Source organism: Rana temporaria, chromosome 7 (genome assembly GCF_905171775.1).
Source record: "Rana temporaria chromosome 7, aRanTem1.1, whole genome shotgun sequence".
Taxonomy (NCBI): domain Eukaryota; kingdom Metazoa; phylum Chordata; class Amphibia; order Anura; family Ranidae; genus Rana; species Rana temporaria.
In genome coordinates, this window is record NC_053495.1 from 113,440,746 (window position 1) to 113,499,262 (window position 58,517).

Sequence of the window (58,517 nt, forward strand, 5' to 3'; positions counted from 1 at the left end):
ACACTGCTAAAGCAACACTTGAATGGTTTAAGGGGAAACATATAAATGTGTTGGAATGGCCTAGTCAAAGCCCAGACCTCAATCCAATAGAAAATCTGTGGTCAGACTTAAAGATTGCTGTTCATGAGAGCAAACCATCCAACTTGAAGGAGCTGGAACAGTTATGCAAGGAGGAATGGGCAAAAATCCCAGTGGAAAGATGTGGCAAGCTCATAGAGACTTATCCAAAGCGACTTGGAGCTGTGATAGCCGCAAAAGGTGGCTCTACAAAGTATTGACTTTATGGGGGTGAATAATAATGCACATAGACTTTTTCTGTTATTTTGTCCTATTTGTTGTTTGCTTCACAATAAAAAAAAATCTTCAAAGTTGTGGGCATGTTCTGTAAATTAAATTTTGTAAATCCTCAAACAATCCATGTTAATTGCAGGCTGTGAGGCAAAAAAACACGAAAAATACCAAGGGGGTGAATACTTTTGCAAGGCACTGTATTCTTGCGAAAGTGGGAGAGGGTACCTGTCAGAAAAGGGTGCCGGCTCCCAAAAAAAGCTTTGAAATATGTTAGTGGAAGTAAAGATCTGCTTTAAGTACTGGATGCTTAGGAGATTTTTGTTAAAGCAGAGGTTCCGCCCATTTTTATTTTTTTAAAGCCAGCAGCTACAAATTAGGCAGCTGCTGACTTTTAAAAAATGGTAATTTTAATAAATGTATTGTATTGTATCTAATCATTTATTTTTCTATAGACATCAATACGTATGAATTACTAAACTTAGTACTCAGAACAGTTTCTTGAATTTCTATTGGTTTGAAATAGATATATATAAATTCACCAGAGTCTTTGGAAAATGTCCTTATGTAAATGAGACCAAACAAATGTAACAGATAATAATAAACTGTCATTAATTAAAACCATTTGAATGTCCATAAGTAAATCTAAGATAGCTGTATGTTTTTCACTGTCAGGTCAATTGCACCATGAATTCCTGCCACAAAATCTGTATTTGAAATAAAAAGAAAAAGAAAAAAAAAAGAAGAAAAAATTAGTATTACAGAAACAATGAAGCTCAACATCAGTAGATAGACAGTTAAGAATTCATAGCTGATATACATACAGTATATATAATTAAAAGTTAGGCAGTTCTTGTAACATTTATTTTAGCGTTTATTTAGTGTCTGCCAGTGATAGCGCCTACTGATCACAACAGGGGAAATCATTTTAGCGTTAGGCCTGTGTACATCCCTGTCCTGCTGCCTTTGCAAATTAAAGTAAAACTATATGCAATTTTTTTTTTTTTTTCATTTTGGATAGAGCAAGGGAGGGTTATAACCCCTGTCAGTTTTTTTCTCTGTGTCCTATTGCAGAGATTTTTTTTTTCACTTCCTGTCCCAGAGCCAAACATGATATAAGAGAACATCCCTGCAAAGTGTCCCCATTGGAAGATTTCCCATCTATTACTTTTCTGGGGACAACCCAAAATTTGGGATTTTCTGTTACTGTCACTTTCAATAATAATGATAAACAGGGCAAATAGAGAGGGTGAATCTCCCTAACGGGGGCACAGACACAGATAAAATCCTGACAGGCATTCTAATCCCTCTCCACTCTATCCAAAAAAAAGAAGAAGCTTTGCCTTTAAATATACTTGAAGGTAAAAGTGGTTTGGGGCAAGGGCAATAAAAACAAGGCTCAACCATCTATTTTTTTTACTGCCCCCCAACCAGTGGCGTAACCAGAGTTATGGGCGCCCGGGGCAGAATTATTTTTTCGCCCCCCCCCCCCCCACAGTGCTGCCAGCTTCTCTCCTCTTCTGCCTCCCTTGGTGGGGGATGTTTAAGAATGGAGAGCGGGGCAGAGGGCAGTAAATATGTAATTTACTGGCTCCTTCCTTTTCTTAATGAACACAGTGAGTGATTGGTACAGATCAATCACTGTGTTCATACATAACTAAAGCATAGTAAACTGTGTTTACGCTCAGCACAGAGCACTTCCCAATTCTTCCAAAGGCTCTTTCAGGGCGCTTTGCAGGTGCTAGTTTTAGCGTTATAGCGCCTGCAAAGTAACCCAGTGTGAAAAGGGGTACAAGAGCATTGCTGGTTGGTTTGGAGAGTTTAGTAACCTGTAACAACCAGATTTCATGATTCTGCACTTAGGCTTCTTTCACGCTGGGGTGCTTTGAGGGCGCTAAAGAGCTAAAAATAGCGCCTGCAAAGCGCCCTGAAAAAGTGTCTCCCAGGGCTTTCACACTGTAGCGGTGCGCTGGAAGCACGCTCAAAAAAGTCCTGCCAGCCGCATCTTTTGAGGCGCTGTAGGAGCGGTGTATCCACCGCTCCTAAAGCGCTCCTGCCCATTGAAATCAAGGTGCAGGGCTGCCGAGCCACTTTGCTGGCGGTTTTAACCCTTTTTCGGCTGATAGCGGTGGTTAAAAGTGCCCCGCTAGCGGCCGAATAGCGCCACAAAAAGGACAGTAAAGCGGCGCTAAAAACAGCGGCGTTTTACCGCTGACAGCGCACCGATCCAGTGTGAAAGTAGCAATAGACCAATTAGGCAATGATTCATAGTTGTGTACTATGAATCACTGCATTTTCACTGTTAAAGAACTCCATTTAGTTCTGATTGGCAGCTGTGGAGAAATACCTCCTGCTAGTAAATATATATTTTATTTTCATTGATATCATGAGACTGGCAGACTTTATCAGCTTCTTCTTGCTAGTGATCCAACTAGCAAGAAGAAGCTGATGAAGTCTGAAAGTCTCATGATATCAATGAAAATAAAATATATATTTACTAGCAGGAGGTATTTCTCCACTGCTCATTTAAAACATTGACAGGTAAGCTATAAAAAAAAAAACATTGGCAGGCTGCCATACTGTGTCACTTACCTTTCTAGACGTCCAGCTCCTTTTAAGACATCAGGCCTCCTCCAGCAGCTCCTCCCCCTTCACGGTCACATGACCGGCCTGACGTAATGAAGCCCTCCTTCCTTCTAAGCCTAGAGCAGAAGGCTGGCCGGCGGCCGTGGAGGCGGCTGTGTAGCCAGCCGTGGTGAGCGGCGCCGCCGTGCTAGCACAGGGAGAAGCCCAGCTCGCTGCCTCAGAGTGTGGGGGGGACCCGGCCGGACACCTGCCTAATAGAAATGCGTCTGTCGCGGAGAATTCGGCCGCGATCTGGGTGCAGAGAGGCCGGCCAAGCAGCTGAGCGTGGGGAAATGTTAGGCCCCAGCGGATACAAAACTTGCGCGGGCGGGACTCCTCCAGGGGCAGCCTTTGCGCATGCGCCCGCCCACGTTTCTGGATTGGCCAGCCCCGCCAGCACATGACCGCATACGCCCAATCACAGGGCGCCAGCTGCCGCAAAATGGTGGCCGGAGGAACAGTGACACCATATATGATTTTACAAAAGTGACATGGACCCCCCGCGATTTCGCCCCTGCCAATTTTGCGCCCGGTACAACGCTTGAGGAGGCATTGGCTCAGAATAATAACATTTCCTCTCCCAGTGCTCTCTTATGAACGACATTTAAAAATAAATGTATTTTTTAATAAATATGTAAGTGAACTAAAATGTGGATTAAATTGAGCAATGCATACATGCTTCAATTGAAAGGAACATAAATTACTGAAGAAGTTTGGTGCCAGTTAAAATTGTTAATTGTCTTTTGGGATCTGAACTTTGATAATAATTCATTACCTAGTCCTAAAGCCTCGTACACACAACCGAGTTTCTCGGCAAAAACCAGAAAGAACCTTGCTGGGAGATATTTTTTTGCCGAGGAAACCGGTCGTGTGTACATTTTCGTCGAGGAAACTGTCGAGAACCTCGTCGAGCCAAAAAGAGAGCAAGTTCTCTATTTCCTCGACGGGAGTCTGATTTGGCTCGCCGAGATCCTCGACGGGCTGGTTTTGACGAGAAACTCGGACGTCTGTATGCTAAGAAACCCGCGCTTGCTCAGATTAAAGTATGAGACGGGAGTAAAAGTAGCATTTGTAATGGAGATAACATATTTTTAACGCTGTAACAGACTGAAAAGTGCAAATCGTCTCTTACCAAACTTTTATTTAACACGCAAACACATGAAATTAGCAAAAGCAGCCCCAAGAGTTTAGCCAGTGGAATCGAACTTCCCCTGCCGTTGTATGTGTTGTATGTCACCGCGTTTGAGAACGAGGAGATTTTGGCTTGACTGTGTGTACGCAAAGCAAGCTTGTCGAGTTCCTCGACAAGCCTAACAAGGAACTCGACAAGGAAAACGATGTGTTTCGCTCGTCGAGTTTCTCGGTCGTGTGTACGAGGCCTCATTGTATCTTCTTAATTTTTCGGCATTAAGCAGCATGAGAGTTAACTGCCACATGTTTTTTTTCCAACAAGAGCCTTAATGAATGGACTTTGTCATATGCATGTTTTTTTAAGTTCTAAAGTATGGTTTTAACATGTAAGGTCCTTTCAGCTTAATTAGTATGCAGGATGTCTTATGAAATATTATCTAAATGTTTTTACCTTACCTTAGGATTCCCATGTTAAGTCACGCTTCTTTTTCCTCTATAGATCACTGCAAAATGAACAGTTGGATTACTTGTTAAATCAATTGCTAAACAAACTAAAGTAAAAGAAAAAGCTAAATATTTCATTAGTTTTAGGTGATTTTCTTTTTGTTTGTTTTTTTCAAATATACATTTTTATTAAAGCCCTGGGAGGGCAATGCCCAAAAATAACATTGATACCATACATGAATAATTCCATAACTCCGACATGTCTAACAAGATAAGCAGCTAACAAAAGCATAATGAGTTCACGTGTAGATGAAAGTAACTGATATGTCTAATACGCTTGTCTGCCAAAACATGAAACTGGTAACTACCGTATTTATCGGCGTATAACACTCACACGTGTATAACACGCACCCTAACTTTAAGAGGGAAGTTTCAGGAAAAAAACTTTCCACAGCCCCTGCGTATAACACGCAGGCACAGTTTACCCTCTATTTTCAGGGTAAAAAAGTGAGTGTTATACGCCAATAAATACAGTATATATAATACTATCAGAATGAAATAGTAGGTAGCCCAAACCCGCGACTATTTTTCTTATAAGTACAACTATAAGGAAAATCAAGAAAAGTAGACATAAAAATAAGATAAGAATAATAGAAGAGAAGAGGTAGGGAATGGAGAGAAAAAAGAAAAAAAGGGGGGTGGAAAAAAAGACAGTTGGGGCACTATACTTAAGATTGGGTAAACACAGCGGTCAGAAGGATTTTCTTTTTTTGAGTAGATACAGAACAATAATAGGTTCATTGCTTAGTGTTTAACTTTTTTTACATATAGGGATAAACTTTAATTCATGTGATTATATACCAAATAAAAGAAAACGATGATGATTAAATCAACTGAAATATTAGGGTACAAAAGCACTGGATATTAGTGATGCTCATGCCAGTCTTTAAACACCATTCTATGTAGGGAACTGCACAATGATTGACAGTGCAACCAAATTTAGTAAAAAAATATTTATTGTTCCATACCAGATGCTAAAAGGTAGACAGAATAAGTTAAATCTATTTCTTACCCATTCCTAGAGAACTTCCAGAGCATGTCACTGAAATAAAATAAAATAAAGGTGTTTTAAAGTTAAAAGTTTTTTTTTTTTTTTTTTACTTTAATGCATTCTATACAATCAAGGTGCTCCTCTCCCCTTTTCTAAATACCTACCTCAGTCCTACATCAATCCAGCACTGTGCCAGTCTGCAGGTCTTCTGTCTTCTCTCCCTACTCTCACAAGCTTGGCTGAGAGCAGCAGGAACCATTTGCTCCAAACGCTGTCAGTCAAATCCTCTGAGAAGGGAGTAGGGGGCTGGGACTAAGCGGGACTGTGTGTGCCTATGAATGCACACAGCCAGGCTCGGAAGTGCCCCCTGCACGTGTACTCCCATAGGAGGCTGCTTCCTATGGTGGCACACAGAGAAGAGGTGGAGCAGAGAGCGCCACTGGTGGACTCCAGAAGAGGAGGTTAGGGGCTGCTCTATGCAATACCCTTGCACAGAGCAATTAAGTATAGCTGTTTTTTATTCCTGTTAAAAAATGTTTTACTTTACAACCTCTTTATATATTTATGTGTTCCAATAAATGTGAATACAGCAGTAAATTCAAGTAATTAAAGTGTTACTAACCCCACAACAGTAAAATCAGTCTGTCAATGCAGCATAGCAGGCTTGTTATACTCACTGTGGAATTTATGGGGTTAATCCTCTTTACTGTGTAAAAAGGCTGTTTTAACCTGTGTGACAGATCCTGCACTGTCTATCTGGGGAAAGCCAGCTAACACACCGGCAATAGCCAACCTGCACATGATCAGTTGTGTCTTTTATGCAAGAGAAATTTCTTGTTTTTAGAGATATCCAGGTCACATGATATTGACATCACACATGTGGTCATGCATACAGGCTGCAGTGAAAATCTCCTCCTTCCTGCACCGGAGAAACTGTGCAGTTTATGATGTAACAGTGGTATACAGATCGTCCGAAAAGGTATATAGTGGCAATATTTTTATGTAAAAAGAAGATTTTATAAGCTGTGGGCACTGTGGGGGAACAAATTAACTATTTCATATTACTGGGTTGTGTAACACTTTAATTTATTGTTAACCCCTTTTTATTGCAGATAGATATTTCTGTTGCTAAAAATATAATCTACACATATGCATAAGGTATTTAGCAAAACAAAAGTTACCAACTTCGAATGATGCAAAAAGGAAAGGATCGCCGCAAATCCCGACCAGCCCAGGTGAATAAACGAAAAATAGCAGCCTCAGCCTACATGCCTTAACCAAACCACACACCCTGATTTATTTCACCCTGCCCACTGGGGCAAAGTCATTTACTAACTCCCTGAATTTGTATTAGGACAAGCTTGCATCCCATGTTCTGGGACACAGGGATATGATTTCACGCAGGGGTCAAGACCTGGGGAAAAAAGTGTGGAAACTCCCACCCAAGATCCACTCCCCCACCAAAAAAAAAAAAACGATACACTCATATGCATAATTACTAAACCGCAAGTTCTTTCTCCGCAATGTCTCCTGGGAACAATGACAAAAGCTCCCAGGAGACATTGCGGCATCGAGGAAGTGACGGAATACCCGCACACTACCCGATGAATCCATATACAGGAAGCGGCCAGTAACATAAAGGATTACTAAGGTTCGCCTGCCCCTGACAGTGACTCGAGCTGGGCATCGCCGCTTAGTGAAGGATTGGCTTGGGCGGCTCGGCTGTTCTCGGCTTCTCTAGTCCTACAAAGGGAACTGCGTTCCTGCTGTGAAAAAAGTGCAGGAACTCCGTTCCCACGCGTTCCCGCAGGACTTGAGCCCTGATTTAACGTCTACTTTAAATGGCGCAATCAAACAAGTCGCAACTCAGAACGATGACATCTCACAATTGTAAGCTTTTTCTGCTGTTCTCAGACTTTCTGTTCTAGGTTGGCTATGTTTGCCCCCCATGCCCCCCTTGTATATATGAATGTAGCCAATCTTTCCTGCCTACCTCCAAAATAGACTACACATCTACCTGCAGACATTTTAAGCTTTTTGGGAGTTGTAGGACACATAGCGGATCATGTGACCAGAAAATACGGCACTGCTTGCTCTACACTAGCAGCAGTGAGGTGCATCAGTTAAGAATAGGGAGTGTGCACAGGGCAACACGAAAAAAGCCTGAAAACAACAGTTAGAGACTTTAAAATACAAAGAACAAACAGTGCTATGCATGGAATACTTAATATTTTAGAACAATTGATGTTAAAAAAATGTAGTTCATTTTCACTTTAAGCTTTTTCTAAATTAATTTTGTATTGACTGCTAAGGTTCGGGGACATGTACTGTACATCTTAAACTATGCCTCCAAAGATGTATAGCGATATCAACCTGTTTGTTGTATTACTGAATATTCACAGTGTATTTAAAGCCCAATCTTTTTTTGGGGGGGAGTGGGGAAGATAGAGTGGGGCAGATCTGAAATCCCTGTCAGGTGTTTATATAACAATCCCTTTGGGAGAATTCACACGTTCTTTCTCCATGTGACAGGTAAGTCTGTCATAATGTACTAGTATGAACCGCATTATTTATTTATTTTAAGATTAATACTTTTTAAATGTTCAATTTAGTTTAAGTTTACTACCACTTTAAACCCAGAGTTAATGTATATTCTATTACACAGATGCAACAAGGTTCTGTCTTTAAAGTGATATTAAAGCTAAAGCTTTGGGCTCCCCCCGAGTGCCCCCATAGAGAGCCGTTTGCTATTTGGACACTCATGCGTACTCGTTCCAAAGCCCCGCTCTGAGTTTCCATAAGATACACAGAACGAGGCTCAGCGCTGCCCTCGCTCCCTCATCACTGGCTGTGGTTGATGGCAGCGGGAGCCAATGGTAGAGACTTGGGTAAGTATTAGGGGGCTGCGGTGAGAGCTGCATACTGAAGGTTTGTTACCTTTATGCTTAGAATGCATGAAGGTAAAAAAACTTCAAGCTTTAGAATCACTTTAATTTTTATGTAACCTAAAAAAAAGTTACCTTCACTAAGCACTGCTCCAACAATAAATGATTCATGATTCTTGTGGCGTTCTCTTAAAGTAATGCATTTGTTATCTAAACTGACTTGTAGCCAAAGATATTTCAGTTCTTAATACTTTTGATTAAAAAAAAATCCTACCAGAATATATTTTTTTGGGGCAGAAAGATATTTGGGTATCTCCACCACTGACAGGAGACACAACCACAGTATATACATCCCCACATAGTATCTCTGTAACATCACAGTAGCTGACACCGGCTAATGGATTGCAGGTAAAATTTCCTTTAGAACCATATATATTGACAGTGTAGTTTTCAGGTCCAGGTGAAACCCGCCATGTTACACGGATTCCACTATTTGATAGCCGGTACAGCTTGACTCCAGATGGACAGCAAGCACCTAGAACACAAATACACTACTTAGTCTACAAATTTCGGAAAATCAGATTGATAATTGAATATTTTACGTTCATGCTATGTTGATAGTGCATTCAAAATCAATAAATAAAAATGTATTCTTCTCTAGGTCCAGTAGGAAGTTGAGTCCACTACTGGTCTATAGTTTTCATAGTAACAAAGCTTGACAACTCCTATTACCAGTTTCCTGGTGTCCCAGGAATTTGACAAGTGCATCGTTATTTCAAGGAGGAAAACCAGAGAAAAATAATACAGCTTTCCCCTTTGTATATAACCAGTGACTCGCTAGTTTTTAAAAAGTCAGTTTTTTCCCCCTTGCACCTTACTGGGTATTCATTGAAAAAGTCTGTTTGCCTTTAGTAAATCAACCCCTATATTTCTAAAAACAAACAAATGATATTTTTTTACATATTGCTAACATAATTAGGGTATAGCGGATCTTTGTGTCAATTAAGTTTTTTAAATGCTGTTAAAAAAACATTGCATTCTTTATCTAAACTGATTTGTATCCAATGATACTTCAGTTCTTAATACTTATGATTACCGTATTTATCGGCGTATAACACGCACAGGCGTTTAACACGCATCCTAACTTTAAGAGGTAGTTTCAGCAAAAAAACTTTCCACAGACCCCTGCACAGTACACAGACCCCTTTCCCTGCAAAGCACACATCCCCTTTCTCTGCACAATACACAGCCCCATTTCCCTGTACAGTACACAGCCCCATTTCCCTGTACAGTACACAGCCCCCTTTCCCTGCACAGTACACACCCCTGTTTCCCTGCACATAACACAGCCCCCTTTCATTATAAAGCCCCCTGCACTCCCAGGAGACCCCCAGTCTCCTGGGTCAGCATTGCCAGCATACTCTAAAGTTGAGAAAACATCACTGTCAGCCTCTTCTCGTACACCGCTCCTCCTGTGTCACTGTCATAAATCAAAGCTTCTAAATACCTCAATCCATCATGTGACTGCTCACCTCTGCTGGTTCATTGACGGTCACATGACCGCTTTCCTCCAATCAAAAGCTACACTCGAAGGAGGAGGCAGCGCGGGAGGAGGAGAGCGGCCAGGAAGAGCAGTGTTAATTGAGGTATTTAGAGGCTTCCATTTAGATTGAGGGTGACACAGGAAGAGCAGTGTATGAGAAAGGACTGGCAGTAATGTTTGAAATACTTTGAAGTATGCTGGCAGCGCTGTCCCAGGGCCAGGAGAGGCGGGGCAGCCGACCTAACACCCCCCAAAGGGTGGAACCCAGAGTGGACTGCCCGATTCCCGATCCCCGTTGGTAAAAAAAAAAATATTGGTGTATAACACACAGGCACAATTTACCCTCTATTTTTAGGGTAAAAAGGTGTGTGTTATACGCCAATAAATACAGTATATAAAATTCCTACCAGAATTTTTACAGTGCTTTAATGTAAAATAATTAACATGGTAAAGCAGAGGGCAAGCACAAGGGTGACCTTATCAATATGCTGCTGCTGTTTGATTGTTAAATAGCAAGCTAGGGAAATAGAAGTGACTATGTAAGAAGAATTTCAGCAGCAATTTTGCCTATAGCTACCCATCTGATGCACTTTAAGCACAAAATTTATACAAATGACACTGACATTTTGTAATTAGGAGGCAGATAAACAGCGTAAAACACACTTTTTCTAATAGAAAGTTACTTACTTGATGAATACCCATGATATGTGCACTGTGACATAAGGCCTGTTTCACTAACTGCTTCTAGGGACACTGAGTAACTTGTTCCACAGGTGATACATCCCAAAAGGCAGTGGTCTTCCAGTGTGTGGCACTTTGCCTGTCCTTTAGGTGATTCCAGCATAGTGGTATATGTCTGTGCTCCAGCAGCGATGGACCAGCTGACATTTGTCACAGACTGTGTGACTTGAACAACGCTTATATTTGCTGGGCAGCAGGGAGCTGTAATGAAAATGTATTAAAATCAGTTATGTAATATTTGAATTTCCTGTGATTTTTCATAGACTAGAATGACAATGAACACTTTTATATCATATTTCTTATTTTGGATATTAACAAAATACGATCATGATTGCCAATAGGGAATGTTGCTGCTGGAACAGTATGGTTGAGATAGTTACTCCTGCAATATCCTCGAAGGGCTAAAGCACTATAAGTTTGAATATACAATTCTGTTTTTGCATGTCAAAAGATCCCCTAAAGGAAACCTATACTGAGAGGCACATGTAGAATGTCATTGCTAACATATCTCGCTAACAATTCTAGTATATTGGTTGTCATGATTATCTAATGGTTTCAATCAGGGACAGATTTTCATCACTGGAGCCTATAGGCAGACACCATTTGGGGCCCAGCACAGTACCCCTTTATTAAGATCACCTACATTATACAAAACATTTGTTAGTGTTCATGGTGCTAACCTGGCTTAGAATACAGTATAGAGATAATGTATACTGGAGAAGCATTCCAAATGATGATGGAAACATGTGGCTAAAAAATTACCCTGGGGAAAGCTGCCTCATGTTGCTTATAAGAACTTACCGTTGAAACAATAAGGCTGACTTACTAAAGGATTTTAAACATTTTACACAATAAAACATGTAAAGATTAACTTCAGTTATCCAATTGTGAAAGGAAAATATCTGGTTACTTACTTCATAATTGGATAAATAAAATCTTAACATACTTTTGTGTATGAACATTCTCAAATTCTTTTGTAATTTAGCCTTAAAGTGTAGCTAAACATACAGGAGAGAGCTACCTACTTGCAACCTGTAGTAAATTACCTATTTTCCCTAATGTTAAAATCTATCCTAACTGGAATACACGAACCTTTGAGCAAAAACAAGAAGGTTGATTTGGAGTTTTTACTTAATTCTAACTTTTTTATGCATGCCTGCTCCACATCAGTGACTCGGGTAGTATTAAAGCTAGAGACATCCAGGCACTTAAAATTATCAGAAGGAGATCAACAATCGGTGTCATCATATTTCTCTTAGTACAGGTTCATTTTGTAATGAATTAAATTATAATTAAAAATGTATAAATATTACACATATAGTATTCAATAAAACATTCAAGGACAGCTCACCACAATAAGATGAGCCGTACCAAAAATAAACAAAACATATAGTACATAAAAAAGAAGTGCATAACATTGGACATGTACATGAACAGTGCCTGTGAAGCTTGCCAACCTGACCCACACCACCTTCTCAGAAGAGATACAAACCCTCCCTCTCATAATCATATATGGTGTCCCACCATACAATTTTGCTGAAATCCCACCAACTTGTCGGAGGTGATGAGGTGCATATCAGAAAGTGTCATGGAACAGAAAGAATAGGATTAACAGAAAGGTTAAAACTAGTCTGTTACAGTGAGAGGTGAGGTCATCCATCTGCCCCAGACCTTTTAAAATTTGAGAAGCGCCTCCAGGTTCAGAATAAGAGGCTTTATAAAGAGCTAGGGCGCTATTCACTGAAACCTTGCAAAACTCTACTGATGGAGGAGTAGAACTCTTCCAAGACAGAACTTTGCATTTCCTAGCATGAAAAAATAATAGAGTAAGTAAGGTCCGTATAAGCTGTAGTAGGGGCCAAATCATCCACCAGTAGGCAGAGTGAGGAAAAACTACAGTCACTTACCAATCTACTAAGGGCTGGGTGTTAAGCAATCTGTGACAGAGAGGTCAAGAGAGTTGCAGGCACCAGGCAGAATTGCTGATCTAATACAGTTGCCAAAAGTAGAGCCTGGTGGGCTTGACTTAAGTGGCATTATATGACATTAGAGCACTGCACAGAGGCCAGCTGCACAGATCACTTTGCCACTTGGGCCAGTAGATCACTGCAGTTCTATATGCAGTGCCATCTGCAGTTTAGATCGCTCCGCCTCTAAATTTTATTTTACTGGCTGTTGCACTGTTGTTGAGTGTCACTGGGTACATAGGCAGGGCACTCTGGGGCATTGGGACCCCCTAGCTTCGCTTATCTACGCCCCCACCAGTAATCATTAGAATTTCAGAACAAATATAAACTAGGATAATGTGGTATATGTCCAATGAAATATCTGCTGCTATCCTTCACGGTAAATCCCATAAATCTCCCAAAATTTGGAAATCCTATCTTCCAAAATACTGTATTACGCATATAAAACAAAAGATTGCTTATATTAGCGTCCACAAGCTCTTCCTTCTGTAGATTTGCCTCCCCTGTTCCTTCTTCATTTATATTATTCTCTTTCCTTCTTTTCTATTCATCTCTTTCCTCTTCCATCTCTTTAATTTATCTCACACCAATATTTATCTATACTAAAAGAGCGCAAGTATGTATAAATCCACAATTTATATTCACTTTTAAGACTTTATTACCATTTATACCAGGGGTGCCCAACCTTTTGAAGAGCGAGGGCCACTTAAGCAACTTAGTAACCATTCGAGGGCCACTATGAGCGGAGCGGGCGGAAGACAGGTCACGGCTACTCTATAGGCCCTCCTATCCGCCCAGATGAAAGGGGATGAATTCTCTTCTGTTTTTTGGATTGGAGGTAGGTGGGCATAAACAGACATCTGTCGCTCTATAGAGGTGAATTAAGGGTCCCATTTGGTCTGGCCGATCTTGTGAAAAGGGTCTAAGACTGATTTCACACTGATGTGCTGCGGTATTCCCACACCGTGGGTGCAGTGTAGTGCACCTGTGTCTATCCTGCGGGTCAGCTGAACTTTGCCATAGACTCCACCTGTGGCAAAAGCCGACACTGTAGAGGAAGCATCGGCTTATGGGGCTCTGCTCTGCAGCCACTTTCTTCCTCTACCACCAGCTTCATTCACAACACTGATGCTGTGGTATGGCTGGTCGGCAACCTGCGATCTGGGCTTGCCAACCCTCCTTTCCAGAGAAGGAGGTCGCGGGCCACATCAGAGAGCTCCGCGGGCCACATGTGGCCCCCGGGCCACTGGTTGGCCACCCCTGATTTATACTATACGTTGACTTATGATTGAGAACATGATAAGTATATGATCTACTGTATATTCATAGCTACTATTGCATACATGTCTCTATATACATCTTCTTTTCCTGTATTATTGTCTAATATTTTAATTACATTTATTGAACCTGAAGAATTTCAGAACAAACAGAGTTACCTGTCTCTAATGGGACACTGTAGCTAGGCAGACTTGTTCCTTCAGAAGTGGAGGCCAGCACATGAACCATATGCATTGATCCACATGGAAGTTTCCCCAGTGTGCATGAAGTGCCTGAGCTGCTGCAGTTCCACAATCCATTCTCTCCTCGTGCGATCACTGTGTACTCTGCACCATTGTTATTAGACTCCCAGGTAACCATAAAGCTACTTACATCAACCATTGTGATATTCTTGATTTCAGGGCTACATGGAGCTGGAAGAAAAACAAATTGTTTAATTTTTCACAATTTTCTTGTTTTCATTTTAGAGAAGACCAACTTCAGATAGTCTTACCATCCCTAAATGTTTTGTGGAATTTTGCAGGTAACCTTTTGTCAGAATATAAAATGTGATTGCTTTGGTCGATAAAATTGGCAGCAGTTATGACATCATTCAAAACGCTTCACAAACATGGAACAAACTGTTATTATTAGGTTCATATCTGAGCGATTTGAAATCGCAGGCAGAATCAGAGCGAATGTAAATGGAGCTATCACAGAGAGAAAAGTTTTTTTGGAATGTTTACATACAACTAATAAGGAGATGCTTCCTTTTCAGCATCATCAAATGAGAACTGTAGGTAAAATACAAAAAAAATCGAAATATATATAAGAAGTGAAAAACCATTTGTCTTTACCATTGCCATGTTATTATATGTACTATTAAAAAAAAAAACATACTATTCCACAATGAGGCAGGAAAAGAGTATTTTATAAAACTAGACACTACATAGAATGCACACCAGTGAACGTTCCCATCATTAGTTGAAATTTGCTATTAGAAGCTATTCAGACAGCCAACAAAAAGGCATCAGTAGTCTTTCAATTCTCCTGCTTTTATGGACTGATAGCAATATATGCACATTGTTTTGCAGGTAAATGTGCACTTATTATATTTTGTTTTATGTGCCTGTAAAGCATTGCACAAGTGATCAGCAGATCGCTGATGCCATGCAGGTCTCCTGCAGACCTGTCAGTGTATCTGCTTCATCCAGGAAGCCTATACATTCTGACAGGAAGACTTAATGAACTACCACAGAGCTCACAGCGCCGTGACAGCTCATTTAAAACTACAAGCCGACACCTGCAAAGGACTGTCACAGAGAACTTTGAAGGAGCGACGCGGTCGGATGGACGGAGCCCTGCACAGCTGCATCTTCTTTAAATTGTGGCAGCAGACACTTGGAGAAGGCGGGGGAGGCGCAGGGCCAGTGCATTCATAACATATTACATGTTACACCCTGAACATGTTGTGAAAGGTTAATGTATCCTTTAAAGCAGTATTAAACCCAAAACTAAACATTTAATATATTGCAACTTACATAGTCTGGGGTAGGGTAGTGTCAGATATAATAGCAGATTTAGATACACTAACAAATTGAAGCCAAATTGCTATTAATACCTATTAATACCTGTAACGGGAGGGCCCGTGGAACCCAGAAGCTCTTAGAAAGCATGAGCCAGAAAATAATGGACACTCAGAATATATCTTGGATCGCTTTAACATGGGTCTGTAATTCACAAATAATTCCAGGATATATGTAAGGAATAGACATGTGCACAGCAAAAATTTTCGTTTATTTCTGTTTCGTTTCTGTTCGTTTATCGTGATTCGTAACGAGTCGTAATTTCGTAAGACGTTAGTTATCGTATTCGTACTCTTTAGTATTTTTCGTAACACTCTTTTTTCTGTTTCCGTTTTTTTCTGTTAGTTTATTTTTCGTTGAATCGAGATTCGTATTTTCGTTATATTTTGTATTCTGCCGCGTTCGTATTTTTAAAATGATTTTATTCGTTTCTTCGTTTTTACGTTAGTTTAATTTCCGTTGTTTTGCTATTCGTATTTACATTATATTTTCCATCATGCCGCATTCGTATTTTCGTAAGAAATATATTTTCGTTGCTTTATGATCATTCATATTTTCGTGTCTAATTTCCTTTGATTGTAAAAACTTACTTTTGTAGATTTTATTGCATTCGTAATTCTGTTAGAATACATTTTACGTTTATTCGACACACTACTCGTCGTAATTTTGTAATTCGTACTTTACTGTGATTGACTTGACTGTCTTAGTTAGCACACACACCCTGTCTAGAATGAAGTCTGACATAGAAGAAAACTAAAATATGTCAGATATTACAAATACAAATCTAGAAATTAGATGCACTGCAGTCTAACACAGAAAAAGACACAAGGAGCCAGGAGGTAATGAGAAAGAAGCTCATTGGGGGAAGGAACAAACCTCTTCAGAGGAAAGGGACAGCGCTCAGTGGCTATTGGTCAATGTCCAGAAATATTTCAGTACTAACGAAAGCTAATTTACATTATTTTGTATTTTCGTTGTTTTCATTTCCGTTTTCCGAAGATTCGTAATTTATTTTTCGTTAGTTTTGATTTTCGTTTTTTATTCTTTGTTCGGCATTTCGGTTGTTTTCTTTTCGGTCTTGGAATATTAGTAAGTTTGCATTTTCGTTCATTTTGTTTTTCGTAATTATTATTTTTTTTGGGTTCGGTATTTTCGTTGTTTCTATGTTTTCGTTTCGTTCATCTTTCGTATCTTCGTTGTTTTTCATATTCGATATTTTTGAAAATTTCGTTATTCGTTATTAATTGCGCTAAACCGTTCGTTCATTCGTATGTTAACGAATCAACTAAAATAACGAAAATTGACGGAAAACGTATTCGTAACTTAAAAAATTGCACATGCCTAGTAAGGAACTATTACTGGTTGTTGATTCTGAACTCAACAGGTTAATTGAAAGAGGTTAATTGAAAGATTGAAAGATGTCATCACCTCCAGCTACCTGGCTGCCTGTGTAATGTAAATTGAATCCAGACTAACTTCTAAGGATCTTTCATTGTGGCTTGTGCTAATTGACCCTGTATTGTGTGAAGGTCTATTAATGATAATGTGTATTGTAAGTTAACAGACAGCCTAAAGGTCAGGAGTCATCAGCTGTAGTTAATTAGCTCATGTAAATTAGATTAGGTCAGAAGCCGGAGCCAGGATGTCTGTTAAAAGATGTATTGAGGAGGATGTGTATTGGGGCTCAATAGGTAAACATTGTGTGATGTTGTGGGTGGAGTTGGGTCATTGTTCATTTGGTTACTGCAGTATCCTAAAGTGTATATAAGAGCTGTATTTCTCAATAAAGGGGCTATTCCTGTTGAACCTCAAACAGAGCTGTGTGTCTCATTAATGGATTTTTAAGGGTCATGTTCGCCGGATCATGTAGTGTCGGTAGCTGTCTTGTTTTCGGGAATGGAATATCCTAAACGGCTTTAACCCCTGTCCCATTTGGGGTGCCGTTACAATACCTTATAAACAGTTACAGCAAACCGTTTTTTTTAACTTTTGAGATAAAGGCTTTACAGTAAATAAAAGGTGATGGTTGTTAGCATCCCTGTCGGTGCTAAAGGGTTTGGGGTTGATTTACTAAACTGCAGCGTGCAAGATCTGGTGCAGCTGTACATGGTATCCAATCAGCTTCTAACTTCAGCTTGTGCAAAAAAGTTTTGACAAAAAAAAACTGGAAGCTGATTGGTTTCTATGCAGAGTTGTGCCAGAATTTAAACTCTCCAGTTATAGTTTTTAGTAAATCAACCCCTTGTCTTATCTCTGCAACTGCTACATCTGCAGGAGATCTTGTTTTTTTGGAAAATAACAGACTTACTGGCAGGACCACCAGGTGAAAATAAAAGAATAAAAAAATAAAACTAATGTAGTCATCACATTAACCCCCCTGGTGGTATTCCCGAGTCTGACTCGGGGTGAGATTTTTGGGCTACGATCGGTAATCCCGAGTCAGACTCGGGCTCGCCTCGCTGAATCCACAGGCAGTGTTTACTTACCTTGTCCCTGGATCCAGTGATGCCACTGCGCTGTGTGAGCGATCGGGACCTCGCTCGATTCACACAGTGCCTCTGTGTGCTGCCGATCTCTGTTCCCTGCGACGTTACGATGCACGGGGGCGGAGAACGGCGCCAAATTCAAAAAGGTAAACAAACACCTTACATACAGTATACTGTAATCTTATAGATTACAGTACTGTATGTAAAAAATACACACACCCCTTGTCCCTAGTGGTCTGTCCAGTGTCCTGCATGTACTTTTATATAATAAAAACTGTTCCTTCTGCCTGCAAACTGTAGATTGTCCATAGCAACCAAAAGTGTCCCTTTATGTCAAAAATGGTTTTAGAGCAGCTAGAAAACAGCGATAATAAATTATAATCACTTGCAGAATTGTGTGATAGCGATTTGTGGGGAAAATTCGTCATCAAAAAATAAAAGTAATGACAGCGACAATTCTGCAACTGAGCAAATTTCTGTGATTTTGAGTTGATTACATTATTGAATAATTTTTATTATAATTATATTATTTGTTATAATTATTTATAATTATTTATTATATTATAATTTATCATTTTGTTTTTAAAAAAATGTCATACCTGGGATGCCTACTAGACTCTTGTTTGGTCAGATTTAAGTGAGTTATTCCTAAGGCCCCGTACACACGACCAAACATGTATGCTGAAACTGGTCTGCGGGCCAGTTTCAGCATACATGTTCGGTCGTGTGTAGGCGCGAGCGGGCCGAATTCCAGCAAACATTTGCCTGCCGGGCCTTTTCCCAGCAGACAAATATTCCTGGACGTGTTTTAAAACCGTCCGCTGGAATCCTGCCCGCTCGGACATGTACGGTCGTCAGTACAGACCTACCGTACATGTCCGAGCGCCCGCCGTCCCTCGCATGCGTCGAATGACTTTGACGCATGCGTGGAAGCCTTTAAATGGCAGGCCCGCCCACATCGCCGCGTCATCGCCGCGTCATCATCGCGGCGACGACGTGGACACGCCCCGCGTAATGTTTACGCGCGGACTTCTGTACGATGGTTAGTACAACCATCATACAGAAGCCCTCTGGCAGGCATGTACGGTGAAAACGGTCCGACGGACCGGTTTCACCGTACATGTTTGCTCGTTAGTACCTGGCCTAAGAATTACAGGCCTACAATATAAAACGCCAAATTTCCTTGCAAATAATGGTACCGCTTTCAGCACCTTTTTTCTGAAATAATCATACCGCCAGGGAGGTTAAAGAGTTGGTAAGCTGTAAAATATAAAATATTTCCTTTTGGGTTAAATACTGCTTTCATTTTTATGTTTTTTTTATTTATTTTTATTAATAGGCTGATTTGCAAGGTTATTTAAACTAGCTATATTATTATTCTGCATATAAAAAATAATATAATAAAATCTGATAAATATCTATCTATCTATCTATCTATATATATATATATATATATATATATATATATATATATATATATATATATATATATACACACAGTATATATATATATATATATATATATATATATATATATATATATATATATATATATATATTTTTTTTTTTTAAATAAGAAAAATTATATGTTATATATTACATACAACGATATATACATACCTGTCTTCATATACTTAGATGCACATGAGGTATTGCTGCCTCTGTTTTCACTGTAGGAAAAGACAGTTACATTGTATTGCCTATTACACTGAAGGCCAGAGAGCGCACAAACTGTGGCGGTGTCATTACAGAGGATGACAGTGGTCCCATCAACTGCCTTGGTCTCATACATTTCTGCACCTCGCACAGCAGACCAAACAATCTCCAGAGTATCCCCAGATACGAAGGCCGGAGAAATATCACTGGGACAACAAGGAGCTGTAGAACAATAACATGTCCTGTAAGATTTGGAGGTAAATTGCAAACAGCAAGACAATAAGTACATATCAACATAAGTTACCATCTACCCCAGTAGTAGCCATTTCTACTCCTACCCTTCGATAAGCAAGCCATCTTTAAGTCCAACTTGGTACATTGTTATAAAATGTGTCCAGGGCACAGTGAACATTCAGAACCCAGATTATATTCATATATGCAAATAAAACTGCTAAATGGTGATAACCAATTCCTACTAGAGGAAACTGTAACTCCAAGTCAGAGAACCACTCCTAGTACGTAGTAATCATTGTATTTGTGCTAAATTGATCTTATCCTTTTTTTTCAAAATCCATTGCTGCCACATTCAAAAGGCACGTGCCTCTTGTCAAATTTTAAATTGGTGCAACTTTTCCATCTTTCCTGTTGAGATTAGTGCAAATATTTTTGTTTCTTACATACATGGTCATACTATCTCACAATTCTGAATAAATAGAGAACTCTATGGTAATAAAAACATATTAAAGAAGCTGCTCCCCTAAAGTGGTGTGAAAACAACTTTAGCAATGTGGGGGGTGTATAATAATAAGGGGGCACTAATAGTAGGTGATGGATAAATTCCAAATTCTAGCTTGAAACAATATATTAACTACAAGGTTAACAATATAATAGTGATTTAAAGTGCAAGTGCTTATATAATAACAACATCAAAAAATAAGTGCGAACAGGTTAAAAAAATGCAGCAATGGTCACTAAATGATAAGCATTGGTAAGTCCATGCATCAAATGGTTGACTTGAGAGTAGACACCATGTTCGTGTCCCATAGACTTTATCGGTGTTCGCGTGTTTCGAACAAATTTTTTGCCTGTTCGCATGTTCTGCTGCAAACCGAACCGGGGGTGTTCGGTTCTTCCCTAATTATTTTTAAAAATCAACTTTACAATTAGTTTAAATATGCTTGTCTTGGTGTACTGTCTGCTTACCTGTGGTATAGTTCAAGAGCTCACCGAGGGGGCTTTGCCCTGCCTTATTATAAGCAAAGACGCTCATAAAATAGATGAACCCACATTCAGATGGAAAATAACATGGAGACTGAGATGTGTTGCAGTGAACTTCAAAACCATCATCACTCTTCACAAACACAACATAATAATCAGCGAGGTTTCCATGAGACCATGACACTGTGAGATTCCCAGGATTGTCCTCCACAACTGTGATCCCATCAGGTGCACATGGAACTGAAAGAAAAACATATATTACTAAGAATCAAGCACAATATTATCAAAGGTACAAATAAATGTAAAAGCTATTATCTCCCTATTTACTAAACGTATCTTGTTGATCTTCTTCTGCCTCTTAAGTTGGCTATACTTGTAGATTTTAGAACAAACATTCATACGAATAGTCTTTGTAGAGTCGATGACTGGACAATTGTCATTCAAAGGTAGTTCAAAATTGTCTGCTCTTAACATTTACTTTTTGAAATCAATGTAATTTCCCAAACGAAAACCACATGCACTGTTAGAAATTTGTTCATTCGAGAAAAAATGTATTTGAATTCTCTCGCACTGTGGACAAAAACAAACTTTGATCCCATTAACGATCAGAAAATTGAATCAACATTCTTAAAACGAAAATAGCGGTGGTGACGTCACTTCCAGTAGCGGCCGAGTTCAGAAGTTTTTCCTTTATGCTATTTGTTTGCTACATTAACTGTAAGTTACTATTTATGTGATTTTTTTTTATCAAAATACTGCAACTCTTCCTTTTCTATGTTACTGAACATTAATATCCTGGGAGCCTGACTGTATCTGAACGAGCAGGGAATCAATCTGCCATGGACCGTTCGGCCAGTGTGTATTTGTCAGAGAGGCTTATTTATCTGCTATATGAGGTGAGAGGCTGGGGGAAACGTGGTCACCCTCACTGAATGGTGGAGATTAGTCGAATGGTGGCACATGCACTTTACTTCTGATGAAATCTTATTACACATTTAGATTCAGCATTGCACTTGGACTTTTTTATGCACCTTATATGAGACTGCTTCATATATATTGGACATATATATATTTAATTTGCACAAATATCTTTTTGAACATTTCCTTCGTTTGGAAGTCCTGAACTGTTATCTGCACTTTGGGTTTTGTCATTTTTTGCACAATTGTTTTTACACAATTGTAATTTGCACATCAAATTTGTTTGCACACATTTATTCTTCTGCACTTTATTGCTAATTTGCATAGCTGCTATCGTTGCACATTTGCGCAGGTATAATTAAATACTTGGCACTGTGCCTGCAGGTATATTAATTATCATTAATTAATTTTACATATTTGGATCATTAATATGAATATTTAGATCGTTGTTTTTTTTTCATGAGGATTAGTAAGCGCCACATTCCTTATCTTTTCCATTTATTCTTAAACCAAGGTTTTACTGTATGTTATATTACATTGCCTTAATGTCACATTAAGCCCTCAGTTTTTTGGTTAAAGTTGTAGTAAACTCCCATCTCTGACTTTTACCTATAGATAAGCCTATAATGAGGCTTAGCTATAGGTAGTATAAATTAGACATGTGCATTTGTTTTGTCTGAATGCATTTTCGTCTGAATTTCAGGTATTTTCATTATCGTTTTAACAAACGATAACGAAAGCACAGAAAACGAAAACCGAAAGATCCGACATAAACAAATGTTTTATTTTCGTTTTCGTTGCGGTCGTATGTGCCTAACCGTAACTCTATCAGTCCAATATTATTCTACATAAAGAGAAAAGATTTGACATTGAGAGAAAAGATTCGACATTATAGAGACATGAAGAAGAGTCGACATAGAGAGAAAAGATTCGACATAGAGAGAAAAGATTCGACATAGAGAGACATGAAGATTCGACGAAGTAGCTAAAAACATATGATCGCAGCAAGCGGACATTTTTGGTGAAATGCTCTGCCCATAGGCTATAGAATAATTCTAATGTTGGTTGACTAGTAATAATTATTAATAAATATAATTATTATTAGTCATACAACATTAGAATTCTTCTATAGCTTGTAGGCGGAACATTCAACCGGAAATGTACGATTGCGGCATTGTACAGTTTTGTTGCTCCGTCAAATCTTTTTTTTTTTTAAGATTCTGTCGAATCTTCTTTTTTTTTTCTTCTTCTTCTTCTTCTTCTTCTTCTTAGAACATTCGACAGACACCATAAGCCTTCAATGACAGTTTTGACCTTAATTAATTTGGATTTTCAGACGAATGCATTTTTTTTACGAAAAACAAAATAAATAAAAACGAATTTCGAGAGTAAATAAATAAATTTATTTTTCGGACGAAAACGAAATTCCGAAACGAAATATTTCAGTGTGCACATGTCTAGTATAAATATCTCCTAAACATGCATGCTTAAGAGATAGTTACTGTACATGCAGCCAGTGAGATCAAGGGCGCATGTGCTCAGATGGAATAGCCATCCAGGCTACTCCTTTAGAGCCCTGTGCCGTAAACTTTGGTTCCTATGGGATGTCATCGCAGCTCCAGCCACTCACACAGCCAGAGTCCGCAGAGCCGGAAGGAAGATGGGTGAAGATAGCAGCGTCTACAGCTCTGACATCTCGGCGCTGAAAGGGCTGTGCTTAGGGCTTTGTTTAGGTCTAACTAATAAATTATTCAGCAGGAAATTTTGCAACGTGACACAATGGGACACAATAGGATAACGGTATGACAGCAATTGCTAGTGTTGTTATCACACACATAAGGATATAACTGTACTGCTACTGTACTTATATGTAAAGATATAACTATACTAAAGAGTGTCACAGCTAAATTTTCATCTGATTCCTGCTGGACAAAATTGTAACTGTGGGTGGCGGCCTTATTGGTGCCTTGCTCGACAAAAGTCGATTTTTCAATTGACTTTTGTCACTAAAGTCAGTCTTAAAAATTATCCAATTAGATGCAAGCACTGTCCAGATATTTTAATGGCTGGCAGCTGACTTTCCTCTATCTACACGACTAAGCATGGATGGAGGAATACATGGATTTCTCTCATTCAGACAGCTTAAGAAGACCTCTCCATCCCATTCCCAGGATTTTTTTCACTTTCTCAATTCTTAATAAATCTATCCAAGCAAAAAGGCTTTCTAATTTGTAATTAGCAACAACACACCTGATAGCAGACTCCATGTTTTTGGTGACAGAGTAGATCCTGCTTCATTGGTAGCTACCAGGGACACTGCATATTCTGTTCCACACTGTAAAGAAGTGATTGCACATGGAGACACAGACATTGTACAGTTCAGACTGGTGTCCCCACTATAAAGAAGTACGGTGTAGTTAGATGAGCCATCAGCTTCAGCTACAGAGAATGTGGCTTCCAGAGCTCCACTGTTGAAAGTAATTTGCACATCTGATGGGGCAGCTGGTCCTAAAATATAAATTAATGAATTAATTAATACCCATATACAGTACAGATTTCCATATTTTTTACTGCTAATTATTGTGGGGGTTTAAGACAACAAAAATTGAAATATTAAATTAGTAAAAGTCATCATGGAGCAACTGAGGGAATCCTAATATTCCTACAATATAAAAAATAATCTGTGCTGGTGCCTTATAATGTCATGCTTCCATCCACTATCTGCATTATACAAAGAACTAAAAACTATTTTTATGGGTTTTTAAATGAGGTGATCTTTTATGCAAATGTTGAACCTCATTTAAAGTCCAGTGAAAACTTTTAGTTCTTAATATTCCTAAAAATTAATTAATAGAAATATAATATAATAGAAATAATAGGAACATACAGACTGACAGACAAATACTATATATATTGAGGAACACAGACAATGACAGAAGGATATAGAATAACAGACTATTATATATACTTGGGCAACTTCTCTGAGTTTATTAAACTCTATTCACCAATGGGACAAGCCACAAACACCTCAAGTGAAAGCCTACCCAGCCTCAAGCAGGGGCATATTTTGCCTCTTAGGCCCCGTACAGACGAGGAGATATCCATCGGACATTTCTCCTCCGGATTTTGATCTGATGGCTTGTACTCACCATCAGATCAAAATCCGCGCGGAAAACATCTGCGGTCACGTGTCCGCGCCGTCGCCGCAACGATGACGCGGCGACGTGCGCGACGCTGGAAGGTAAATACTTCCACGCATGCGTCGAATCATTCCGACGCATGCGAGGGATGGGGATCGGACGGACTTATCTGGTGAGTCTGTACAGACGACCGGATAAGTCCGAGGGACAGGATTCCAGCGGATAGATTTCTTAGCATGCTAAGAAATTTTTATCCGCTGGGAATCCGTCGGCTGGACAAATGTCCGCTGGAAAATGTCCGCTCGGGCCTACACACGACCGGATCTATCTGCTGGAACTGATCCGCGGATAAATCCCAGCGGATAGATCCGGTCGTGTGTACGGGGCCTTAAGAACTGTAGCTCTATTCAGCATTCATATTGGAATTCATTTGAAACATGTGCGTTATTGAAAAGCAGTGCTCCTGGTCGCTAAACATGGCTGGGCGATGATTCTGGAATGATTGATGTTTTGTGTGGTACTGTTACAGGTTGTTTTGCTTACATAGATCTAAGTGTGAAGCATTTAAAGATGTTAGAAATACAATAATTGTAAGGATAAGAAGCTGCCATATTGCTCATATGGCCTAGGTTCAGTTTTTTAGAAGATTTTATTTTCAACAGGTTAAAATGTACCTAAATACTTTTATGCGGCTGAAACACATATTTTTCTCCTTTTCCGAATTCTTCTGCCCTCTGGAACATAAGAACTGATCATGTGATCTCTGCCAGAATTCAGGTATGGCACCTGACTAGACAGCATTTGCCTAAAAGTCACCCTTTGGCATTGCTTAGGTAGCACTACCCCTGACGGAGCCGCTGTATTTTAACTGGTTATTTCCCAGAGTTAGTGCAGAGGCAGCCAGGCATACAGCAACATTTCACTCGTTCTGGCTCAACAATTAACTAGGGGATCTTTTTAGGATTTTTATTGCTAAAGAAACTTGGATATGGTGTATGGGATACTCCAGATTCCCTAAACATTTGCAGGAGGGCACTTCGCCTTGCTAAGTCTCTGTAAACAGTCTCCATACAGGAATAAATACAGAGAGCAGAATTGAGTCCCTTTTTAGAAGCTATTCCAGTCAGGAATACTGGCTCCTCCACCCAAAGGATACAGCACACAGTCACTGGAACACTGAGCTCTGGTCAGTTCTCACATGGTCACAGGACCACGGGATACCTCCTTCCAGTATCCACCAGACACTCTTCAGTAAGACCCCTTTCACACTGAATGTGCTTTACAGGCGTTTTAGAGCTAAAAATAGCGCCTGTAAACTGCCTCCCCTATCTCCCCACTGTGAAAGCTTAAGTGCTTTCACACTGAACAGGTGCGCATGCAGAAATGAAAAAAAAAACGTCCTGCAAGCAGCGTCTTTGGTATACACCGCTCCTAAACTGCCCCTGCCATTAAAATCAATAGGCAGCTCTGCTGAATCGCCTGCAAAGCGATTCGGCAGCTGCGCTTTTCGGGCGCTTTTAACCCCTTGAAATAATATGAAAAGCAGGTGGTGGCGCCACCCTAAAGTGTAGAGTGTAAACTGGTGTCAATAGTAATTAATGATAGTGTGTGGGTGGTACAATATAAAAACAGAACAAAACAAAAGCGAAAAAATGCTTAGTGATAATCCAAATAACAAACAAAAAATTCAAATGTGTTCCAGTGCTAAAACAAAATCCTCATTCCATTTCTGTTTCATGCACAAATTGAGTGAATCAAAAAATATATGAATATATATATGGTGCTGTGTGCTTTCAACAGACAGTACTCATACTGTAAGTAAAAAGTCTTTATGCAAAAGTTCCATGCAATAAATAAAAATAAAATAAATAAAGTGCTGTGTGCTTCTTCCACGTGAATCAACGTTGATCTAAATCTTCTGTGCAAAAACCGTGCTCACTCCCTGTGGTCCCGCACTCACCAGATACTTGAACCCCTACAGGGGTAACGGGCGTTCACAGTATAATATACTGACAAAATCCCTGGATCTTCCCAGAATCTAAAAATCTTGACCGCTCAGAAGAGGAGACAAATAGATTGCCCAATAGCGTGATACCGTTTTTGAAGTGATAAACAACTTTTATTCACATATAACAGGGTACTCACATTTAGTAGAAAGGTTAACAAACATTAACATAAAACGTGCTGTGGCTTAGAATAGCGTCTGCTCTGCCGGTTTCGTCGATCTGACGTCATCTGGAGCGCGCCTCTAAGCCCCCAGCACTTCCTTATTTATATGGGACGTTTATGTCTGAAACGTCCGCCATGTTGTAGTTTTTTGAGGACAGAAGTCCAGCCGCTAGAGGCCCTATATTATAAAAACGCGTCCGCCATATTGTGGATTGTGGCAGACAGAAGACCAACCTCTAGAGATCCGTTATCTTCTCTTAGTGCTAAAACTAAGCATGCTCTAAGAAAACGTCCGCCATGTTGTGGCTTTTTGGAGACCGGAGTCCTGATCTAAGGTTACTCTATATATTTAAACAGCGGAGTAAACAGCAACGAATCTCCCTGTTATATTAATGGAAACGTCCGCCATGTTGTGGCTTTTTGGAGACCGGAGTCCTGATCTAAGGTTACTCTATATATTTAAACAGCGGAGTAAACAGCAACGAATCTCCCTGTTATATTAATGGATATACATAAATAAATAAATATACTTTGCGGTTGTAAACAAAACGGTGTTATGGCATAATATTTGAAACATAAAGGCATATATCATTCAGACATAAAGTGCCACAGTAAAAATTTCATAGTACTATAGATCATTGTAATTAGACCGTAAATATATAAATTAAGACCTATGTAAATGATGATAATATTGGTATATTAATAAAAAAATTCATAAAATTTCTTTAAAATAAAATATGATATCTATAATAATAATATAACACTGTAATATATGTATATGTGTATTTTAAGTGGGGAGGCTATAAAAGGCAATAAAAATGTAATGAAGATATAAATAAAAATGATAAGTATTGTAATGTGTCAGCTCACATTTCCAATAGTGTAAAAATTGATAGTTAAAAATTGGTTAAAAAGCAGTTCAGGTCTACATCAATATTCATACCTGCCGGCTGGAGGGTGTCTAATGTATAGATCCATCGGGTTTCATTTTGGGATACTTTTTTAGTTTTGTCCTCACCCCTCCAGTGTTCTTTTATCTTATCAATCCCATAAAATGTCATACACCCAGGGTCTTTGTTGTGATAATCCCTGAAGTGCCTAGACACACTGTGTTTGTGGAAACCCTTTTTTATGTTGGCAATATGCTCTCTTATTCTAATATGTAATTCTCTTGTCGTTCTACCCACATATTGTTTGTGGCAGGGGCATTCTAAAACATACGTCACATGTGTACTGCTACAGGTAATGAGTTCTCTTATCTTATGTGAGGATCCATTTGTTGTTGAGGAGAACTCTGTTCGTTTCTTATTAGTTTTTTTACTGACACGACATGGTAAACATTTTCCACATTTGTGGAAACCTTTTAGGTTTTTGAAAATTTGGATTACGCCAGACATATAGAGAGAGACCACAAAATGAAGAAAGGAGACCTCAAGCACCATACACACCAAGGATTCCAAGACATAGAAATAGGTTCTCCCCATTAAGGAATCACCCACAAGAAACTCCATATAGAGGAGCACAAAATAGGGTTTTTTTTCCCAGGAGATACAGAGGCCGACCAACCGTCATGAGAGAAGACAACCGACCTTTCAGGTCACAAGGATGGAGACAACCTTTCAGGTACCCACAGAGGAGAGCCCCATACGGAGAACAACAAGGATGGGGCCAGAGAACATACAGACACCCGAGAGGGGACTATTGGGACCAAGAAGAAAACGAGTGGGAAGAGAGGAGAGACCAGACCTACAGACCACAAGGATGGGACAGAGGATACGCAAACGAGGCAAACGAGGGGGGCACAAGAAAAAGAAGGAGAGAATATTAGGAGGAGGCATTTTTAATTTAAGTAATGAAGTTTTTACTGAAGAAGAGATGAGAGTTTTAGATTTAGGATTGAAGTATGCACCGGATAAAGAATTGGATAAGTTTGAAGCATACATAGATTTACACAAATTTGTGCGCAAATTGAATATAAAAAAATTCTTTGCAAATAAAACAACAAAACAAATGGATAATACAACACAATATCAGCATTCCAACTTGAGAAATAATTCAACTTTTAACCCCAAGAGTCAACAAAATGAAAGTCTGACAGTCTTCAGAAAAATGGTTGAAGAAGATATAAGAAATTTAAGAGTTAATAAATCAAAACGTAATAAAATATGGAAAACTATTAAGGAGCTTGAAAAGAAGAAAGATATTATTATTCGTCCCGCGGATAAAGGGGGAGGATTGGTCATACTTAAGAAAAAAGACTATGAAGAGGAAATGAGCAAATTATTAACCATCCCTAACACTTATAAGAAACTGAAGACAAATCCTAAGAAAGAATATAATAAGAAATTGATCACTTTCGTGGAGAAAGGCAAGAAAATGGGCATCCTTACCAAGAAAGAGGCAAAATATCTAACTCCAAAAACAGCAAAAACACCTATCATTTACTATGTTCCAAAAGTACATAAAGATGAAATTCATCCTCCGGGGAGGCCAATTATAAGCGGTATCGATTCGCTTTTCTCAAGACTTGGGGCATATATTGATGGTTACCTACAACCGTTAGTAAAAGAAGGACCATCGTACCTCAAAGATAGCAGGCAGCTCATAATGGAACTCAATGACATGGAAATAGAATCTACTGACCTTATGGTCACCATAGATGTGAACTCTCTGTACACCAATATAGTACAGGAAGATGGTATTGAAGGAGTAAAATGGGCTTTACATAGAGATTCTAAATTGAAGCAGGAACAAATAAACTACATTTTGGAGGGTCTAACTTTAGCCATGAGCCATAATTATTTTTGGAATAAGGGACAGTATTATGTCCAAACAAAAGGGGTAGCAATGGGGGCTAAGTACGCCCCCAGTGTAGCTAATATCTTTTTGAATCACTGGGAGGCGGAACAAATACAAGGAGTAACGAGATCACCATTGAAATTTTATAGAAGATACATAGATGATATTCTAATTGTATGGGGAGGCACAGAAATGGAATTACAGACGTTTTTTGATGAGATTAACAACAACATTTATGGCATCACGTTCTCGGGAACCTGGAATACAGAATCTATAGATTATTTAGACCTACAATTATTTAAAGTTGGTAATAGAATTCACACTAGAACTTTCTTTAAGAAAACTGACAGGAACAGTTATATTCCTGTAAACAGTTGTCATCACAAGCAATGGATTCAAAATATCCCCAAGGGACAACTTATGAGACTGTTTAGAAATTGTAGTAACAGTGTTGATTTTGAAGCACAGGCGACACAAATTATTAATACATTTGTTGAAAAAGGATATAAAAGAAAAGAGCTAGAAATCTTGAAAACAAAAGTCATGAGAATGAACAGAGATAACATTATAACAGGAACACACAACAAGAAAAAGAAGAAATTTATGGATACAGCGTTCCTAACCGGTTATAATATACAGCACAAGGACATTGAAAGAATTTTCAAACAACACTGGCCTATTCTACAATCAGATAAAAGTCTAAAAAATCTGTTACCAAATAAACCGAGTTTCATATACCGAAGAGCCCCTAACCTCAGAAATAGACTAGTCCACAATGCAATAGACCCTCCTAAACAAATCCAAATTTTCAAAAACCTAAAAGGTTTCCACAAATGTGTAAAATGTTTACCATGTCGTGTCAGTAAAAAAACTAATAAGAAACGAACAGAGTTCTCCTCAACAACAAATGGATCCTCACATAAGATAAGAGAACTCATTACCTGTAGCAGTACACATGTGACGTATGTTTTAGAATGCCCCTGCCACAAACAATATGTGGGTAGAACGACAAGAGAATTACATATTAGAATAAGAGAGCATATTGCCAACATAAAAAAGGGTTTCCACAAACACAGTGTGTCTAGGCACTTCAGGGATTATCACAACAAAGACCCTGGGTGTATGACATTTTATGGGATTGATAAGATAAAAGAACACTGGAGGGGTGAGGACAAAACTAAAAAAGTATCCCAAAATGAAACCCGATGGATCTATACATTAGACACCCTCCAGCCGGCAGGTATGAATATTGATGTAGACCTGAACTGCTTTTTAACCAATTTTTAACTATCAATTTTTACACTATTGGAAATGTGAGCTGACACATTACAATACTTACCATTTTTATTCATATCTTCATTACATTCTTATTGCCTTTTATAGCCTCCCCACTTCAAATACATATATACATATATTACAGTTTTATTTTATTATTATAGATATCATATTTTATGTTATATTTTAAAGAAATTTTATGAAGTTTTTATTAATATACCCATATTATCATCATTTACATAGGTCTTAATTTATATATTTACGGTCTAATTACAATGATCTATAGTATCATGAAATTTTTACTGTGGCACTTTATGTCTGAATGATATATGCCTTTATGTTTCAAATATTATGCCATAACACCGTTCTGTTTACAACCGCAAAGTATATTTATTTATTTATGTATATCCATTAATATAACAGGGAGATTCGTTGCTGTTTACTCCGCTGTTTAAATATATAGAGTAACCTTAGATCAGGACTCCGGTCTCCAAAAAGCCACAACATGGCGGACGTTTCCATTAATATAACAGGGAGATTCGTTGCTGTTTACTCCGCTGTTTAAATATATAGAGTAACCTTAGATCAGGACTCCGGTCTCCAAAAAGCCACAACATGGCGGACGTTTTCTTAGAGCATGCTTAGTTTTAGCACTAAGAGAAGATAACGGATCTCTAGAGGTTGGTCTTCTGTCTGCCACAATCCACAATATGGCGGACGCGTTTTTATAATATAGGGCCTCTAGCGGCTGGACTTCTGTCCTCAAAAAACTACAACATGGCGGACGTTTCAGACATAAACGTCCCATATAAATAAGGAAGTGCTGGGGGCTTAGAGGCGCGCTCCAGATGACGTCAGATCGACGAAACCGGTAGAGCAGACGCTATTCTAAGCCACAGCACGTTTTATGTTAATGTTTGTTAACCTTTCTACTAAATGTGAGTACCCTGTTATATGTGAATAAAAGTTGTTTATCACTTCAAAAACGGTATCACGCTATTGGGCAATCTATTTGTCTCCTCTTCTGAGCGGTCAAGATTTTTAGATTCTGGGAAGATCCAGGGATTTTGTCAGTATATTATACTGTGAACGCCCGTTACCCCTGTAGGGGTTCAAGTATCTGGTGAGTGCGGGACCACAGGGAGTGAGCACGGTTTTTGCACAGAAGATTTAGATCAACGTTGATTCACGTGGAAGAAGCACACAGCACTTTATTTATTTTATTTTTATTTATTGCATGGAACTTTTGCATAAAGACTTTTTACTTACAGTATGAGTACTGTCTGTTGAAAGCACACAGCACCATATATATATTCATATATTTTTTGATTCACTCAATTTGTGCATGAAACAGAAATGGAATGAGGATTTTGTTTTAGCACTGGAACACATTTGAATTTTTTGTTTGTTATTTGGATTATCACTAAGCATTTTTTCGCTTTTGTTTTGTTCTGTTTTTATATTGTACCACCCACACACTATCATTAATTACTATTGACACCAGTTTACACTCTACACTTTAGGGTGGCGCCACCACCTGCTTTTCATATTATTTCATACCCTTCTCCATTTTGTGGGGATTTTTTTGCAGGGGCAGCCTCTCACACCTATTATATATATTTTTAATCACCTGAGAGTCTATCTGAGGGCTCCAGACTATTTTTAAATATTCTGTGGCGCAGATTCATATTTTCTTTTCCGCTTTTAACCCCTTGTTAAACCCTTTCTTTGGGATTAGAAGTGCCCCGCTCCCACCCGCACAGCGCCGGTAAAGCACTGCTAAAATGAATGGCCCTTTACCGCTAACACAGTCCGTGCCCCAGGTTAAAAGGGCTCTAAGGGAGAGGTGAACACTCACAATGCCATTGGACAGCCAGACCCCTTCTAATCTAATTTGACACTCTTTAATGAGCTCTCCAGATCAGGGTCCCAGGGTGAGGGTTCCCTTGACTTGCTTGACAAATGGATCTCTGAAAGCAGCCCCCCCCCAGCTAAAACACAGCTGGGAGCTTGATGAATCATCAGCTGGAGTCAGGAAGGTTACTGCGGATGTGGGTATCCACCCCCATCCAAATGGGTGAATTCCCTTTAACAGGAAGAAAAGCCCTGCTATTCTAAATCTCAGACTATTTATATGTCTCTCCAGCACCCTACTGGGCAGACCTCCCCAGAGATTGGCTGTAGTAAACCCATGTAGGTTGCCCATTTACCTTGCTCAACTCTCTATGTTCCATGTGCCTCTGGAAAACAGGGGAGAGCTATCAAACCAGCAGCCTGTGATATTCAGAACACCGAAAAGCAATCAACAATTGCCACACCGATTACAGAGAAGCCACAAATAACTAATTTGCCTAACATCCTAGCAGCCTAACTAGAAAAGTGCTACACTTACACAAACAACACTGGAAAACTGAACATTTTTGATAGTTTGTAGAGACAAGCAGGTATTTCAGCTTTTTCTTTAGATTTATTAACAACACTATGAAGATGTCTTTCTCCAAATAAAGGATATAGAAGAGTTTAGGTCTGCTATGCACCAAATTTGTAGATATGTTCAAATTTGCACCATATTAAATTAAACACATACTGAGCCAGGGATAAATAAAACAGTGCTAATATCGTGTGTTATTTACTTGTAATCTGGCTGTAGGTGATGTCATCTCCTGGTACTCCATTTGCATCCCAGGCATGAAGTTTGATAGTATAAATGGTGCCAGGGTCCAGAGAGGTGAAGTTCAGTGATATAGACGTGGTGTTCTGGTTCCACCTGGTGCCAGATCCATCTGATCTCATAACAGAAACGGAGTACAAAACAGCTGAAGGGACAGGCTGCCAACCAACACTCACAGAGTCACTGCTATAGGATTCCACAGTGACAGATGCAGCTGCCAAAACTTAAATAAAAGGGAGACTGTTTCAGTGACACAAAAGCCTTAGAAATTATGCAAATAGTTAAAAAAAAAAAAAACATACATCACATTCAGTAGTCATAGCACATACATTTTAAAATGTTATAAGATTACAATATTTTATCTCCTAATACTCTATCATTGCACATTGACTCTATCATTGCAGCTTGACAATGAGTTTGCATAGCTCCCAACTGTCTCTGATTTCGAGGGACTGTCCCTGATTTGGAGCAATGTCCCTCTGTCCCTCATTCTCCTCATTTGTCCCTCATTTTGATCAGACCTATATAGTTGTATATAAAATGCATCTTTCAAAAATTGTTTCTCAGTGCTAAACCTTTCATCCAATTTCTAAATTGCTGCATTTATACATTTTAAAAGACAATATAAAGGAATAGTAGTGGTAAAAAGATAGCCCTTGTGGATTTAATTAACATTGTTTTTGATTAATTCTCCTTTAAGGGGGTGTGACAGGGGGCATGTCCTATGCCTACGTACGTTTGCCAGTAGGTGTCCCTCATTCCCATCTCAAAATGTTGGGAGGTATGAGTTTGTACCTACATTTTTTCTTCAAATGCTAGTATTATTTATGCTTTCCACTAATAGATGCCCTCGGATTGCATTCTAATATGTGATGGGGTAGGAATGGACTCAGCTTGAGCTACGACCATAACATAGGGACCTGAGCATGTATATATTGGGCCAGATTCATAAAGACTTACGACAGGGGGTATCAGTAGATACGCCGTCGTAAGTCTGAATCCGCAACTTTAAGCGTATGCTCAAACTGAGATACGCTTAAATGTTGCTAAGATACGACCGGCGTAAGTCTCCTACGCCGTCGTATCTTAACTGCATATTTACGCTGGCCGCTAGGGGCGTGTACGCTGATTTACGCCTAGAATATGTAAATCAGCTAGATACGCCTATTCACGAACGTACACCCGGCCGTCGCAGTACAGATACGCCGTTTACGTAAGGGGTTTTCAGGCGTAAAGATAAACCACCAAAAAGATGGCGCAGCCAATGTTAAGTATGGACGTGGGAACCTTGAACCGCGTCAAATTTTTCTAATTTTATGTCGTTTGCGTAACTCGCCCGTGAATGAGGCTGGCCGTAATTTACGTTCACGTCGAAAGCATTGACGATTTGCCGACATCATTTGGAGCATGCGCACTGGGATACGTCCACGGACGGCTCATTAGAAACGTCAAATACGTGGGGTCACTAGTATTTTGCATAGAACACGCCCCCAACCAGCCTATTTTGAATTAGGCGGGCTTATGCCGGCCCAGTTACACTGCGCCGCCGTAAGTTACAGCGCAACTTCTTTGTGAGATACGCTACGCCCACCCAAATCTATCTGAATCTAGCCCATATTCTGCATCTGCTGTAGTATCACCAACATATATAAGCTGCTAAAATGATAAAGACATGAGTGCACCCAACCATAATGCAATTATTTTAGCACATAGAACACGTACAAAGAAATTTGCAACTTGGCCTAATTGATCATCAACATCATGATCCAGTGGGATTTGTTCTACTTGTCAGCAGAAGAATAAAATGAAACCTGCAATCTAACCTTACACTGAAAAGCCTTTGAAACCAAGACAATCTACAGGTGCAAACAGAAATTCATGCAGACCTTCACATGTCCTATTGCTAATAAACCGATTCTTGATTTAGAACCCATTCACACTATGTGAAGTTACATGCGTTTTTCTGTACTGGATGAACACAGCTAAATGCAATGACACATAGAAAAAAATAGTTTTCCACGTAACATGTTCACAATAGACACTGAGTTTATGTGTTCCAGAGATGTGAGTTAAAATTTAACTTTTGCATTTTATTGCATGGGAATGCTTATAAATACACTGCACTGCAAATCTCACCTACAACAGGAATTAGGTCATAGGAAATATTCCTTGAACTGCTTGCCACCTGCCCACAGTAGTTATACTGCACGCAAGTGGTACAGCCCGCCAGTTCACGTACAGTACCTGACTCTACAATCCTGTGTTTACAAAAACATAGGGCTTTGTACACTGTTCAGCGATCTGGCTGTTTCTTTTTACAGCAAAGCAGGGAGAAAAAGCAGCCAGATAGAAAAGTAAAAGTATCACAAGAGAAACACATTACACATTGTTAGGCACATATTTAACCCCTTGATTGTGTAGCACCCTCTAGTTGTGCTAGGTGTTGGTGCAGTCAAATTTCTGCACCAACCAGGGCTAAACCTGAGCTGTGTATCTGGGTCAGGGTTCAGTGACTCAGGGCTGAATTACTCACCCTAGCAGTCTCTCTGGTGCCTCCCCCTGTTTTCTGGGACATTGGAGAATGTTTTTATGTTTTGTCTGCGTATGCGCTTTTTCAAAGCTTTGGAAATGCTCATGCGCGCAAAACATGTAAGCCATGGCAACCCAGTGCTTGCAGCCCACCACGACAGACAGGCTTTCTGTTTCTCTTAGTTTCCGGCATGACGCAGATGTTATCTAGTGTGCCTGGCTCCAGCCAGCTTGTTCGGCTCTCCCGGTCTTATTCCTCAGTGGGGGATACCATACTACACTGCCAGCGGCTCAGCGGGGTTTACACCCGCCACTAGCTATAGAGCTCACTGTGTTCCCAAAGGGCCCTCCGCCATTGTGGTTCCTAACTTAGACACCAGCAGAGTCTGACCACCAGCCAGAGGTAAAGGGTTGTGACACAACTTTCCCCTTCTGACCACCGGGCTTCCATCATCATCCACATGGATTTCTTACATCCTCTCCCATGCTCTACCTGCAAGCTGACTTGTTGACGATGACCCTTCCCCACCCAGATGTTATAGTGGTACCGTTCTTCTTAATATCAATCTTTTAGACCAGTATCTATTTTGGCTATATACTTTTATGACTGCTTCTGCAACTCCTGCAAGTTTTTAATATTGACAGTTGCTGTTAGTTCTTATCACTATTGACAGTTGCTGTTTATTTCTCAAGAAGTACAATAAATTTACTTTTTACTTAACTAAAGGTTTTTAAGTATTAATGCTTTACCCATAGAGCAATGTTTTTTTCTTGTTGTCTTTTGTTATACATTCTTCCAGTGGTTGGCAGCTGCACTGGGTTCTAGTCCATTTTACATTTCCCAGGTTGTGTATACCCACGCATATGGCTGACAGTTTGTAGCGATTAATGAACTTTGTGTATGTTTCTATCCCATCCTCACTCAATGCAAAACAAATTAAAACACTTGGGCTGGAGTTGGCCTTTGGGTTAACCTATAAAATATTTTTTGTATTTTCAACTTTCTAGATAACTATTTGCTGTTACAAACATCTTACCTGTTTGTGCCCATTTAGGAGGAGAAGGTTGGCTCTTTCCAGCTGAATTGATGGATCTCACTGTTATTTTGTAGGTTGTGGCCGCTTGTAGGCCAGTCACTGTTCCTGGGGAGCTTGTGACAATAGACTCAAAGAAACGTGTTCCAGCCTGAGCAATTACCTGATAGCTTGTAGCTCCTGCCACCTCTGCCCATTCCACAGTTATACTATTGCTCAGCTTTGAATATGCCTGATCAATAACAGGTACCTCAGGAGCTACAGAAAAGAAAACAACAAAAAGTAAAATAGGTCCATTATTTATTACTGACTGTGCCCTAAGGTAAAGTTAAAATAAACCTACTAACCTGTCAGTTGAAGGGTCTGAGCATGAGCCATAGTACTGCCATCTTTGTCCATGGCTTCCACTATTACTGTATAATTAGTATTTGGCAGGAGTGTGTTTATTGTTCCTATTACAGTGGCTGGATTAAATACTGCAAACGAAGACTGGCCTAGTGATAAATATGGGGATGTTGTGATTTTATATGACATGGCACCTGTAACTTTAGACCACCGGACATAGATGCTTCTGGATGTAACATCATACGTCGATATTGAGAAACCTGCAAGAAACGCAAATACAGATGTATTAATAGTATACATTTACCTCAAGAGTTGTTGTCAGCATATTTGATTAAACCTGTTTGCTATGTTAAGTCAAATTTCATGTCCAGTCTTACTCATAATCAAATTATTCACAAGGCCTTATTCACACGGGCAAAGACATACATACAATTGTATGCATTTATATGCTTTAGTAGGACATTTCCAAATGCATCTAAAAGCATGTAATGATTTCAAATGGTACCATTCTCATTTTCTGATGAGATGTGTTCAGGTCCAGCTTAGCTGCCTTTCGAAAATATGGGATTCTGTGTATTCAGGGACAGATTACCCCCTTGTCTAAAGAGGAAGTTTAAAAAAACCATACTAGTGTTTAAGGAGTTGAATCAAGCTCACAGATGCTACTGAAGCCAAATCTCTGGACTGTTGTCTTTTTTGTACGTATGTAAAAGAAATGGAAAAAGTATAAAAACACTCCTTTCACCCTGCGCGCACACCCAAATGCAAATGCACACATAAAGCAAGCACGTGTATGTAAATTGTGGTTGTGAACATGTGAGGTATCACTGCGAAATCATTGGTTACGGACAATTTTTTTGTTGTTTTGCCATTTCACAGGCACATGCTATTTTAAGCCCTAACATGTTGGGTATCTATTTACTTGACACAAACTCATCTTCTATATTTTGCCAAAAAATGAGGTACTATATTGTGCAAGGGCTCTGCTTTCAGAAATATATTATTGTTTGGGGTTTAAAGTAAGTTTGTAGCAAAAAATGCATATTTTGAACATGTGTTCAAAAAATAAAAAAATTGTCTCAGTAGACAAGTGACTAGAACGGATTTCCAGCTTTACTGCTACTTTAGGGCCCCTTTCACACGGGCGGATATACAGTTGCAATAAACAGTATGTGAACCCTTTTGGAATGACATGGATTTCTGCACAAATTGGTCATAAAATGTGATCTGATCTTCATCTAAGTCACAACAATAGACAATCACAGTCTGCTTAAACTAATAACACACAAAGAATTAAGAGCCGGTTCACACAGGGGCAACACGACTTTCAGCACAAATTTGTGAGGCAACTTCAACACGACTTGAATCACAACGCGACCACAACACCAAATTTTAAGTAAAAAACCGGCATGGGTTCCCCCTCTAGGAGCATACCAGGCCCTTAGGTCTGGTATGGACTTCAAGGGGAACCCCTACGCCGAAAAAACGGCGTGGGGGTTCCCCCCAAATCCATACCAGACCCTTATCCGAACATGCAGACCGGCTGGTCAGGAAAGGGGGTGGGCCCTCCTGAGCCGTACCAGGCGGCATGCCCTCAACATGGGGGGGTGCTTTGGGACAGGGGGACGCTACCTCCCGCTGTAATGGCCGGTGTGCGGTGCGCGATGATTTATATAGGCCTCTTATGATGTCACAGTCCCAGCATGCTCCTGGTGGTGACGTCACCACCCGGAGCATGCTGGGACTGTGACGTCATAAGAGGCCTATAAAAATCATCGCGCACCGCACACCGGCCATTACAGAGGGAGGGAGCGTCGAGTCAACATCGAAGAGAAGAAGAGGAGAAGAAGAAGGCGACTCAGAAGACCGGGCCCCCCGCTGGTGAAAGAGCTGAAAGAAGAAAGTGGTGGTGCCCGGCAGAAGAGAAAAAGAACCGGAGAGCGGAGAAGTCGGAAGACCCCCCGAAGTCGGAAGAAGACCCCCCGAAGTCGGAAGAAGGGAGAAGACCGGGCCACCACTGGTAAAAGAGCTGAAAGAAGACAGCGGTGGTGCCCGGCAGAAGACCCCCGAAGTCGGAAGAAGACCCCCGGAGCTGCCTAATAAACTACTTTAAAAACCTATGTAGTGTTTTTTTATTTACATTTTTCTACCACCAGGTGAATGGGTAGGGGTACGTTGTACCCTATACTCATTCACATAGGGTGGGGGCCGGGATCTGGGGGCTCCCTTATTAAAGGGGGCTCCCAGATTCTGATAAGCCCCCCGCCCGCAGACCCCGACAACAAACGGCCAGGGTTGTCGGGAAGAGGCCCTTGTCCCCATCAACATGGGGACAAGGTGCTTTGGGGTGGGGGGCCACAGGGCGCCCCCTGCCACAAAGCACCCCTCCATGTTGAGGGCATGCCACCTGGTAAGGCTCAGGAGGGGGGGCGCTCGCCCGTCCCCACCCCCTTTCCTGACCGGCCGGTCTGTGTGCTCGGATAAGGGTCTGGTATGGATTTGGGGGGAACCCCCACACCGTTTTTTTGGCGTAGGGGGTTCCCCTTGAAGTCCATACCAGACCTAAGGGCCTGGTATGCTCCTAGAGGGGAACCCACACCATTTTTTTATTAAAAATTTGGCGTGGAGTTCCCCTGTGGGAGGGAGGAGCTTGCCTTAGAACAGGTTCACACTGGGGCGACTTCCTGTAAAGTTGCCTCACTGTGAAAGGGGATCCGACTTGGAGGCACTTCCATTGAAATCAATGGGTACAGGTCGCCTAGAAGTCGGATTGAAGTAGTACAGGAACCTTTTCTGAAGTCGGAGCGACCTCAGTAGTGTACATTAAGACGGCTCCCATTCACTTTCATTAATTTTCTCGACCGCGCGACATGGGGCAACTTGGGGCATCTTGAAGTCAGATCCCAGATCGCCCCAGTGTGAACCGGCTCTAAATGTTTAATATATGAAAATTTCTATGCGCTACTGTGAGTAAGCAAATATGATAATAAAGTGAATGAGAGTGAATCTGAGGCAGCTATATCTAAAAGTGTTCACATAACACAAAAAGTAAATACAAAGTGGGTAAATGATAAGCGCTTCAAACGTGTGATGTGAATCACAACCAAGACCGAGCAACACCCACACAAGCCGGAGGCTATCGGATGTAAGGCGGTATCACGATCGCCCCGTCCCTGCTTTTTATAAACGACTGCTTGTACGTTTTTATCCCGATTTTTCTGTAAACTATTTTTGGAGCAATAAACCTTTTTGGATTTTTACCTACTACACTATTGGATGCATATGTTCTTTTCTCCCCCTACTACATTGCATCCCTGATTCTGGAGTATTGAGCCTGATCCATCGGAGACACACAGCAGTGTTAGCAGCCTGCGTGATTACTCCTGGGACAAGCGAGATCTCAACTCTGGAGAGACAGCACTATATGCCTACATATAGCACCTTTAAGGTAAGGGTACTACGGTACCTGTGTGGATTTATCACCATTGTCTGAGTAAAGAAGTCAGAAGCTCTGAACATCAATTCATCATCTTCTTATAGACTGTCATATCACCACTTTATTTTTGAATTGTGTTCTTTATTCCCATTCTGTGCACATCTCTGTGCTCACAGATGCACTTAGGTGTATAGAGGTACACACCTGCGCATTATTGTAAGTTGGGACTCACTTTGCATCACCTGAGTATAGTCACTCATTTTGTCTGTGCACATTACAGCTCTAAATGTTACCATGTTTTTTATGTAAACATTCCCAGTGCAGATGGAAAAAGTATGTGAACCCTTGGATTTAATAACTGGTTGAACCTCCTTTGGCAGCAATAACTTCAACCAAACGTTTCCTGTAGTTGCAGATCAGACGTGCACGGTCAGGAGTAATTGTTGACCATTCCTCTTTACAGAACTGTTTCAGTTCTGCAATATTCTTGGGATGTCTGGTGTGAATCGCTTTCTTGAGGTCATGCCACAGCATCTCAATCGGGTTGAGATCAGGACTCTGACTGGGCCACTCCAGAAGGCGTATTTTCTTCTTAAGCCATTCTGTTGTTGATTTACTTCTATGCTTTGGGTCGTTGTCCTGTTGCAACACCCATTTTCTGTTGAGCTTCAGCTGGTGGACAGATGGCCTTAAGTTCTCCTGCAAAATGTCTTGATAAACTTGGGAATTAATTTTTCCTTCGATGATGGCAATCCGTCCAGGCCCTGACGCAGCAAAGCAGCCCCAAACCATGATGCCCCCACCACCATACTTCACAGTTGGGATGAGGTTTTGATGTTGGTGTGCTGTGCCTCTTTTTCTCCACACAGTGTTGTGTGTTTCTTCCAAACAACTCAACTTTGGTTTCATCTGTCCACAGAATATTTTGCCAGTACTGCTGTGGAACATCCAGGTGCTCTTGTGCAAACTGTAAACGTACAGCAAAGTTTTGGACAGCAGTGGCTTCCTCTGTGGTATCCTCCCATGAAATTCATTCTTGTTTAGCGTTTTACGTATCGTAGATTCGCTAACAGGGATGTTGGCATATGCCAGAGTCTTTATCTGACACTCTAGAAATCTTCTTCACCTCATTGAGCAGTCTGCGCTGTGCTCTTGCAGTCATCTTTACAGGACAGCCACTCCTAGGGAGAGTAGCATCAGTGCTGAACTTTCTCCATTTGTAGACAATGTGTCTTACCGTAGACTGATGAACAGCAAGGCTTTTGGAGATACTTGTATAACCCTTTCCAGCTTTATGCAAGTCAAGCCTTAATTGTAGGTCTTCTGAAAGCTCTTTTGTGCGAGACATCATTCACATCAGGCAATGCTTCTTGTGAAAAGCAAACCCAGAACTGGTGTGTGTTTTTTATAGGGCAGCTGTAACCAACACCTTCAGACTCATCTCATTGATTGGACTCCAGTTGGCTGACACCTCACTCCAATTAGCTCTTGGAGATGTCATTAGTCTAGAGGTTCACATACTTTTTCCACCTGCACTGTTAATGTTTACATGGCATGTTCAATAAAAACATACAGACTGTGATTGTCTATTGTTGTGACTTAGATGAAGATCAGATCACATTTTATGACCAATTTGTGCAGAAATCCATATCATTCCAAAAGGGTTCACATACTTTTTATTGCAACTGTAATTCAGCTTTTAGCTGCAGATATATTGAGTTATCTACCACACCTAAACTCACACAATGCTTTCCTATGGCCCCATTCACACACTGTGTTTAGCAACTATTTAGTTACACAGTGTTTCGTTCAGTTAGAAAAAAACTTTGACTGCGTCCCGGACGGATTTACAGCAGCTATCTACACATAAACGCAGGTAATCGCAGTGTACTATTTCTGCAACCGATTTACGGCAGCTATCTACACACAAATGCAGAAAGCACATCAGAAATGGCAAGAATGTTCCACCGCAGCTAAACGTAGCTGCATGTAAACGCTGCTAATCACAATGTACAAGTGTTGATGTGCCTGGAGTCTTGGAATTTCAATATAACGAAACATGCTTTTAACAGCGGCAGAATAGAGCCACCCGTGTGAAAGAGGCCTAAATAGTTTGTTTTTGGGCAAGCTGGTCCAAACAAATGTATTCAATTTACAGGTGCACCCACTGGGCACACTGTATAAACTGTACAGTGTGAAGTCTCAGCTACACACAGTCACAGCCTTGTGTTGCCAGTGTGAGACGAAACTTTCCTGAGTTGGGCTAAGTGGCAGTTAGTCATTCAAAGGGCAACTTTGTATTCTATGAATGAATACAAAGCTTCCTTTGATTGGCTGAGTCAGAGATCGTGAAGTCATACAAGGCTGTTAACTGTAGGTACACAGCTTATACAACGCTGAATTGCACATCACGACATCCCCTACTGCAGCCGCAACAGACAGCTGCTGAAAATGAAATCACTACCTCATTGGCAGTTATCCGTTGTGTGTAAATACAGAATAGGGTAAAGTATAGTGTATTTTCCCTAAGCATATATTTTAACCTATTATTGCTATGTTTAGCTTTCAAATATTTAAAGGTGCGCTCCAGGAATTGTATTTTTGCCACATTGCGCTAGTTTGGCTCAATTTAAGTTTTGCCTATCTGATATCCAGAGGGTTACTGGGGATGCTGTAAATTACTGCAGTAGCCCAAGTTACATACAGTGAGAGTCATAATCCTCTGGGTTCTGGTTGTGTGGCTTCGGCTTCCCCTCTGCACCCTAGGGGGTTGGGAGGAGGCCTTTTAAATGACGTTGGTTAAGGGAAAGCCTTTTTAAAGTTTTTCCTTTATGTCTGTTCTGATTTAGAATAAAGGAGCAATGTTTCAGTGTTCACAAGCATATCAAGTCTCATCATGGTGTGTTGCAATTTCAAAAAGGTTTGAAAACACAACAATAAAAGGGTAAATAATAATAAAAAAAAAAAAAAAATCATAGACGTAAAGGTAGACAACTGTGAGAAGGCTGTGATATAAGCAGCCATTTCCCTGCACGTGTGCTGTATAATAGTTCTAAGCAGTTCTAAGGAAGGAACTATTAAGTCAACGTCTACCAGATAATTTTTACCCTAGTATTTGTTTTTAAACTTGCCTGCAGTTGAAATGACTACATATTTAAATTTTGATGTCACAGATTAATACATGATAAAAGGTTATACATGAATGTAAAAAGATGTACAATACCTGTGTCAGCTGAAGCTATCTGTAAGACACAGAATATAAGGAGAGCAAATTAAAAAAAATTACATCATAACAAATCTGAGATTATATATACTTATGTTATACTTGTAAAAATAATTATTGCAACAAAAAAAAAAACACCTACATTTATTTAGATTAACCAGTTATGAGAAAATTCTTGCAGGTTCAAATGTCAGCCAGTTTGTCAAACTTTCCTTGAGTACCTTGGTTTCAAAACTCTGTTCCTTGCACTCTTAAAACAAATTGTTTGCCTTTTTAAATTATAAATTGTATAAAGCATTGATTAATAGCCATAATAAAAAGTATGTAACATGATGAGTAATTGGCCGAATGATCAGACATAGGGTAACTGTAACTTGCAGTTTACTAAATAGGTGCACAGTTAAAAGCAATAATGCAAAAAATGTCATAATGAGGAGGTGGGGGGGGGGGGGGGGGCATGCTTACACTACAGAAAAATACAAAGCAAAAATGAAACCTATATAAACATGGACGCTTCACAGCAATGTCTCTGTGACTTAAAGCGGAGGTCCAGCGAAAAAAAATTATTAAAAACCAGCAGCTACAAATACTGCAGCTGCTGACCTTTAATAAATGGACACTTACCTGTCCAGCGCGCACCGCAAAGTCGGCAGCAGAAGACGAGCAATCGCTCATCTCTTTGCTATCCCCGCCACCATCCACGTGAGGCAGTGAAGCCTTGCGGCTTCACTGCCTGGTTCCCTACTGCGCATGCGCGAGAAGTGCGGCGCTTTCCCAGTGGTCCCCACTGTCTCCTGGGACCAGTGTGTCTCCCAGAAGGCAGCGGTGGGGGGGGAAGTGGAGTGACTCCCTTTGGAGTCATTCCTGGAAGTGGGTGAAAATACCTATATTAAACAGGTATCTGCACCCCCCTCCCCCTGAAAGGTGTCAAATGTGACACCGGAGAGGGGGGGGGGGTTCGAAAAGCGGAAGTTCCATTTTTGGGTGGAACTCCGCTTTAAGGTGGTTGTAAACCTCAGACATGATTTATGAACAAAGTATATCCCTCTATAGTGTGTACTTGTCTCAATCCAGAGCATTAGGTGTAATAATTGTTCACTACCTAATCTCTGTGTATCACATGAGGCCAGACACTTCACTGGGTATATATGAGGTTTACAACCACTTTAAAAAGGTTCCTAAGGCTATTCTTTATCCTAAAAGAAAAAAGAGGTTTATACTTACCTGCTCTGTGCAATTATATTGCACAAAGTGGTCCCTTATCTTCCCTTTAGTGGTCCCCTGCTTGTATTCTCCGCTTCTCCCCTCCTGCATGTGCCCCAATAGCAAGCTGTGTGTTATGGGGGCACACGTGAGGGCACACGTGAGGGCACACTCCCGAGTTGGGCTGTTTGTGTCTATAGACACACACAGCTCAGCTTGGCCATGCTCCCTCCTCACTGGATTCAACTAACAACATCAGGAACCAATGGCTTCCGCAGCCCTAGTGAAGCCTGTGAGACCAGGAAGAGGGGTGAGAAGAGCTGCAGATGGGCACAGCACTGGATCGATAGGGGACTCGGGTACGTTTTTTGGGGGGAGGGGAAAGTGGTGGAACATTATTATTATTTTTATTTATTGCAGGAAATTATTGCAAAAATATTTGACTTTAGAACCACTTTGATTAAGATCACATATGGCTGCATAGCATTGTCTCAATAACAATTTATAGCTACAGAGAGTCTAGCTAAAAATCACTACTTTAGTAAAAACACTTCAGAACAAAATCAGCTTATACTCATAACCAGTGCACCTCTCAGTGAGGTCCAGGGTAGCTCTGGTAACATAGGAAAACAGCTGGAAGGATCAAAAGCCTAAAGATAAAAAGGTAATGGTGAGGGGGTACTCTCTGCCGGAAAGAGTACTCTAGTAGTAATTAGGGAGGTGCTCCCCACAGTAGCTGGGTTTTCCTATGATGGTCAGTGGTACAATCTATCCTATGTGTCTCTGCTTCTGAAATATTTTGGCGCTTTTAACAGTTTCTGGAACTTCAAACAAACATTGTGTTCAAAACATATTGTGTTGGTATGGTCTTCTATACTGTATCTATAAAGAGTGTACTGGAAATATTTTTTGAGTGTGTACAAAAGTGATGTCACTTTCCTTGTAATTTTCACACTTAAGCACATATTACTCAATACAAGGGAATTTGGGAACGATTTAAAAAATGTGATTATGAATCAGAAATTCAAAGATCTAAGTCAGCATTCTGGCTCTAAGATTTTGTGTTTAATGTTCTGAATCCAGTGGGTAGATAGCCTAAGGCCTCGTACACAAAAACCAGCAAGAAACTTGATTGGTATTTTTTTATTGCCGAGGAAACCGGTCGTGTGTACACTTTTCGACGAGGAAACTGTCGATGATCTCGTCGAGCCAAAAAGAGAGCATGTCTTCTTTTTCCTCGACGGGAATGGGGAAATTTGGCTCGCCGAGATCCTCGACAGCCTAACAAGGAACTCGACGAGCAAAACTATGTGTTTCGCCCGTCGAGTTTCTCGGTCGTGTGTACGAGGCTTCAGGCCTCGTACACACGACCGAGAATCTTGTCGTAAAAAAAACGTTGTTTTCCTTGACGAGTTTCTTGACAGACTTGTCGAGAATCTTGTCAAGCTTTCTTTGCATACACACTGTCAAGACAAAATCTCATAGTTCTTAAACACTGTGACGTACAACGGCACTATAAAGGGGAAGTTCGATTCCACTGGCGCCACCCTTGGGGCTGCTTTTGCTAATCTGCGTGTTAAGTAAAAGTTTGGTGAGAGACGATTCGCGCTTTTCAGTCTGTTACAGTGTGATGAATGTGCTATCTCCATTACGAACGCTACCTTTACCGAAGGTGCGTTCCCGTCTCATACTTTATTCTGAGCATGCGCGGGTTTCTAAGCATACACACGAACGTGTTTCTCGTCGTAAACCAGCCCGACGACAAACACGACGAGGAAATTGAGACTACTAATGAGAAAAAAGAGAGCATGTTCTCTTTTTTTCTCGTCGAGATCCACAACAGTTTTCTAGACGAAAAACATACACACAACCGTTTTTTATTTTTGGAAGGTTTAAATCCATAACTAACAGTTTTGTAACCTGGTTCACACCTATGCGGATTGCAGTTTGCCAGGTGCATTTTGCGTTTTTCAATACACGCTTTTTATCCCTTGAAATCTATGGAACCAAAAACCAGAAAAAAGTCTCTGGCCCTTTCCATAAAATGCACAGATGTGAACTACATCCATAGGAAACCATGTTAAATGGACTGTAGTGTGTTTCTGCAAAACTGAAAATGCACTAAAAAATGATGTGATCCAGGCCTCAGACAGATGTGCTTATATATAAATTTACTTGGAGAAGTTTATTTTCCACTCATTCTAATTATATTTCAAGAAAAGTAGAAAGAATCTACAAATTATTTTTAGGAGATAAACAGTATTTATCGGTATACCTGTATAAAGACTTTGCTTCTGCATTTTTGCCAGAAATGTTGTTGATACCCTATGCCAGGGGTTGACAAATTTGCTTGGAATCTAGGAGCCAGCTAAAAAAGTTAGGAGCCAGAAAACGCACCCTGTCCCGACGAGCTTGCGTGCAGAAGCGAACACATACGTGAGCAGCGCCCGCATATGTAAACGGTGTTCAAACGCAATTTTGAAGCGTGACATGATGGGTATGAATTTACTCGGCGTGACATTATCTTTCATAATATTAAAAAAAATGGGGATAACTTTACTGTTGTCTTATTTTAATTTAACAAAGTGTAATTTTTTCCCAAAAAAGTGCGCTTGTAAGACCGCTGCGCAAATACGGCGTGACAGAAAGTATTGCAACGATCGCCATTTTATTCTCTAGGGTGTTAGGATAAAAAATATATATAATGTTTGGGGGTTCTAATTAGAGGGAAGAAGATGGCAGTGAAAATAGTGAAAAATGATATTAGAATTGCTGTTTAACTTGTAATGCTTAACTTGTAATACCAACGGCCACCACCAGATGGCACCAGCTCACAAAAACAAAAAAAGTTTTTTTTTTTTTGTTCTTTTTTTGCCCACCTTCCAAGCCAAGTCGCCAGGACACTATTTCTAGTCGCCATGGCGACCTGGCGCCCGGTATTTGTCGATCCCTGCCCTATGCCACTTTAAACCTGGATTAAACTTTTTTTTCAGTTAAATGATTTGTTAAGAAGGAATTTTCCTTAACATGACACTAAAGCTTTGAATTTTTTTTTTTTAATAACAAACATATCATACTTACCTCCACTGTGTAGTTCGATTTACACAGAGTGGCCCCAATCGTCCTTTTTTGGGGTCCCACGGCGGCTCTCGCGGCAAGAGCTTACCCCCTGTGGGCAGGGCTCAAGTCCTGTGGGAACGCAAGGGAACGGAGTTCCTGCACTTTTTTCACAGCAGGAACTCAGGGGGTAATCCACAAAAGGGATACGCCGGCGTATCTACTGATACGCTGTCGTATCCCTGTTTCTATCTATGGAACTGATCCACAGAATCAGTTTCACATAGATAGACAGAAGATCCGACATGTGTAAGGGACTTACACTGTCGGATCTTAGGATGCACTACCGCAGCCGCCGCAGGGGGCGTATCTCTCGTCAAAATGCTGCTTCGGGTATGCAAATTAGCACTTACGGAGATCCACTAAGCTTTTCAGCTTCCTTTTTTCTCCGTAAGTATTAGTTTGCCGTCGCAATATTAGGGCTGCTTTTACAAGGCCTAAACTGTTTACATCTTGTAAAAGTAGACCCTTCTATCCCGCGTCGCTGTCTTTTTTTTTTTTTTTTTTCGCCGCAACTCGTTTTTTTTTTTTTACGCCCGGCGCGATTCTCAAAACCCGGCGCAACGTAAAACCGCGCAAAGCACGTCGGGAAAATTACGTCGGGAGCATACGCAGTACGTCCTGCGCGGGAGCGTGCCTAATTTAAATGGGACTCGCCCCATTAAATTAGGAACGCCTTGCGCCGGACGGATTTAAGTTACACCGCTGAAAATTTCTAGGTAAGTGCTTTGTGGATCGGGCACTTAGGTAGAGATTTTGCGGTGGTGTAACTTAAATGCCAAAAGTTACGTTGCGCCGGGTTTTTGAGGATTAGGCCCTCAGTTCCCTTTGCAGGACTAGAGCAGCCCAGAGCAGCCGAGCCGCCCGAGCCACTCCTTCACTAAGCGGCGATGCCAAGCTCGAGCCACTGTCAGGGGCAGGCGAGTTATCGAGGGATTTGGAAAGAACTTGCTTCTTTCTAAATCCCACGATAACTTGCGGCAGACCTCCACAATGTCTCCTGGGAACAATGACAAAAGCTCCCAGGAGACATTGCGGCATTGAGGAAGTGACGGAATACCCGCACACTACCCGATGAATCCATATACAGGAAGCGGACAGTAACATTAAGGATTACTAAGGTACAGTGGATCGAAAAAAAAAAACATGTGGTTTAGTAATTATGCATATGAGCGTATCATTATTTATTTTTTTGGTGGGGGAGTGGATCTTGGGTGGAAGTTCCCACACTTTTTTCCCCAGGACTTGACCCCTGCCTGTGGGAATCTCTCTCCCAAGGGTGTTACCTTGCGGCGTGCTCCCTTGCCATACAATCGGCATCCATAGCCATAAATGTCACCAATTTAAAAAAAAAATGATGTCCAATTTTTGGCAACGGAAGACCAAATATAGCCAATGTCCTCATCTGACATAGTTGTATTTATTTATTCTTCTCAATAACATATAATTAACTTTGGAGGATTCTTACAGAAATATAAAGATGTTTGTTTGACAGTGATGAGTCACTAAGAAAATAGAGAGCAGTTTGAAATTTACTCTCAAAACCAGGGTTTCAGTTTTATATAAAAGAGAAGCAACACAATGATCTAGCTGTATGCATCGAAAAAGTTCCTGAGCAGGTGTGTCATGTTTTTCTCAAAAGTAATCAAAAGATTAATGCTGTCAGTGGAAAGGAAAGAATAGATATCTGTAAATCCCTTTTGAGTCCACCATTTATAGATATGGATAAAGGATTCTCCTGTCCAGGTGGAAACATAGGGCATTTCCCCAGGCCCGGTAAGAGTAGCTGAGGTGAAACAAGCTCTAGAATAAAATTACCTGTTTGCAAAATTTTATAACAAACTATGAAAGTTTTATTTTTCTTAAAAATGTTCAGTCTTTATTTATTTGGCAAAAAATAAAAACATTGGGCCAGATTCACAAAAGAGATACGACGGCGTATCTGCTGATACGCCGTCGTATCTCTGTTTCTATCTATGCGACTGATTCATAGAATCAGTTACGCATAGATAGCCAGAAGATCTGACAGGTGTAATTGTTTTACACTGTCGGATCTTAGGATGCAATACCGCGGCCGCCGCTGGGGGGAGTTTGCGTCGTAACCCAGCGTCGGGTATGCAAATTAGGAGTTATGGCGATTCCCGACGGATTTTCGCGTTCGATATGTCGCCGCTAGTCTAATTTCCCGTCGCAAAGTTAGTCGGTTTTTTTAGTGCCTTAACTTTACGCAGCAATCGTATTGCTGTATAAAGTATGGCCGTCGTTCCCGCGTCAAAATTTAAAAAATAACGTGGTTTGCGTAAGCCGTCCGGGAACACGGAATTACGCTACGCGCGTCGCCGTTCGAAAAAATGACGTCACGGCGCGCAAAGCACGACGGGAATTACGGAACGGAGCATGCGCAGTAGGTCCGGCGCGGGAGCGCGCCTAATTTAAATGGCACACGCCCATTTAAATAGGCCTGCCATGCGCCGGAGGGCGCCAGCGTAGGTTGTCATCGCAAGTGCTTGGTGAATCAGGCACTTGCGATGAAAAATTGCGGTGGTGTAACGTATCTACGATACGTTACCCCCGCCGCAGTTCTACGTGAATCTGGCCCTTTGTAATTAAATACCACCAAAAGAAAGCTCTATTTGTGTGAAAAACAATTATAAAAATGTTGTTTGGGTACAGTGTTGCATGACCGCGCAATAGTTATTCGAAATGCTACATCGATGAAAGCTGAAAATTGGCCTGGGCAAGAGGGGGGTATTTTTTTTTAAATGTGAGCAGTGTATGCATGGTATTTTGACCTTAAATACCGTAAATTAGTGTGTCAGAGAAGGGCTCAGTGGTGACAGTCTTAATTGGAATGGGTGTCAGATTAAGGAGAAGATCGTGACAGAGTAAGAATAAGTTGCATCTAGTAAGCCCCAAATTGGGATTGCCGACTGTGTAGTGGGGCCAGTTGTGTGATACGGGCTGTTCCATAATAATTAGTCAAAAGTGGCAATCCCTGGCAACCACTAGTCTTATGGCAGAAAAGAGTAAAACTATTAACCCTGGGACAGGTCGAGCCCCATTTTATTTTTAATAATTTGTTTTGCAAAATTTCCAGAAAGATACTATAGGAATGGATATAAAAAAAAGTAGATTTGGGAGGAACTCTATTTAAATATACCAATCCAAGAGCTTGGAAATTGGCTATAGGAACATAAGAGAGCAAAAAGGAGATGGGTAAGGGGGGAAAGTAGTGAAGTTTAGATTTTAGGTGAATTCTGAAATACGGGAGTTCCATGGTGTATGCAACGGTAAAGTTACGCTGTAGATTAGACAAGGTTTGATGTACAGAAATATCCACAGCAACTATCTTTGGCTTATTGACTTTCAATCCCCAGAATGCTGCAAAATTCCCTATAGAGTCAAAAAGACAATGTAAAGCACCATGAGACAAAGTGATCGTAAATAGATCATTGTCAGCAAACAGTAATATTTTGTTTTCTATACCTGCTTTTTCCAAGCCTTTGATATCCTTATGTTGACTTAAATATAAAGCTAGGGGTTTTAATTCTAAAGCCTCGTACACACGACCGGTTTTCCTGGCAGTAAAACTGCCAGGAGAGCAATTGGCCAAAAATCCAGACGGGAAAATAGAGAACCCTGCTCTTGATTTTCTTATCGGTTTCCTGTCAGAGTGTTTCTGGCTGATGCACGATAGCATACAAGGTTAGTGTGAAGTGTAGCAAGATGGCGGCGATGGCCTTGAATGTGATGTCACCGCGTTCTTGCCATTCAAAAGAACGGCGGATTTTTGTGTGGCCGTGTGTATACATGGCTTTTCAGGGCAAGCCAGCCAGGAATCCCGTTGGGAAAACCGATGTTTCTTTTCCCAACAGGATTCCCGGGCGTGTGTACAGGGCTTCTGGCAAATACAATAGGGGATAAAGGGCTTCCTTGTGTTGCCCTGGGGAAGGAAGAGGATTCGAACCCACAATATTCTATAGAGGCAATGGGAACTGAATTTAAATTGCATGTATTGCCAAGATAAAGTATCAAATGCTTTAACTATGTTTATAAAAGGGAGTAGTAGTTCTTGCATGCAGGTGTGTGCTATGTGGATTGCAATGTATTAACCACTTAAGGACCGCCTAACGCCAATATGGCACGGCTGGGTACAGGCACGTACAGGTACGTCGCCTTTAAATGCCCAGCCGTGGGTCGCGCACCACCAGCACGCGCACGCGACCCTGTCCGAAGCTCCGTGACCGCGCGCGCGGGACCTGCGGACCCGATCTCCGCCGGTGTCCCATGATTGGTCACAGGAGCTGAAGAACGGGGAAAGGTGTGTGTAAACATGTCAGTGATCGTCTGTTCCCTGATATTGGGAACGACGATCACTGATGTCACATGTCCAGCCCCGCCCCCCTACAGTTAGAAACACACATGAGGTCACACTTAATCCCTACAGCCCCCCTAGTGGTAAACTCCTAAATTGCAATTGTCATTTTCACAGTAATCAGTGCATTTTTATAGCAATTTTCGCTGTGAAAATGACAATGGTCCCAAAAATGTGTCAAAATTGTCCGATGTGTCTGCCATAATGTCGCAGTGATGGAAAAAATCACTGATGGCCACCATTAGTAGTAAAAAAATAAATTATTAATAAAAATGCCATAAAACATTCCCCTATTTTGTAAACGCTATAAATGTTGCACAAACCAATCGATAAACGCTTATTTCGATTTTTTTTTTACCAAAAATAGGTAGAACAGCCTAAACTGAGAAAAAATAATGTTTTTTTATATATTTTTTGGGGATATTTATTATAGCAAAAAGTAAAAAATATTTTTTTTTTTCAAAATTGTCGCTTTATTTTTGTTTATAGCGCAAAAAAATTAAAACCGCAGAAGTGATCAAATAACACCAAAAGAAAGCTCTATTTGTGGGAAAAAAAAGGACGCCAATTTTATTTGGGAGCCACATCGCACGACCGCGCAATTGTCAGTTAAAGCAACGCAGTGCCGAATCGCAAAAACTGGCCCGGTCTGTTACCCGCATAATGGTCCGGGTCTCAAGTGGTTAAAAGTATTCTTCTAATATTATCGCTGACTTGTCTGACAAAACCAGTTGAATCTCGATGGATTTATTGACCTACGCAGGTATTGTGGGCCAGATTCACAGCGGAGATACGACGGAGTATCTCAGATACTCCGTCGTATCTCTCAGAGTATCTATGCGACTGATTCATAGAATCAGTTACGCATAGATAGCCCTAAGATCCGACAGGTGTAATTGTTTTACACTGTCGGATCTTAGGACGCAGTACCGCGGCCGCCGCTGGGGGGAGTTTGCGTCGTAAAACAGCGTCGGGTATGCAAATTAGGAGTTACGGCGATCCACAACGGTTTTTCGCTGCTAGTTTAGTTTCCCGTCGCAAATTTAGTCATTGTTTTGGGTGCCCTAACTTTACACAGCACACGTATAAATCAGGCACTTGCGATGAATCTACGATACGTTACGCCGCCGCTAGTCTACGTGAATCTGGCCCTGTGATTTTAGTATTTTATATTGTTTATTCAATTCAGCTAAGCAACATTATTCTGGACATTGACTGACACTACAAAATATATTTTTGTATGTAAACATTAAACTGTTTTAATGTACTGTAAAGAGATTGGGGGAAATTCAATAAAACTGCTGAGCCACTTTTCTGGCATTAATCATTCTTGTTAATGTATTTCGGCAAATTCATGAAGCATTTGCAACATTTTTGGTTCTGACAGCAACTCGTACACCGAATTCGGGTAATTGTAAAATGTGCCATTTTCTCACTGTGGCGCAATGAATGTGTCACATTCAAAACAAAATACCAATACTATCTTAAGAAAGTGGAGCTTATTAAGACCAACTTAATCAGAGAGAGAAACTGGCGCAGATGGATTTAGCAAAAGTATCTCGTTTTGGTTGTGACAGCGACTTGTGTGCCATCTTCAGATAGTTCTACCTTGCTCCAATAAAATGGATTTAATTAGAACCAACTTTAGTTTGACATACAGACAGGTATTTTGCAAAAGTGTCTTGCATTCGAAAAGTGGAATAGCATGTGCTGAATTCAAGTACAAGTCGCTGACAAGTACGTGAATTTGGCACATTCTGCACCACATTTAGAATGCATAAGAGACACTTTCCCAAAATCTGTCTGCACCAGTTTTTATGAATTTCAGGAATTATCTGGAATTCCAACTAGATGGGGGGGTTGATCAATGGGCACCTGCAGAAAGCCTCAGATGTCTCCAGCCAAGTGCCAACTGATTTCAAGTTAGCTAGCAAATAGATGTGTGGGATTATTTTTGCCATATCTTTTTTCTATCCTATCCAGAGATGAAGAGATTTCAAAGATACCTGGATGCACTCCTGTCTAATAGCCACATTGACATACACCCACACTCAAGGCCGCCATCAGGGTGGTTCAGGCATTACACCTGTAAGGGGCCCGATGGTCCCCAGGGGCCCGCCCGTTTTTGTTATTTTTTTAAATAAAAAAATAATTGCGTTCCCACCAAAATTGAAAAACAAAATTATCATATGAACTCAAATGTTCACACAAAAAACAATAACGTGTAAGTTCATAAATAAACACTAGAGGAGTATCAATGAAAATTAATTCCAATAGTTGAATATAAACCGACTCATCAATTTTTTGTCTGACCCCCCCTTTAGCAACTCGCGGCAAGAGAGAGAAGAGAAGACTTGAGTCGACTTTGTTTTGTTCGTCAGCACCAACCCCCCCTGTCCCGCTTATCATCTCATGGCAGGAGAGAGGAGGCCCCCCCCCCCGGTTCTCTGCTCCAGGGGGGCCCTGCCGAAAGCTGTGTAAGGGGCCCCAAATTTTGTGATGGCTATCCTGCCCACACTATCAGACTAGGCCTTATGAACAAAACATTGTGAACATTCAATCATGTCCGCATGTCTGATAGGCCTCTGATGTCTATAGTGATCTTTGCACACCAATATGAGTATTTTTCTGAAACTTGTCATGAACATTTTTGTATCCTTCATTTAGCCAAATCCAGTTCAGCACTTGTCCCAATGTCAAAACCTGTTACTTTTACATTACTTCAATTTTAAGCTACTCTATGGCCTTATTAGACAATATTATTTATCAATGCAATAACTACATTATAAAATATTTTGACATTCTGTAAGAAGCTCAACACTGTAATTATGAATACCAAAACCTGAGATAGTAAATCTGAGTTGCCAGTATGAGATAGAATAGGTACTGAGTTAATATTTCCGCTGCAGAGTTATTTGCTGAATCTGCTCATTCATAAAGAGAAGAAAATCCTAGCTGGTGACAGACCAAAGAGGGCAGATTTGGCTCAGAGTTTTTAAATGACCTTTCTACCTTCCGACTGTAAATTCCAACAAATGAAGTCTTGATAACTGCTAGAAATAACTGTTCCGAGTAAACCAGAAATATTTCCAGCCAAGTGTTTTTTATTTTATTATTTCTAGTTATAAAAAACAACTGAAATAACTTTTAAAATATATTTTATTGTAAAATAAAAAATAAAAACTTTTAAAAATGTTCATCTACATTCACTTGATTGGAGAAGACTGCATTTAATTAATCAGAATGAAGATTGCTTGTGCTGTCTACAACCAGATCTTTGCACATATTGGGCCAGATTCATGTACAATTCCGGCGGCGTAACGTATCCCATTTACGTTACACCGCCGCAAGTTTTCAGTGCAAGTGCTTGATTCACAAAGCACTTGCCTGTAAACTTGCCGCGGCGTAACGTAAATCCGTCTGGCGCAAGCCCGCCTAATTCAAATGGGGCGTGTATCATTTAAATTAGGCGCGTTCCCGCGCCGAACGTACTGCGCATGCTCCGTTTTGAAATTTCCTGCCGTGCTTTGCGCGAAATGACGTTGCACCGACGTAATTTTTTGAACGGCAAAGTGCGTTACGTCCTTTCCTATTCACGGACGGCTTACGCAAAAAAAAAAATTGAAATTTGACGCGGGAACGACGGCCATACTTTAACATGGCTAGTCTAAATATAAACCATTAAAATAGCATCCGTAACTTTACGCCGGGAAAAGCCGACTAGCGACGACGTAAGAGAATGCGACGACCGCACGTACCTTCGTGGATCGCCAAGTTCTGGTACTACATCTGCATCTAATGAGGTGGCTTATACCCTTATCAATACCTGAACCAAGAACAGGACACATCAAACATTATAGTCTATAGGTCAGTAAAAGAAAGGAATAACAGCATACTGTCAACAAGCAAGTTTTTTTCTGCTTGTTTGAAATTACAGAACAAGAATAATTAAAATGTAGACATGTTTAAAGATCAATTTGACGGATATATTTAAAATAAAAAGGGAGATTAAAAAGATGTAGCACTAATTTACCAGCACAGGCGTGCGCACAGGGTGTGCCAGGTGTGCCCGGGCACACCCTAATCACCTTGTGCAGTGCAGATTGCCCCTGATCTTCTGGCTTTCTTCCTCTTCTATTTTAAAGGCTGCTGCTGCTGGCACACACTGGGGAAGTTTTAAAAGGAGTGGGGGAAGGGGACGGTAAATATATAATTTACTGACCCCTTCCCTTTGTGAATGAACACAGTAAGGGATCGCTACCATGTGTTTGAGCTTAGCAGTGCACACCCTAATGCAATAGGCTGCGCACACCTATGTTTACCAGTATAGATAATATAAAACATGAAGTTGTTGCATATAACAAATGATACACTGTGCATTAATTGATTTGTGCATTAATACATTTTTTAGTATTCAAAAATAGGTGTGCAATTGTCACTTTAGAAAATTGTTTAGCTGTTTATACACATTAAGAAAGCATGGGTGGAGCATACTACTGGATAAATAATTAGCACATAGAGCTACATGTGTCAGAATTGTAACATTGAGATTGTGTATTTAATGTGTATCTAATTGTAACATAAGTAACCAACACTAAAAAAAAAGTACAATAAAGCAATTGTCACAATTATGGTTACTAATTCTTGTCAACGTGTCTTTTCTTTATAATACAGATTTTAGAGTATGAATTATATATCAATTGTATGTAATTAAATCATAATCTGCTCTTTAGAAGTAGTTAAACGTGCGTGAAAGAAAAAGCTTTTCACCAAAGGCATACCCAACTTTTATTTAGAAGGAGCATCTTTAAGATTATTAGTCTTGAATGGAAAATGGTAAGCACATTTAGGTGATATTTTATACAAGACATAATTGGTCATTCTGACCTATATAAAATATTAAAAGAATAATATGATGTATTAAAAAAAAGCAGATTCCACTTACTGTTAGCAATGTATAAATCAGGAGTAGGAAATGTGAAAGATTGTGTGACATTCCCATTGCCATCTTCTGTCTTGTATTGTACTGACTACTGACTGTATTACAGCTCACAGGTGCTATGAAGAATGCAGGTCTGTGTCTGATCCCTCCCTTCCTTCTGTTGATTGAATGGGGGTGGTGGTTGCAAAGGTATATACTGTGAGATACTGGATCCTTACATATACAGACCTTCCTTCTCAAGAAACGGTTAAAGGAAAAGCATGAATGCCTGTGCAGCACTTTAATTGTCATCCATAGATCCATTTAAAGTGTGTCTATGGTCAAAATCATATATTCTTTTCAACATTGAATTTCAATTATTTCCAACTTACTCCTATTAATCAGAATAAACATGATATTTTTAGGCTTTGTGACAATACCCACATTTACCTCCTTCAACTGTGACATGTGTAGCGCAACCCCA

General features: G+C 40.3%; 1 protein-coding gene across 1 annotated transcript; it reads right to left on the reverse strand.

Annotated features, from left to right (window-relative positions):
- Nucleotides 1-955: 955 nt before the first annotated feature.
- LOC120945575 (fibronectin type III domain-containing protein 7-like) lies at nt 956-58,294 on the reverse strand. The gene is made up of 14 exons (XM_040359844.1): nt 58,058-58,294; nt 44,418-44,436; nt 37,761-38,018; nt 37,417-37,671; nt 33,813-34,073; nt 24,047-24,304; nt 20,864-21,118; nt 19,625-19,882; nt 14,112-14,366; nt 10,655-10,909; nt 8,699-8,959; nt 5,561-5,590; nt 4,501-4,547; nt 956-995 (listed from the first exon to the last, which is right to left on the reverse strand). The coding sequence occupies exons 1-13, from the start codon at nt 58,118-58,120 to the stop codon at nt 4,516-4,518; spliced, it is 2,460 nt and encodes an 819-aa protein (XP_040215778.1). The 5' UTR covers nt 58,121-58,294; the 3' UTR covers nt 956-995; nt 4,501-4,515.
- Nucleotides 58,295-58,517: the final 223 nt, after the last annotated feature.

Coding starts and splice junctions, on each gene's coding strand:
- LOC120945575 (XM_040359844.1), bottom strand. CDS start 58,120: ATGGCAATGGGAATGTCACACAATCTTTCACATTTCCTACTCCTGATT. Junction 37,672..37,760: donor TCAGACCCTTCAACTGACAG/GTTAGTAGGTTT, acceptor TCTTTTCTGTAG/CTCCTGAGGTACCTGTTATT. Junction 4,548..5,560: donor TGGAAGTTCTCTAGGAATGG/GTAAGAAATAGA, acceptor TTCATTTTGCAG/TGATCTATAGAGGAAAAAGA.